The 72,089-nt window shown below is 42.9% G+C and overlaps 1 protein-coding gene and 2 long non-coding RNA genes across 3 annotated transcripts; 1 reads left to right on the top strand and 2 right to left on the bottom strand.

The window, feature by feature from the left end:
* Positions 1 to 31,793: 31,793 nt before the first annotated feature.
* On the top strand, positions 31,794 to 41,111 carry LOC119355411 (CRM-domain containing factor CFM2, chloroplastic-like). The gene is made up of 13 exons (XM_037622214.1): positions 31,794 to 32,405; positions 32,958 to 33,771; positions 33,862 to 33,989; positions 37,908 to 38,228; positions 38,331 to 38,484; positions 39,113 to 39,405; positions 39,491 to 39,550; positions 39,634 to 39,744; positions 39,841 to 39,957; positions 40,060 to 40,164; positions 40,241 to 40,466; positions 40,549 to 40,679; positions 40,763 to 41,111. Exons 1-13 carry the CDS (start codon positions 31,794 to 31,796, stop codon positions 40,952 to 40,954), a joined length of 3,264 nt encoding a protein of 1,087 aa, XP_037478111.1. The 3' UTR covers positions 40,955 to 41,111.
* Positions 41,112 to 49,081: 7,970 nt separating this feature from the next.
* On the bottom strand, positions 49,082 to 50,417 carry LOC119359589. The gene is made up of 4 exons (XR_005172600.1): positions 50,223 to 50,417; positions 49,444 to 49,493; positions 49,224 to 49,332; positions 49,082 to 49,113 (listed from the first exon to the last, which is right to left on the bottom strand). It is a non-coding gene; the product is annotated as an uncharacterized LOC119359589 (long non-coding RNA).
* Positions 50,418 to 56,031: 5,614 nt separating this feature from the next.
* Positions 56,032 to 56,360, bottom strand: LOC119359588. Its single transcript, XR_005172599.1, has 3 exons — positions 56,346 to 56,360; positions 56,127 to 56,264; positions 56,032 to 56,046 (listed from the first exon to the last, which is right to left on the bottom strand). It is a non-coding gene; the product is annotated as an uncharacterized LOC119359588 (long non-coding RNA).
* Between the last annotated feature and the right edge of the window lie 15,729 nt (positions 56,361 to 72,089).

Genomic DNA, 72,089 nt, shown 5'->3' with positions numbered 1-72,089 from the left:
ATGGACGACTTCGTAGTCATCTTCATCACCTTGCCACCGATAGCCATCCATGAAACCACGCAAGAGCAAGTGGTCCCGCACCTGCCCGGATTCTGGGTCCGCAATAAGGCTCTTCAGCTTGCATCTTCGACACGGACATCTTATCTCCGTCTCGTTCTTTTGAAGCATCTCGGCCTTCGCGGACCTCAAAAACCTATTCACGATGCCTTCGGTCATCGTGCGGACCATGGTCGCCTGCGAGGTAGAGCAAAACGATATTTTAGAACCAAGAAAAAATTTGGCATGACTTTCCCTAAAAATAGGACCAAAAATAATGCTTAATGCCAAAACTCTCGCCGAAACAGAAATGAATCAACATTCCGGCAAAATATTGGCAACTATCGCATTTCAAATACCGGTACACCTCCAAACACAAACACATATGCAACACCACAAACATATGCAACACCACGAACATACATAGATCTAGCTAGGCCATAAAAAGTGCATGTGCACATTGTTGTAGGGAGAACAACATAAATATAGCTTCCCCCCTTACTTACCTATCTAAACAAGGTAATTTAACCACTTAAATTGAATGAATCTATGGTGGAAATGAGGTGAAAAAGAGGAGGCACCCGAGACAAGGAGGAGGTGGAGAGAATGAAGTGGGGAGAAAGTGAGTGTGGGTAGGAGAGGCTGTCCAAAATATCTTGTTGCTGCCCACTTACTAATGGCGCACCAACTCTAAATGCGCCATTAGTAATCCAGGTTACTAATGGCGCACCTTCTGGCGGTGCGCCATTAGTAGTTTTGCAAAAAAAACATACTAATGGCGCACTGTTCCACAGTGCGCCATTATATTTTTTATTCCTTTTTTTTGCAAAACTACTAATGGCGCACTGTTCGACCATGCGCCATTACTAGTTTAAACTAGTAATGGCGCATGGTCGAACAGTGCGCCATTAGTAGTTTTGCAAAAAAAAGGAATAAAAAATATAATAAAAAAACAACATTAGTGGCGCACTTTCCGACAAGTGCGCCATTACTAGTTACAACTAGTAATGGCGCACTGTGTCTGGATGCGCCATTAGTATGTTTGGACAGGCGCACTAGTTCAAAAAAAATTGATACTAATGGCGCACCCTGGGCCAGGTGCGCCATTAGTAGTTTCAGCTCTAATGGCGTATCAGAAGGTGGTACACCATTAGTATATACTAATGGCGCACCGCTTGTCTGGTGCGCCATTAGTGTCAATCCCATCTATAGCCCTTTTTCTAGTAGTGTCTAGATCACCTTATATAGATGTCATCCGAACGTGGAAAGGATTTATTTACAAAAAGGACATGGACCGTTCATATTCATCCTACGCGCGAAAGTCGAAGCGCCATCTGGGGGGGTTGTAAAAATTGTTAAGATTGTCGCCAGATTATCGACAGTCCTGATTCTAATGAAGAACCCACCTTTCAAAGCCGAAAATGCGAGACCGAAGAGTATGTCGTCATTGAAGGCGAGTTCGGGGGCTACTGCGGGAGTCCTGGATTATGGGGTCCTCGGATGGCCGGGCTATGAGGATGGGCCGAATTGATAGGTCGTGAAGATACAAGATCGAGGACCTTCCCCCGTGTCCGGATGGGACTCTCCTTGGCGTGGAAGGCAAGCTTGGCGCTCGGATATGAAGATTCCTTTCTCTGTAAACCGACTCTGTACAACCCTAGGCCCCTCCGGTGTCTATATAAACCGGAGGGTTTAGTCCGTAGAGGTAATCACAATCATACATGCTAGACATCTAGGGTTTAGCCATTACAATCTCGAGGTAGATCAACTCTTGTAACCCCTATACTCATCAAAGTCAATCAAGCAGGAAGTAGGGTATTACCTCCATTAAGAGGGCCCGAACCTGGGTAAACATCATGCCCCCTGCCTCCTGTTACCTTCGATCCTTAGACGCATAGTTTGGGACTCCCTACTCGAGATCTGCTGGTTTTGACACCGATAGTCGCCATCTTAGATAAAGCCAAGGCTGCGGTCCACATCAAGGGCATAGTCCCGCATCTTGTTGGGGGGAACAGGATCTCCCTCCTCTAATATGTTGATGACACCATTATCATGGTGGAAGGCTCGACGAGCGACATCATGAACTTGGAGTTCCTCCTATTGTGCTTCCAGCGGATGTCTGGCCTTAGGATCAACTTCGACAAGAGTGCGGTGATGGTCTTGGGATACTCCCCTGAAGAACGGCAAAGCGTCGTGGATCGGCTCAATTGCCAGCTCGGGTGTTTCCCCACGACTTATCTGGGGATCCCCGTTAGTGCCTCGAGGCTCACGGTGGCTGAGCTGGGCCCCATGGTGGAGAAGCTGCAACACTGCATCGAGCCCTGGCAGGGCCGGTGGCTCTCGAAGGCGGCCCAGACGGTGCTCATTAACTCGCCCCTTGCCAGCCTGCTCTTATTCATCATGAGCTTCTACAGCCTTCGTGAGACTCTACATCATGAGATTGCCACAGTTTAGGGGCGCTTCTTCTGGGCCGGCGAGGGCGATAAGCAGAAATACCACATGGTTCGGTGGTTGGAGATCCGTAAATTGCACAACCAGGGTGGTCTCTGAAGGAAATATGCCCTAGAGGCAATAATAAAGTTGTTATTTATATTTCCTTATATCATGATAAATGTTTATTATTCATGCTAGAATTGTATTAACCGGAAACTTAGTACATGTGTGAATACATAGACAAACAGAGTGTCCCTAGTATGCCTCTACTTAACTAGCTCGTTAATCAAAGATGGTTAAGTTTCCTAACCATAGACATGTGTTGTCATTTGATGAACGGGATCACATCATTAGAGAATGATGTGATGGACAAGACCCATCCGTTAGCTTAGCATTATGATCGTTTAGTTTTATTGCTATGGCTTTCTTCATAACTTATAGATATTCCTCTGACTATGAGATTATGCAACTCCTGAGTACCGGAGGAACACCTTGTGTGATACCAAACGTCACAACATAACTGGGTGATTATAAATATGCTCTACAGGTGTCTCTGAAGGTGTTTGTTGGGTTGGCATAGATCGAGATTAGGATTTGTCACTCCGTGTATCGGAGAGGTATCTTTGGGCCCTCTTGGTAATGCACATCACTATAAGCCTTGCAAGCAATGTGACTAATGAGTTAGTTGCGGGATAATGCATTACGGAACGAGTAAAGAGACTTGCCAGCAACAAGATTGAACTAGGTATGATGATACTGATGATCGAATCTCGGGCAAGTAACATACCGATGACAAAGGGAATGACGTATGTTGTTATGCGGTTTGACCGATAAAGATCTTCATAGAATATGTAGGAACCAATATGAGCATCCAGGTTCCGCTATTGGTTATTGACCGGAGATGTGTCTCGGTCATGTCTACATAGTTCTTGAACCCGTAGGGTCCGCACGCTTAACGTTCGATGATGATTTGTATTATGAGTTATGTGTTTTGGTGACCAAAGTTTGTTTGGAGTCCTGGATGAGATCACGGACATGACGAGGAGTCTCGAAATGGTCGAGATGTAAAGATTCATATATTGGAAGGTTATATACAGACACCGGAATGGTTCCGAAGAGGTTCAGGGATTTTTCAGAGTACCGAGTGGTTACCGGAACCCCCCGGGAAAGTTAATGGGCGATAACCCACAAGTATAGGGGATCGCAACAGTTTTCGAGGGTAGAGTATTCAACCCAAATTTATAGGTTCGACACAAGGGGAGCCAAAGAATATTTGAAGGTATTAGCAGCAGAATTGTCAATTCAACCACACCTGGAGATTAATTATCTGCGGCAATATGATCAGTAGCAAAGTAGTTTGATAGTGTTGATAGTAGTGATAGTAGCAATGGTAAACAATGATAGCAGTAATTTGTAGCAACTGTAACAGTGATGATAGCAGTAGTAACTTAGCAGAAACAATAAGGATACATTTGTAGGCATTGGATCGGTGACTTGTTGGATGATATTCATCATGAGACAGTTATAACCTAGGGTGATACGGCACTAGCTCCAGTTCATCGATATAATGTAGGCATGTATTCCATAAATAGTCATACATGCTTTATTAAAAGAACTTGCATGACATCTTTTGTCCTACCCTCCCGTGGCAGCGGGATCCATATTGGAAACTAAGGGATATTAAGGCCTCCTTTTAATAGAAAACCGGAACAAAGCATTAACACATAGTGAATACATGAACTCCTCAAACTACGGTCATCACCAGGAGTGGGCTCGGTTGTTGTTACTCTAGGGTTGCCGGATCATAACCATAGTAGGTGACTATAACTTGCAAGATCAGATCTAAAACATGGATATAATGATGAATTCATAAATGGTTCGGATCTGAAATCAAGGCACCCGGGCCCAAAGTGACAAGCATTAAGCATGGCAAAGTCATAGCAACATCAATCTAAGAACATAGTGGATACTAGGGATCAGGCCCTAACAAAACTAACTCGATTACATGATGAATCTCATCCGACTCCTCGCCGACCAGCGAGCCTATGAAGGAATTACTCACTCCTGGTGGGGAGCATCATGGAATTGGTGATGGAGATAGATTGGTGATGATGAAGATCGAAGATCCCCCTCTCCAGAGCCCCAAACATACTCCAGATCTGTCCTCCCATGCAAGAACAGGGCTTGGCGGCGGCTCTGTCTCGTGGATCGTGATAATTCTTTCTCCCTGATTTTCTTCTGGAATAATGTGAATTTGTAGTATCAGGAGGGTCGTCAACGGGGCCACCAGGTGGGTTGACACGCCAGGAGAGGGGGCGCGCCCTAGTAGGTTGTGCCCACCCAAGGGCCCCTCTCCGGTGGATCTTGGCTCTATAAATTCTTATTGTTGGTATAAAAAATCCTCAAAAAGTTTTGTTCCATTCCGAGAACTTTTATTTCTGCACAAAAACAACACCATGGTAGTTCTGCTGAAAACAGCATCAGCCCGAGGTTAGTTTCATTCAAATCATGCAAATTAGAGTCCAAAACAAGAGGAAAAGCATGAGAAAAAGTAGATACGTTGGAGACGTATCAAATCCCCCAAGCTTAAACCTTCGCTTGTCCTCAAGCAATTCAGTTGATAAACTGAAAGTGAGAAAGAAAAACTTTTACGAACTCTTTTGCTCTTGTTTGCATAAATAAGCTTAAACAACACCCAGGTTTTTAGCCAACATTATAACTAACCATGTCAACAATAACTCTTAAAGATTATAATGATTCATATCAATGACATAATCAGCTAGCAAGCAATAATAAGATATCTCAAACAGTAACACATTATCAAAACAATCATGATATAATATGACAACAATGGTATCTCGCTAGCCCTTTCTGAGACTGCAAAACATAAATGCAGAGCACCTCCGAAGTTCAAGCAGCGACTAAACATTGTAATTCATGATAGAAAAGATCCAGTCATGATGCACCCAACATTAGCTATACACAATGCATAAATCATGACCGTTGTGCTCTACTCAGTTTTTGGCGCTTGTTTTTAGAAGGTGGTGACACAACATAAAAGTAAATAGAAAGTCCCTTCACAGAGGGAAGCAGTGATTTGTAGAGGTGCCAGAGCTCAGTTTTTAAAACAGAGATAAATGATATTTTGAGACATGCACCCTTCTTATTCACTTCACGACCATCCGTTATCAACATCTTCCATGCTAAGCACACTAGTGGCGGTTCCCAAGCGGAAAGTAAAGGTTCTGACTCCATTGGGAGTTTTTGTTTGATTATGTAAGAGATGAACTCTTTTTGTATTTTGCAGTTTGGAATTGGGAATCCCTATTACCGCCCATTTCCTCGTGTGATGGCGAGTGAATAAACACTCAACCTGAGGATAACATGCTTAGCACGGAAGACATCGACCACCTCCTGTCGTTCCATGAACGATCTAGGCACACAAAACGGATATTTTTTTTAGAAGTTTTTAGAGGTGGCATATGCAAATTTACTTAGAACGGTAGGGTAATACCGTATATAGGTAGGTATAGTGGACTCATCTGGAATAACTTTGGGTTCAAGGTTTTTGATGTACAAGCAGAATCCCCACTTAGTACAGGCGAAGGCTAGTAATTTTAAGATTGGAAGCAGCCAGCTAGAGAGCAACAACGATCATGACCAGGCATTATGCATAAGTAACATTGGACACTAGCATGAGTAGGATATGAACACCATGAACATAAACATTGTAGAGGCTATGTTCGTTTTGATCCAACTACATGCATGAACATGTACCAAGTCAAGCCACTCGAACATTCAGAGGAGGATACCTGATACGTCTCCAACGTATCTATAATTTTTGATTGCTCCATGCTATATTATCTACTATTTTGGACATTATTGGGCTTTATTATCCAATTTTATATTATTTTTGGGACTAACCTATTAACCGGAGGCCCAGCCCAGAATTGCTGTTTTTTGCCTATTTCAGAGTTTCACAGAAAAGGAATATCAAACGGAGTCCAAACGGAATGAAACCTTTGGGAACATGATTTTCGGAACGAACATGATCTAGGAGACTTGGACCCTATGTCAAGAAATAAAGGAGGAAGCCACGAGGTAGGGGCGCGCCTACCCTCCCCCCCCCCCCAGGCGCGCCCTCCACCCTCGTGGGCCCCCTGTTGCTCCACCGACGTACTCCTTCCTCCTATATATACCTATGTACCCCCAAACGATCATATACGGAGCCAAAAACCTAATTCCACCGCCGCAACCTTCTGTATCCACGAGATCCCATCTTGGGGCCTGTTTCGGAGCTCCGCCGGAGGGGGCATCCATCACGGAGGGCTTCTACATCAACACCATAGCCTCTCTGATGAAGTGTGAGTAGTTTACCTCAGACCTTCGGGTCCATAGTTATTAGCTAGATGGCTTCTTCTCTCTTTTTGGATATCAATACAATGTTCTCCCCCTCTCTTGTGGAGATCTATTCGATGTAATCTTCTTTGTGCGGTGTGTTTGCTGAGACCGATGAATTGTGGGTTTATGATCAAGATTATCTATGAACAATATTTGAATCTTCTCTGAATTCTTTTATGTATGATTGGTTATCTTTGCAAGTCTCTTTGAATTATCAGTTTGGTTTGTCCTACTAGATTGATCTTTCTTGCAATGGGAGAAGTGCTTAGCTTTGGGTTCAATCTTGCGGTGTCCTTTCCCAGTGACAGTAGGGGCGGCAAGGCACGTATTGTATTGTTTCCATCGAGGATACAAGATGGGGTTTTTATCATATTGCATGAATTTATCCCTCTACATCATGTCATCTTGCTTAAGGCGTTACTCTGTTTTCATGAACTTAATACTCTAGATGCATGCTAGATAGCGGTCGATGAGTGGAGTAATAGTAGTAGATGCAGGCAGGAGTCGGTCTACTTGTCTCGGACGTGATGCCTATATACATGATCATACCTAGATATTTTCATAACTATCCACAATTCTGTCAATTGCTCAACAGTAATTCGTTCACCCGCCGTAAAATACGTATGCTCTTGAGAGAAGCCACTAGTGAAACCTATGGCCCCCGGGTCTACCTTCATCATATTAATCTTCCAATACTTAGTTGTTTCCTTTGCTTTTTACTTTGCTTTTATTTTACTTTGCATCTTTATCACAAAAATACCAAAAATATTATCCTATCATATCTATCAGATCTCACTCTCGTAAGTGGCCGTGAAGGGATTCACAACCCCTTATCACGTTGGTTGCGAGGAGTTATTTGTTTTGTGCAGGTACGAGGGACTCGGGCGTAGCCTCCTATTGGATTGATACCTTGGTTCTCAAAAACCAAGGGAAATACTTACGCTACTTTGCTGCATCATCCTTTCCTCTTCAAGGAAATCCAACGCAGTGCTCAAGAGGTAGCAAGAAGATTTCTGGCGCCGTTGCTGGGGAGTCTACGCAAAAGTCGACATACCAAGTACCCATCACAACCCTTATCTCCCGCATTACATTATTTGTCATTTGCCTCTCGTTTTCCTCTCCACCACTTCACCCTTGCCGTTTTATTCGCCCTCTCTCTCTCTATCCTCCCTCTCTTTCTCTATTTGCCTCTTTTTGCCTTTTGCACTTTCTTCCGTCATGTCTGAAATTGGGGAAATTATTGTCGATATGGACAATAATAATATCATGAAATCTGACGCTCCTGCTGAAGAACCCCCTATCTTACATACAAAACAAATTCCGTATTGGTAGTGGTAATATTATTGGAAAAGGAGTTATCCAAGATTTCTTTACTTGTGCCGATGCTTTGCCTTCTATGGGTAGTTCTATCCTTCATGACGCTATTGCCATGCTTGTAGTTGAACTTGAAAGACAATTCATGCACATGCACCCTTGCATACAAAGGATTTTCCTAGAATTTTCTAATATTGAGCATTCTTCTGTTAAGCGTGCCGCTACGATCTTTTTGGCTCATGAGTTCATATTCATAATAAAAGAGGCCAAAAAAATCTTTGCACATTATAGGGTGGATGCATGTCATCCTCCCATAGAGGCTATCCTTTTTGATCAAGAAGAAATAATGCGTTTTCAATCCCTAGACTATGTTGCTTTCAATCAAAATCTTAGAAAAAGGGTTCCTACCAATGTTTTAGTTGATAGAATTTCCGAACTTAATGATGATTTGGCCATTCGAAATAATGAACTAGGATATTCTCTTGAGTTTAGGCTCACAAAGTTTTGTCAAAATAATACTTATAATGATGAATTGGTTGTGCAATACAAAGGGCCAAAGGAGGAACCTATACCTGCCAAGGTTGATCTTGGGGACTTTTCTCGCATTAAATTAGCCATTTTGATTAATTTTGCTTGCCTCAAAGAAAACTTTCTGCCGAACGTAGAGAATATGAAAAGAGTTTTAATGATCTATCTTACTATAATGGCAATACCTAGATCTATCCTTGCTTTTTATGCCTAGCTAGGGGCGTTAAACGATAGCGCTTGTTGGGAGGCAACCCAATTTTATTTTTATTCCTTGCTTTTTGCTCCTGTTTAGTAATAAAGAATTTACCTAGCCTCTGTTTTGGTTGTGTTTTTTTGTGTTTAATTAGTGTTTGTGCCAAGTAGAACCGTTGGGAAGACTTGGGGAAAGTCTTGTTATCTTGCTGTAAAAAAAACAGAAACTTTAGCGCTCACGAGAACTGCTGCCATTTTTATTTGGAAAGTGATATTTAGTTAATTATTTTTGATGATGATTAATAGATAAATTCCTCACGTCCAGCAATTTATTTTAGAATTTTTAGGGCTCCAGATCTTGGCGCTAGTTACAGATTACTACAGACTGTTCTGTTTTTGACAGATTCTGTTTTTCGTGTGTTGTTTGCTTATTTTGATGAATCTATGGCTAGTAAAATAGTTTATAAACCATAGAGAAGTTGGAATACAGTAGGTTTAACACCAATATTAATAAAGAATTAGTTCATTACAGTACCTTGAAGTGGTCTTTTGTTTTCTTTCGCTAACGGAGCTCACGAGATTATCTACTTTAAGTTTTGTGTTGTGAAGTTTTCAAGTTTTGGGTAAAGATTTGATGGATTATGGAACAAGGAGTGGCAAGAGCCTAAGCTTGGGTATTCCCATGGCACCCCAAGATAATCTAAGGACACCTAAAAGCCAAAGCTTTGGGATTCCCCGGAAGGCATCCCCTCTTTCGTCTACTTCCATCGGTAACTTTACTTGGAGCTATATTTTTATTCACCACATGATATGTGTTTTGCTCGGAGCGTCTTGTATGATTTGAGTCTTTCCTTTTTAGTTTACCACAATCATCCTTGATGTACACACCTTTTGAGAGAGCCATACATGATTTGGAATTTGTTAGAATACTCTATGTGCTTCACTTATATCTTTTGAGTTATATAGTTTTGCTCTAGTACTTCACTTATATATTTTAGAGCACGGTGGTGGATTTGTTTTATAGAAACTATTGATCTCTAATGCTTCACTTAGATTATTTTGAGAGTCTTAAATAGCATGGTAATTTGCTTAAATAATCCTAATATGCTAGGTATTCAAGATTAGTAAAAAAAATTCTTATGAGTGTTTTGAATACTAAGAGAAGTTTGATGCTTGATGATTGTTTTGAGATATGGAGGTAATAATATCAAAGTCGTGCTAGTTGAGTAGTTGTGAATTTGAGAAATGCTTGTATTGAAGTTTGCAAGTCCCGTAGCATGCACGTATGGTAAACGTTATGTAACAAATTTGAAACATGAGGTGTTCTTTGATTGTCCTCCTTATGAGTGGCGGTCGGGGACGAGCGATGGTCTTTTCCTACCAATCTATCCCCCTAGGAGCATGCGTGTAGTGCTTGGTTTTTGATGACTTGTAGATTTTTGCAATAAGTATGTGAGTCCTTTATGACTAATGTTGAGTCCATGGATTATACGCACTCTCACCCTTCCATCATTGCTAGCCTCTTCGGTACCGTGCATTGCCCTTTCTCACATTGAGAGTTGGTGCAAACTTCGCCGGTGCATCCAAACCCCGTGATATGATACGCTCTTTCACACATAAACATCCTTATATCTTCCTCAAAACTGCTACCATACCTACCTATTATGGCATTTCCATTGCCATTCCGAGATATATTGCCATGCAACTTTCCACCATTCCATTTATCATGACAAATTCATCATTGTCATATTGCTTAGCATGATCACATAGTTGACATAGTATTTGTGGCAAAGCCACCGTTCATAATTCTTTCATACATGTCACTCTTGGTTCATTGCATATTCCGGTACACCACCGGAGGTATTCATATAGAGTCATCTTTTGTTCTAGCATCGAGCTGTAATTATTGAGTTGTAAATAAATAGAAGTGTGATGATCATCATTTTCTATAGCATTGTCCCAAGTGAGGAATTAAAAAAAGGGAGAGAAAGGCCATAAAAAAGAAGAGAAGGCCCAAAAGAGAGAGAGAGAGAGAGAGAGAAAAGAGAGAAGGGACAATGCTACTATCCTTTGCCACACTTGTGCTTCAAAGTAGCACCATAATCTTCATGATAGAGAGTCTTTTGTTTTGTCACTCTCATATACTAGTGGGAATTTTTCATTATAGAACTTGGCTTGTATATTCCAACAATGGGCCTCCTCAAGTGCCCTAGGTCTTCATGAGCAAGAAAGTTGGATGCACACCCACTAGTTTCTTTTGTTGAGCTTTCATACATTTATAGCTCTAGTGCATCCGTTGCATGGCAATCCCTACTCCTTGCATTAACATCAATCGATGGGCATTTCCATAGCTCATTGATTAGCCTCGTTAATGTGAGACTTTCTACTTTTTTTGTCTTCTCCACATAAACCACATCATCATATTCTATTCCACCCATAGTGCTATGTCCATGGCTCGCGCTCATATATTGCGTGAAAGTTTATAGGTTTGAGATTAATAAAGTATGAAACAATTGCTTGGCTTGTCATCGGGGTTGTGCATGATGAGAGCATTCTTGTGTGACGAAAATGGAGCATGACTAAACTATATGATTTTCTAGGGATGAACTTTCTTTAGCCATGTTATTTTGAGAAGACATAATTGCTCAGTTAGTATGCTTGAAGTATTATTATTTTTTATGTCAATATGAACTTTTATCTTGAATCTTTCGGATCTGAATATTCATACCACAATTAAGAAGAATTACATTAAAATTATGCCAAGTAGCACTCCGCATCAAAATTATCTTTTTTATCACTTACCTACTCGAGGACGAGTAGGAATTAAGCTTGGGGATGCTTGATACGTCTCCAACGTATCTATAATTTTTTATTGCTCCATGCTATATTATCTATTGTTTTGGACATTATTGGGCTTTATTATCCACTTTTATATTATTTTTGGGACTAACCTATTAACCGGAGGCCCAACCCAGAATTGTTGTTTTTTGCCTATTTCAGTGTTTCACAGAAAAGGAATATCAAACGGAGTCCAAACGGAATGAAACCTTCGGGAACGTGATTTTCGGAACGAACATGATCCAGGAGACTTGGACCCTACGTCAAGAAATAAAGGAGGAAGCCACGAGGTAGGGGGCGCACCTACCCCCCAGGCGCGCCCTCCACCCTCGTGGGCCCCCTGTTGCTCCATCGACGTACTCCTTCCTCCTATATATACCTACGTACCCCCAAACAATCAGATATGGAGCCAAAAACCTAATTCCACTGCCGCAACCTTCTGTATCCATGAGATCCCATCTTGGGGCATGTTCCGGAGCTCCGCCGGAGGGGGCATCCATCACGGAGGGCTTCTACATCAACACCATAGCCTCTCCGATGAAGTGTGAGTAGTTTACCTCAGACCTTCGGGTCCATAGTTATTAGCTAGATGGCTTCTTCTCTCTTTTTGGATCTCAATACAATGTTCTCCCCCTCTCTTATGGAGATCTATTCGATGTAATCTTATTTTTGCGGTGTGTTTGTTGAGACCGATGAATTGTGGGTTTATGATCAAGATTATCTATGAACAATATTTGAATCTTCTCTGAATTCTTTTATGTATGATTGGTTATCTTTGCAAGTCTCTTCGAATTATCAGTTTGGTTTGGCCTACTAGATTGATCTTTCTCGCAATGGGAGAAGTGCTTAGCTTTGGGTTCAATCTTGTGGTGTCCTTTCCCAGTGACAGTAGGGGCAGCAAGGCACGTATTGTATTGTTTCCATCGAGGATAACAAGATGTTTTTTATCATATTGCATGAATTTATCCCTCTACATCATGTCATCTTGCTTAAGGCGTTACTCTGTTTTCATGAACTTAATACTCTAGATGCATGCTGGATAGCGGTCGATGAGTGGAGTAATAGTAGTAGATGCAGGCAGGAGTCGGTCTACTTGTCTCGGACGTGATGCCTATATACATGATCATACCTAGATATTCTCATAACTATCCTCAATTTTGTCAATTGCTCAACAGTAATTCGTTCACCCGCCGTAAAATACTTATGCTCTTGAGAGAAGCCACTAGTGAAACCTATGGCCCCCGGTCTATCTTCATCGTATTAATATTCCAATACTTAGTTATTTCCTTTGCTTTTTACTTTGATTTTATTTTAATTTGCATCTTTATCACAAAAATACCAAAAAAATTATCCTATCATATCTATCAGACTCACTCTTGTAAGTGACCGTGAAGGGATTGACAACCCCTTATCTCGTTGGTTGCGAGGAGTTATTTGTTTTGTGCAGGTACGAGGGACTCACGCGTAGCCTCCTATTGGATTGATACCTTGGTTCTCAAAAACTGAGGGAAATACTTATGCTACTTTGCTGCATCATCCTTTCCTCTTCAAGGAAATCCAACGTAGTGCTCAAGAGGTAGCAAGAAGATGGCAAGAGTGATGATGATGGCAAGAGTGATGATGATGTTGATTATGATGAAGAGAATGATAATGTTGCCTCCTTAAAAACTAAGGGGGAAATGATTTTTAAAGCTCTTCACAAAAATAAACTTGCTCGTTCCAACTTCATGGAAATCATGTCTCTTGCCATTGAAGGCAAGAAATACATTGAGGAGTTGGAATCTCATCTAGAGGAGCATGAGGTCACCATTGAGAAAATGGAAGCTCATGAGCGTGATTACGCAAATGAGATCGCGGAGCTATCTCAAGCTCTTAAACATGAACAAACCACATCTGAATCTCTTGAGGAGACCTTTGCTCTAGAATTATCTAGAATAAAGGAATCTCATGATAGAGCACTCAAGGTGGCCAATGATTTCAAAACTAAAAATGCTAAGCTTGAAGTTGCTCATGCTAGACTCCTTGAGGATTTTGAGCACCTCGAAAATGGCTCAAGGGTCATCAAGGGTGAGCTCATCAAACTCACCGAGTCTCATGCTCAACTTAAAGCTTCTTATTCAAAAGAGCTTGCCAAGTTGTCTTCTCCTCTTGTTGCTAATGATGATGCTTGTGCTACTAACTCTATCTCTTGTGAAGCATCCATATTAAAGGAGAATGTTGAGCTAAGGGCTCAACTTGAGTTGCTATCTAGCAATTATGGGATGTTGGAAGAAAATCATGTAAACCTCACAAGCTCTCATGATGATCTTCCAGTATCCCATAATGTGCTAAAGATAGCTCATGAGGCCATGCTTGCTAAGGTAACATCTAGTGAGCCTCATGTGGATACTAGCACTACTTCTAGTCAAAATGCTATATTGCCATGTGCTAGTCCTTGTAATTCATCTACTCACAATGTTGGTACATCTTGTGATGAATTGCTTTCCTTGCCGTGTTGTTCTAACGATGAAGCTTATACTTCCTCTAGTACTTGTGTTGAGACTAACCATGTAGAGGAAATCAAAGAGCTCAAGGCCCAAGTCACTTCTTTGAAGAAAGACTTGGAAAAGAGTCATGAAGGGAAATCCACACTCAACAATATCTTGAGTGTGCAAAAATCCCCCAATGACAAAGGTGGACTTGGATTCAACTCCAATAAGAAGAAGTCCAACATGATCAAGAAGAAGGGCCAAGAACAAGTCAAGAATTCAGCCAAGATTATTTGCTTCAAGTGCAAAATTGAAGGGCATCATGTTAGATCTTGCCCATTGAAGAAGAAGTCCGTTAATGACAAGCAACAAGGGAAGAGGCCACAAGTTCATTCTCATGCTAAACCTCAAGTTGAAGAAAGGCCTCTTCTCAAGAAGACTCAAGCTTATGCTTCTCAAGTTGAGAAATCAAGTGAGAAGAAAGTGAGTAGTAGACGTTGCTACCTATGTCGCGAGAAAGGTCACCTCGCCTCTTCATGCACTAGTGGTAACTTATCCAACCCAATTATTATTGATGAAGTCTATTCTCTTGGGAAGGATAAGGTTGGCAATGTGGTTGCCAAGTTTGTTGGTACTCAAAGTGGTTTGAAGCAAAGAACCATTTGGGTAGCCAAGCCTATTGTGACTAACCTCTTAGGACCCAACTTGGTTGGGGACCAACAAGCTCAAACTTGATCAATAGGTGATGTTGGAGGTCATTGGAGACTTGGCTACATTATGAAGAATTAAGGGTACTTCATCATTCTTATTGTCTCAAGCCAAGTCAATTGAATCATCAAGATTATATCTTATATCCAATGTGCCTCCTTGCGGTAACTTGTACCTCAATTGCTTACATTGAAAGTTACTTGCCCCCTTGCATGTTTTGGTTTTGTTCCTTGCATGTGTTTGTATATGTTGTGCTTCCAACTTGATTATCTTGAGCAATCAAGTATGTGTGTGTTGGTTTGCACATCATGTACGTGTGTGTCATGCATTGAGCCTTTTGCATCTTGTTCTTTTCTTAGTTGGCTCTTGTGAGAGATTAATGGAATATCCCATTATGGGGGAGTGATGTGCTTTGTGCACCTCACAATCCTATATATGTGTGTACATGAGTAATACCATCTAGTATTGATATTTCAAGATTATCTAGTCACTATGTGGTATGTCTTCTCATGAGAAATTCAAAATCTAAATTGTCCATTAATTATCTCGTGTTGGTTCGTTATTTTGCCTCTTGTTTATATTTAATTGGTATCACATTATGGGGGAGTGATATGCTATGTGTATATTACTAGCCTAGAAAATGTGTACTTTTGAGATATTTTCACCTAGAATTGATATTGTAAATTATCTTATTCCTAGGTGGCATGTTAGCTATACAAGTTGCAATTTGCTTTTTGTTTGGTGTGAAGATGATGTCAGATATCCTTGTTATCTACCACCGGGAATTATTCCCAAATACTTCTTCTCTTTTGACAATTGGTACTCACTTATGTGTGGTAGAAATTATTGATCATCTTTACATTGGCCTTTGCTTTTATTTGCTTTATCTCTTGCCTAGGGTTGTGTCAACTCCCATTGTATTCCATACAACTTGTGGATCTTGTTAATTTCTTGACCTTGTCTAGTGTTTTCTAGATATAGTGAAAGTGGTGATCCCACCTCGTGCATTTTGTATTCAAATGCAAATTCTCTATAATGCACTAGTCTTGGGGGAGCTATCCTATTCTCTATAAAACACTCATCTTGTGATCCTTATCAAGTGTGTGTTTGTGGAAGGCAAGCCGTTTCTTTTTGGTGCTTTGTGCCATCATGAAACTTTGTAGAGGGCTTGGTTTGTTTGGACCATTCTCTCTTTTGGGAGTTTGACATCTTTCTTTTTGAGTGTATCAATGGATATCTCATTCCTTGATGTATCTTTTATGGATATCCTCCAAGTGATGATTTATTCATTTGGTATCTTTTCTTCGCTTGGTATTTCTTTGTCTTTTGGTATCGGTTCTTGAAAGTCTTGAGCATGCATATTTACTTCTTGTAGTTTCTTTGGCATGTTTTCTTTCTTTGACCCAATATATAGGGGGAACTCCACCAAGTCTCAAATTGGATGAGATGTGCATGAAATTCATTTTCATATATATATGCACATATTTATGTGGAGTTTGTCCTATGTGTTGTTGGTTCTCTAACTCTTTGGTCCCAATGAGTTTGGGTACCATTTTGTTTGTGTTGTTGTTCTAGGAACAAGTGGAGATGCATTGGATGCTCGGCTCACTCATAAGGAAGGTGTTGTCACCATGTGCTTATTGGAGTCAAGCTAGGATGATCAATGAACTACTTTGTACCTTCAATTGGTATCTACTACATCCTTCCAATGTTATCTCGGTAACAAGTATCTTCATATACTTCATGCACACATTTCTTGCATCAACCTTGTGTAGGTTGTATCATGGCATGTTATCCATTATTTCTTGTGATACTTGTTTCCTTTCTCAAAGCATCCCAACAATGATGTCTTGTTGCTAGTTGTGATGTCTTTGATGTTCGTGTGGTTGGAATTCACTTATATACAATAAGACCATATCTAGCCATGTGCTATGCTCTCAAGCAAATATCTTATTGGTATATGTATGACTTCCTTTTGGATATCTTGTTCCTTCGTGTTGTAACTATTTCGGGTGTACATCCTTCTTTGTAGATATATATATATATCATCATGATTTCGTCTACATAGAATCTTATACACTTGAGAGAAGTTGCATATCTAGATGATATCCTTTCTTTCACGTCCACCTTGTCTTTCTTATGTTATTTCTTTGGTGGCTCCGTGAAAGCTTTTGCCTTGAGTGCGTGTCTTCTATCGTTGCATCTTGATGCGCTCGTGTGTGGTGAAGATTATTTTCCTCATGCTTATCTTTACGAGGTTTTTGCCATCTTAATTGTCATCCCTCATCTTGATGCGCCTTTCATCTTCTATCTTCACCGCGAGTTGTCACAAGCATAGGTTCTCTATATGTGTATTAGTAAGCTTGTGAACCCATTTGCTAGTTGTGTGTGGGAATGATAGGCCTTGCACCGTGTGCCTCATTCTTTCAAGACTTTATTGATGCTTAATGCTCATCCGTACATTAGTCTTCTCAAGTGCATTGCCTTGACTCACACACATCTTTTTGGTTGAGCCCACTCTTAAGTTGCCTCTCTTACTTGTTGCTCAACCATGTGTTTGTTACATGTACTAGGCTTAGTTTCCTATATGCTCACTTGCACTTGTTGTAAGTTTCTATTGATTTTGGGGGAGCTGTGATCCTATTTTGTGCACTTTGTATCCAAATACAAAAATTCTTATGTGTGCACAAATCATGGGGAGCTTCTCTAGTTTCTTTAGAACACTCCTTCGCTCATATCATAATATCCTTTATTCATGTAGCTTGTAGGATCTTTGGTCTAGTTGGTTCAATTGATACCCGTTGATTGCTTGCTTCAATTGGTACCTTTTGATTGCTTGATTGCTTGTTTCTTTCTTTGTTATGTCCTTGTGGCATATCATTCCTTTAGCAATCTTGGTGCCTCAATATAGTTGGTATTCCTCCAAGTATTACCATTGGATATGTGTATTGCATTCCACTCTCTTGTTGAGAAATACACAATTTATGGAGGAACACCTTTTGTATTGGCCTTCTAAGCTTTTCGCCCATTTTGGCAATCGATGCCAATGGGGGAGAAGTTTCAAAGAGTTTTGTGGATAAGTTTAAAGAGTTTTTTCTTCTTCATTTGGTTTTGTACCTAAGCATTTGCATCTCATACACATGCATTGTTGGTTGTTGTGTTGCATGGTGATAAATAATTCCTTATATAAACTCTCTTGAAAGTGATTGTCATCAATTACCAAAATGGGGGAGATTGAAAGGACATGCGGTGCCCCCATGTGTGGTTTTGGTAATTGATGACAATCTCTATGGACTAACGGTTGCCTTGAGTTATATTTGAAGCATTTGTCCATAGGATTGTCTTGAAGTCCATGTGTTGGTTTCAAGGAGTTTATGAGATGGCCAAAGTGCTTTTCAAGGAATTATCCAAAGATTGGTCATGTGTGAGTTGAGATGGCCAAAGTGCTTTTCAAGGAATTATCCAAAGATTGGTCATGTGTGAGTTGAGATGGCCAAAGTGCTTTTCAAGGAATTATCCAAAGATTGGTCATGTGTGAGTTGAGCTTATTGCAAGCATGTCTTGAAGAAGAAGATTGTGTGATCATTCATGTTTACCTTCAAGACATCATCCAAATGAAGAGAGTTGGAAAGATTCAATGTTGATCAAGACTAAGTCAAGGGTGAATCAAGTTGATCAACTCACAAAGCGCAGAAGAAATACCGAGAGGGATCAAGTGATCCCATGGTATGGTAAGAATTGTCCATTACGCTTTGTGTACTAACCCATGGTCTACGTGAGAGTTCTTTGTGGGGTTAGGTATGTTTCCATGGTCTTGCGTCAAGAGGAAGATCTCATACAACCCATGGAGGATGACATCAAGTGGTGATCGTCATCAAGTTTGCAGTGTGCAAGTTCAAGTGGAGCAACTCGAAGAGTGGCTCACCCATAATGGAGTATGGGGGAGAAATCAAGCTTGAAGCTTGCCGTCCATTGTGGTGTCAATGGAATTGTGAAGATGTGCCAAAGAGTGGCTCACCCATAGTGGAGTATGGGGGAGCAATCAACTAGTCTTCATCGAGCCAACACAATCAAGAAAGGTGGTCCAACTTGAGGAAGTCAAGATCGTCATCATCTAGCTCAAGTGGACTATGTGCAAGGCAAAGGTTTGCCCTTGATAGGTTTTCTATTTTACCGGTCTCATAGTGGTAGTTGGGAGACCGGGTTGTAGGATCGATTGTCGTACTATCAAGGGGGGGCTCTCTAGGGAGTAGCTTGATCGTATCATTAGTCGAGAGCTCAAACCATTGCATCCTTGCATCATCTTTCTTGGTTCTTGTTTGGTTCCATTTGTGAGTCTTAGAGCTTATGGTCATCTTGATGACAAGCTTGAGTTCATCGAAAATGGAGTTCGCATGCATCTTCTATGATGTTTTCGGTGTTGGAGGTTTTACCGGTCTTATCCGAGGAAGGGTTCTCACCATTTTATTATGGTACTTTTCTCATTTGCTTCTTATTGATATTTCTCTCAATATTGTGTTAGCCCTTGTCGTTATCTTTCCAACAAACTTGATTTCGTCGAATTCGGAGCTCGTATGCGAAAGTTGTGGCTGTTTTGATATTGCCTGTTTTACACAGAGAGGTTGTACCGCCCCATGGAGAGGTTGTACCGCTTGACCGGTACAATCGGTGTTTGGAGTGGTTGTACCGCTCCAGAATTGGTCCAGAGGTTGTACCGGTCATGTACCGCTCTACCACCGGACTGGTCTCTGTTGTGGTGCGGTTGTTGGGCGGTTGTGGGCCGGTTGTACCGCTATTTGCCTGTTACCGGTTGTACCGGTGCTCATAGAGGTTGTACCACTCCTATGTTTTTCTGCACATAACGGGCAGATTCGTGGGGACCTATTTAAGGGGGTCTTCTTCCCCAATGGTTCCCTATCTCTTGAGCTCGTTTTTTTCCCCCATTGTTGACCTTCTTTGAGCTTGCTAACTCTCAATCCCTCCATGGATTCTTTCTAGTTTTTGAGGGAAAAGAGAGAGGAGATCTAGATCCACATTTCCAACAATCACTTTCTCCTCTATGTGAGGGGAACCCCTTGGATCTAGATCTTGGAGTTCTTGGTGTTCTCCTTCTTGTTCTTCCTCTCATTTTCCTCCCTAGCATTAGTTGCTCCGGTGGGATTTGAGAGAGAAGGACTTGGGCACTCTGTGTGCCCTTGCCATTGCATTTGGTGCATCGGTTTGAGTTCTCCACGGTGATACGTGGAAGTGAAGTTTGAGAAGCTTATTACTCTTGGGTGTTTGGGCACCCTAGAGCTTGTTCCTCTTGGGTGCCTTGGCGCCCTAGACGGTTGGTATTGTTCGGAGCTCAATCATTGTGGTGTAAAGCTCCGGGCAAGCGTCAGGGTCTCCAATTAGGTTGTGGAGATCGCCCTGAGCAATTTGACGGGTACCGGTGACCGCCCCCAAGGGTTGCCAAAGTGTACGGTTTCGGTGACCGCCTCCAAGGGTTGCCATTTGTACGGGTTCGGTGACCGCCCCTCAAGGGTCCCTTAGTGGAATCACGGCATCTTGCATTGTGCGAGGGCGTGAGGAGATTACGGTGGCCCTAGTGGCTTCTTGGGGAGCATTGTGCCTCCACACCGCTCCAAACGGAGATTAGCATCCGCAAGGGTGTGAACTTGGGGATACATCGTCGTCTCCGCGTGCCTCGGTTATCTCTTACCCGAGCTCTTTACTTATGCACTTTACTTTGTGATAGCTGTATTGTTTCTTGTCATATATCTTGCTATCACATAGTTGCTTATCTTGCTTAGCATAAGTTGTTGGTGCACATAGGTGAGCCTAGTTGTTTTAGGTTTTGTGCTTGACAAATTAACCGCTAGGTTTATTCCGCATTTGTTCAAGCCTAAATCATAATTATTTTAAAACGCCTATTCACCCCCCTCTAGGCGACATCCACGATCTTTCACTCTATGTGCTTCGCTTATATCTTTTGAGTTATATAGTTTTGCTCTAGTACTTCACTTATATCTTTTAGAGCACGGTGGTGGATTTGTTTTATAGAAACTATTGATCTCTCATGCTTCACTTAGATTATTTTGAGAGTCTTAAATAGCATGGTAATTTGCTTAAATAATCCTAATATGCTAGGTATTCAAGATTAGTAAAAAAATTCTTATGAGTGTTTTGAATACTAAGAGAAGTTTGATGCTTGATGATTGTTTTGAGATATGGAGGTAATAATATCAAAGTCGTGCTAGTTGAGTAGTTGTGAATTTGAGAAATGCTTGTGTTGAAGTTTGCAAGTCCAGTAGCATGCACGTATGGTAAACGTTATGTAACAAATTTGAAACATGAGGTGTTCTTTGATTGTCCTCCTTATGAGTGGCGGTCGGGGACGAGCGATGGTCTTTTCCTACCAATCTATCCCCCTAGGAGCATGCGTGTAGTGCTTGGTTTTTGATGACTTGTAGATTTTTGCAATAAGTATGTGAGTTCTTTATGACTAATGCTGAGTCCATGGATTATACGCACTCTCACCCTTCCATCATTGCTAGCCTCTTCGGTACCGTGCATTGCCCTTTCTCATATTGAGAGTTGGTGCAAACTTCGCCAGTGCATCCAAACCCCGTGATATGATATGCTCTTTCACACATAAACCTCCTTATATCTTCCTCAAAACAGCCACCATACCTACCTATTATGGCATTTCCATTGCCATTCCGAGATATATTGCCATGCAACTTTCCACCATTTCGTTTATCATGACACATTCATCATTGTCATATTGCTTAGCATGATCATGTAGTTGACATAGTATTTGTGGCACAGCCACCGTTCATAATTCTTTCATACATGTCACTCTTGGTTCATTGCATATCCCGGTACACCGCTGGAGGCATTCATATAGAGTCATCTTTTGTTCTAGCATCGAGTTGTAATCATTGAGTTGTAAATAAATAGAAGTGTGATGATCATCATTTTCTAGAGCATTGTCCCAAGTGAGGAATTAAAAAAAGGGAGAGAAAGGCCATAAAAAAGAAGAGAAGGCCCAAAAGAGAGAGAGAGAGAGAGAGAGAGAGAGAGAGAGAGAGAGAGAGAGAGAAAAGAGAGAAGGGACAATGCTACTATCCTTTGCCACACTTGTGCTTCAAAGTAGCACCATAATCTTCATGATAGAGAGTCTTTTGTTTTGTCACTTTCATATACTAGTGGGAATTTTTCATTATAGAACTTGGCTTGTATATTCCAACAATGGGCCTCCTCAAGTGCCCTAGGTCTTCGTGAGCAAGCAAGTTGGATGCACAACCACTTAGTTTCTTTTGTTGAGCTTTCATACATTTATAGCTCTAGTGCATCCGTTGCATGGCAATCCCTACTCCTTGCATTAACATCAATCGATGGGCATCTCCATATCCCATTGATTAGCCTCATTGATGTGAGACTTTCTCCTTTTTTGTCTTCTCCACATAAACCCCATCATCATATTCTATTCCACCCATAGTGTTATGTCCATGGCTCGCGCTTATATATTGCGTGAAAGTTTATAGGTTTGAGATTACTAAAGTATGAAACAATTGCTTGGCTTGTCATCGGGGTTGTGCATGATGAGAGCATTCTTGTGTGACTAAAATGGAGCATGACTAAACTATATGATTTTCTAGGGATGAACTTTCTTTAGCCATGTTATTCTGAGAAGACATAATTGCTTAGTTAGTATGCTTGAAGTATTATTATTTTTTATGTCAATATGAACTTTTATCTTGAATCTTTCGGATCTGAATATTCATACCACAATTAATAAGAATTACATTAAAATTATGCCAAGTAGCACTCCGCATCAAAATTATCTTTTTTATCATTTACCTACTCGAGGACGAGCAGGAATTAAGCTTGGGGATGCTTGATACATCTCCAACGTATCTATAATTTTTGATTGCTCCATGCTATATTATCTACTGTTTTGGACATTATTGGGCTTTATTATCCACGTTTATATTATTTTTGGGACTAACCTATTAACCGGAGGCCCAGCCCAGAATTGCTGTTTTTTGCCTATTTCAGAGTTTCGCAGAAAAGGAATATCAAACGGAGTCCAAACGGAATGAAACCTTCGGGAACGTGATTTTCGGAACGAACATGATCCAGGAGACTTGGACTCTACGTCAAGAAATAAAGGAGGAAGCCACGAGGTAGGGGGCGCACCTACCCCCCTCCCCAGGCGCGCCCTCCACCCTCGTGGGCCCCTTGTTGCTCCATCGACGTACTCCTTCCTCCTATATACACCTACGTACCCCCAAACAATCAGATACGGAGCGAAAAACCTAATTCCACTACCGCAACCTTCTGTATCCATGAGATCCCATCTTGGGGCCTATTCTGGAGCTCCGCCGGAGGAGGCATCCATCACGGAGGGCTTCTACACCAACACCATAGCCTCTCCGATGAAGTGTGAGTAGTTTACCTCAGACCTTCGGGTCCATAGTTATTAGCTAGATGACTTCTTCTCTCTTTTTGGATCTCAATACAATGTTCTCCCCCTCTCTTGTGGAGATCTATTCGATGTAATCTTCTTTTTGCGGTGTGTTTGTTGAGACTGATGAATTGTGGGTTTATGATCAAGATTATCTATGAACAATATTTGAATCTTCTCTGAATTCTTTTATGTATGATTGGTTATCTTTGCAAGTCTCTTCGAATTATCAGTTTGGTTTGGCCTACTAGATTGATCTTTCTTGCAATGGGAGAAGTGCTTAGCTTTGGGTTCAATCTTGCGGTGTCCTTTCCCAGTGACAGTAGGGGCAGCAAGGCACGTATTGTATTGTTGCCATCGAGGATAACAAGATGGTTTTTTTATCATATTGCATGAATTTATCCCTCTACATCATGTCATCTTGCTTAAGGTGTTACTCTGTTTTCAAGAACTTAATACTCTAGATGCATGTTGGATAGCGGTCGATGAGTGGAGTAATAGTAGTAGATGCAGGTAGGAGTCGGTCTACTTGTCTCAGACGTGATGCCTATATACATGATCATACCTAGATATTCTCATAACTATGCTCAATTCTGTTAATTTCTCAACAGTAATTCGTTCACCCGCCGTAAAATACTTATGCTCTTGATTGAAGCCACTAGTGAAACCTATGGCCCCCGGGTCTATCTTCATCATATTAATCTTCCAATACTTAGTTATTTCCTTTGCTTTTTTACTTTGCTTTTATTTTACTTTGCATCTTTATCACAAAAATACCAAAAATATTATCCTATCATATCTATCAGATCTCACTCTCTTAAGTGACCGTGAAGGGATTAACAACCCCTTATCTCGTTGGTTGCGAGGAGTTATTTGTTTTGTGCAGGTACAAGGGACTCGCGTGTAGCCTCCTACTGGATTGACACCTTGGTTCTCAAAAACTGAGGGAAATACTTACGCTACTTTGCTGCATCATCCTTTCCTCTTCAAGGAAATCCAACGCAGTGCTCAAGAGGTAGCAATACCATATCATCATACCACATCACAATCATTTTAACGCTATGTTGATATCCAAGATAAGTCATTATTAACTCCCAGCTATTTATGCATGGCATGAGAAACTATAATCTCTAATTGTCATTGCAAACATGTTTAATCATAACGGGCTGAATCATGGGCACTGGGTTAAACATATTTACACAGATAAGACAAGTCAAGTTCATACCAGTTTCTCTTTGCCACAGCCAGCTCATCGAATATCGTCATTATTGTCTTTCACTTTCACGACCGAATGATATGAAAATAATAATAGTGCAAGAGTGCCATGGACTAAGCTGGAATCTGCAAACATTTTATTCAACAGGAGAAGACAAGGTAAAATGGGCTCTTATTAGTTCAACAATTATTCATATGAGAGCCACTCAACATTTTCATCGTGGTCTTCTCCTCGGTACAACTTGAATAAAAGAAAAGAAATTTAGAAAAACACACTGAAATATTTTTGGAGTTTTTGGTTTTTTTAGCAAGCAAGTAAAAAGCAAAAACGAGAAAAAATATTTACATGGGAAAGCTCCCAAGCCAAAGAAGAACAAGCAAATCTTTTTTGGATTTTATTTTTAGTACTACTACTAAGCATACAAATTAAATTAACTACAACTAATTTTTTAGTTTTTTCTAAAGTTTAACAAACACACAAGAAGAAAGCAAGAAAATAAATCTAAGCATGGATGATGCAATGACAAGGTGTGAACACCGACGGATAGAATGATATGTGAACATGAATATAATGTCGGTGAGAAACATGTACTCCCCCAAGCTTAGGCTTTTGGCCTAACTTGGTAGTGAGTCAGTAGCCTGGAGGGTAGTAGTCGGCGTGGTAGCTCACTGAGGCTCTCGGTGCGGAAGCATCAACACGCCATGCCGCCAACACTATTGCGTTGTGAGCTCGGGCCTCGCTCTCAAGAACAAAATATCTTTCCTTGACGTGATAATCAAAGAGAGCAGGCACAGGCAAATATGTGTCCACAACATGTGATTGTTAAACAACAAATTATAAGTGAAGTTATCAGCCCTTCCTGAGAGAATCTTATGCTCTTTTAGAGCATGAAAATCTAAATATCGAGTGGGTAGGATAGGGTCAAAGGGCAAAGGTGAAACACCCAGTCCTCATGCTAAACATGTGGCATAAATTCCACCATAGAACCAGCCACTTTTGGCGTTATACTGAAGTCTACGTGCAACAATCGCTCCAAGGTTATAATTCCTTTCACCAGTGAGAGCGGTGTGAATGAGGCTCAAGTCCGGCGAACAAAGTATGCTACAGTCTTGATTGCCTACTATGCATTTCCCGTTAAATAATGCAAGGTACTAAATTGCGGGAAAGTGAATGCTCTTTATTCTTCCTTGTCTCACTCCCCTATTTTCACCGTAACAAAGGCTAGTCAAGAAAGACTCATGCTCAGCCTTTGCTGGCTCAGCAAGCAAACCCCAAAATGGAAGTTTACAATGGTAAGCAAAGTTCTCTAGTGAAATGGTATATGGTTCATCATAAAGCATGAACGACACCCTAGACTCACGTGGAAAATATTTAAATCCTTTGACAAATGATTCAGTGAGAAGATGGTGTTGTGCACACTTATCTGATAGGTAGGGACCGAGACCGGCATTGTGAACATATTGTTCAAATTTCACCGTAATGCCCACCTGCATCATATATTCATCACAAGGCCATAAGCATGTTTTGGTGGCTGCATCTCGCATGGAACTTTCACCGGTTCAACGTAAGACCGGCGGGCAGAACTGTCACTAGAGGATGCCCCCGAGGATCGTCTCCTCAAAGAACTCCTTCCAAATAGGTTCATCATGTCCGCGTACAATTTTTTGAAAATAAATTTTTTTGGAGTGACAAAAATTTGTCAACAAAACTTTGTAAGATTGATAGCAACTACTCATAGGGATGTATAGAAGCCATAACAAGCATTCAAACAACTTAGAACACTAAGAATTCAACATGCAAGCACATCTACAACAGCACCAAGAGTAGCTAATTATTCAAAGTACAAACCACTAAAACAAAAACTAATTGGACTAATGATGGAGTCACATACCAAGCAACAATCTCCCGAAACAGTTTCAAAAACAGAGCTTCGAGCAAAGAGATCGAAATTGGCAGCAAAATGAGCAAGAACTCGGGAGAGAGAGGGTGAGTGATTTTTTTCTGGAGGTAGGTGACAATGTGGGACGAAGAGATAAGTGAGGGGTGATACGTATCCAACGTATCTATAATTTTTTTATTGTTCCATGCTATTATATTATCAACCTTGGATGTTTTATATGCATTGATATGCTATTTTATATGATTTTTGGGACTAAATTATTAACCTAGAGCCCAGTTCCAGTTTCTGTTTTTTCGTTGTTTTTGAGTACCGCAGAAAAGGAAAACCAAACAGAGTCCAATTGACCTGAAATTTCACGAAGATCATTTTTGGACCAGAAGAAGCCCGTGGAGTACCGGAGATGGGCCAGAAGAGTCCCGAGCCCACCACGAGGGTGGGGGCGCGCCCTACCCTCCTGGGTGCGCCCCCTACCTTGTGGCCGCCTCGGGGACCCCCTGACTTGTTCCTGACTCCAACACCTCTTATATAACCCCAAACTTCTAGAAAGAAACCTAGATCGGGAGTTCGGCCGTCGCAAGCATCTGTAGCCACCGAAAACCAATCTAGACCCGTTCCGGCACCCTGCTGGAGGGGGGAATCCCTCTTCGGTGGCCATCTTCATCATCCCGGCGCTCTCCATGACGAGGAGGGAGTAGTTCACCCTCGGGGCTGAGGGTATGTACCAGTAGCTATGTGTTTGATCTCTCTCTCTCTCTCTCTCTCTCTCTCGTGTTCTTGATTCGGCACGATCTTGATGTATCGCGAGCTTTGCTATTATAGTTGGATCTTATGATGTTTCTCCCCCTCTACTCTCTTGTGATGGATTGAGTTTTCTCTTTGAAGTTATCTTATCGGATTGAGTCTTTAAGGATTTGAGAACACTTGATGTATGTCTTGCATGTGCTTATCTATGGTGACAATGGGATATCACGTGATCCACTTGATGTATATTTTGGTGATCAACTTGCGAGTTCCGTGACCTCGTGAACTTATGCATAGGGGTTGGCACACATTTTTGTCTTGACTCTCCGGTAGAAACTTTGGGGCACTCTTTAAAGTTCTTTGTGTTGGTTGAATAGATGAATCTAAGATTGTGTGATGCCCTTGCATATTATAGTTCATCATGAAGCTTTTGTAGCTTGGTGGCAGTGATTGAAGAACTCTGTCAATGACACTATCAACAGGAAGATTAACCTCCAGTTGAGTCAAGTGATTATGATACCCAGACATTTTGAGTATATGTTCACTGACAGAACTATTCTCCTCCATCTTGCAGCTATAGAACTTATTGGAGACTTCATATCTCTCAATCCGGGCATTTGCTTGAAATATTAACTTCAACTCCTGGAACATCTCATATGCTCCATGATGTTCAAAACGTCGTTGAAGACCCGGTTCTAAGCCGTAATGCATGGCACACTGAACTATCGAGTAGTCATCAGCTTTGCTCTGCCAAACGTTCATAACATCTGGTGTTGCTCCTGCAGCAGGCTTGGCACTTTGGTGCTTCCAGGACGTAATTCTTCTGTGCAGCAATGAGGATAATCCTCAAGTTACGGACCCAGTCCGTGTAACTGCTACCATCATCTTTCAACTTTGCTTTCTCAAGGAACGCATTAAAATTCAACGGAACAACAACACGAGCCATCTATCTACAATTAAACATAGACAAGCAAGATACTATCAGGTACTAAGTTCATGATAAATTTAAGTTCAATTAATCATATTACTTAAAAACACCCACTTAGAAAGATATCCCTCTAATCCTCTAAGTGATCACGTGATCCAAATCAACTAAACCATGTCCTATCATCACGTGAGATGGAGTAGTATTAATGGTGAACATCAATATGTTGATCATATCTACTATATGATTCATGCTCGACCTTTCGGTCTCCGTGTTCCGAGGCCATATCTGTTATATGCTAGGCTCGTCAAGTTTAACCTGAGTATTCCGCGTGTGCAACTGTTTTGCACCCGTTGTATTTGAACGTAGAGCCTATCACACCCGATCATCACGTGGTGTCTCAGCACGAAGAACTTTCGCAACGGTGCATACTCAGGGAGAACACTTATACTTTGATAATTTAGTGATGGATCATCTTATAATGCTACCGTCAATTAAAGCAAGATAAGATGCATAAAAGATAAACATCACATGCAATCAATATAAGTGATATGATATGGCCATCATCATCTTGTACTTGTGATCTCCATCTCTGAAGTACCGTCATGATCACCATCGTCACTGGCGCGACACCTTGATCTCCATCGTAGCATCGTTGTCGTCTCGCCAGTCTTATGCTTCCACGACTATCGCTACCGCTTAGTGATAAAGTAAAGCATTACAGCGTGATTGTATTGCATACAATAAAGCGACAACCATATGGCTCCTGCCAGTTGCCGATAACTCGGTTACAAAACATGATCATCTCATACAATAAAATTTAGCATCATGTCTTGACCATATCACATCACAACATGCCCTGCAAAAACAAGTTAGACGTCCTCTACTTTGTTGTTGCAAGTTTTACGTGGCTGCTATGGGCTTAGCAAGAACCGTTCTTACCTACGCATCAAAACCACAACGATAGTTTGTCAAGTTGATGCTGTTTTAACCTTCGCAAGGACCGGGCGTAGCCACACTTGGTTCAACTAAAGTTGGAGAAACTGACACCCGCCAACCACCTGTGTGCAAAGCACGTCGGTAGAACCAGTCTCGCGTAAGCGTACGCGTAATGTCGGTCCGGGCCGCTTGATCCAACAATACCGCCGAACTAAAGTATGACATGCTGGTAAGCAGTATGACTTATATCGCCCACAACTCACTTGTGTTCTACTCGTGCACAATATCAACGCATAAAACCTAGGCTCGGATGCCACTGTTGGGGAACGTAGTAATTTCAAAAAAATTCCTACGCACATGCAAGATCATGGTAATGCATAGCAACGAGAGGAGAGTGTTTGTCTACGTACCCTCGTAGACCGGCAACGGAAGCGTTGACACAACATAGAGGAAGTAGTCGTACGTCTTCCCAATCCGACCGATCCAAGTACCGAACGTACGGCACCTCCGAGTTCTGCACACGTTCAACTCGGTGATGTCCCTCGAGCTCCGATCCAGCAAAGTGTTGAGGGAGAGTTTCATCAGCACGACGGCGTGATGACGGTGATGATGTTCTACCGACGCAGGGCTTCGCCTAAGCACCGCTACGATATGACCGAGGTGGAATATGGTGGAAGGGGGCACCGCACACGGCTAAGGAACGATCACGAAGATCAACTTGTGTGTCATGGGGTGCCCCCTTGCCCCCGTATATAAAGGAGGGAGAGGGAGAGGTGCGGCCGGCCCAAGGGGTGCGCCTGGAGGAGTCCTACTCCCACCGGGAGTAGGACTCCCCCCTCTTGCCTTGTTGGAAAAGGAAGGGGGAAGGGAGAAAGAGGAAAGGCCCCCCCTTCCTTGTCCTATTCGGACTAGGGGGGAGGGGGCGCACGGCCTGCCCTGGCCGGCCCTCCTCTTCTCCCTTAGGGCCCATGTAGGCCCAATATCCCCCGGGGGGGGGGGTTCCGGTAACCCCCCGGTACTCCGGTAAAATCCCGATTTCACCCGGAACGTTTCCGATATCCAAATATAGGCTTCCAATATATCAATCTTTATATCTCGACCATTTCAAGACTCTCTTCATGTCCGTGATCACATCCGGGACACCGAACAACCTTCGGTACATCAAAATACAAAAACCCTAATTACGATCGTCACCGAACTTTAAGCGTGCGGACCCTACGGGTTCGAGAACTATGTAGACATGACCGAGACACGTCTCTGGTCAATAACCAATAGCGGAACCTAGATGCTCGTATTGGCTCCTACATATTCTACGAAGATCTTTATCGGTCAGATCGCATAACAATATACGTTGTTCCCTTTGTCATCGGTATGTTACTTGCCCGAGATTTGATCGTCGGTATCTCAATACCTAGTTCAATCTCATTACCGGCAAGTCTCTTTACTCGTTCCGTAATATATCATCCCGCAACTAACTTATTAGTTGCAATGCTTGCAAGGCTTGAGTGATGTGCATTACCGAGAGGGCCCAGAGATACCTCTCCGACAATCGGAGGGACAAATCCTAATCTCGAAATACGCCAACCCAACAAATACCTTCGGAGACACCTGTAGATCACCTTTATAATCACCCAGTTACGTTGTGACGTTTGGTAGCACACAAAGTGTTCCTCCGGTAAACGGGAGTTGCATAATCTCATAGTCATAGAAACATATATAAGTTATGAAGAAAGCAATAGCAACAAACTAAACGATCAAGTGCTAAGCTAATGGAATGGGTCAAGTCAATCACATCATTCTCCTAATGATGTGATCTCGTTAACCAAATAACAACTCATGTCTATGGTTAGGAAACATAACCATCTTTGATCAACGAGCTAGTCAAGTAGAGGCATACTAGTGGCACTCTGTTTGTCTATGTATTCACATATGTATTATGTTTCCGGTTAATACAATTCTAGCATGAATAATAAACATTTATCATGATACAAGGAAATAAATAATAACTTTATTATTGCCTCTAGGGTATATTTCCTTCATTACCACCCTCGGATCGCCACATCAGGTGGCTGATCATCGGGGTGCTAGCCTGGACATTGTGGACTGTTAGGAATAAGCTTGTGATTCGACACATTCCTCTTCGTCGCGCTACTGACGCTCTATTCAAATGGTCTGGTTACTTACAGTTTTGGCGGCCGCTTAGCCGCTCTCAGGAGAGAGACGACATCACCTCCATCATCACCCAGCTTCGTGTGATGGCTCTCCGGATGGCTCCAGCGCTTCCCCCACCACCACCGGAGCCGGATTAGATCTTCTCCACCTTGCTACCGCCATTTTGTTTGTTGTGCGTGTCGTGCGCCTGTGTTGGGCTTGTTGTGCTGTGCCCATAGCTAAACCTGGGTTTTGTCTGTGTGCGTGTTTGTTGGACCTTTCTGCCGTGGCTTTATGAGTGTCTCTGTTATTAGGTTAGTATCTTGATAACTTTATGCTCGGTGGTTGCTTTATTTATAAAACGGGGCGAAAACTTTTTTCGGAAATCTTAAGAGTACAAAATTCCTTGAGAACGGAAATGCCAGACCTATAAAAATTCAAAAGCTTGGATCGTCATGTTCTTTGTCTATCACCTCCCAACGCCTTATCCTCCAGCTCGCGGCTTAAACCCCCTCTTTCTCCCTCGGTTCCCACCCCACCCCGCCCAAATGCTCCTCCAATTCTTCCCCCACCCCTCCCCTCCCATCCTCTCCCTCCCCGTCGCCACTTCCAGACCCCGACACCCTCACCCCCGCCTCCCTCCCGTCCGCGCCTCGCCTTCCCCAGAGCCGGAGCTCCTCGCCAAGTCCGCGCTCCGCCGCATCTCCGACAAGCTCCGCAGCCTCGGATACCTCGAGACCTCCCCGGAGACCCCCATTCCATCCCCGGCCCCGAGCGCCGACGCCCCGTCCCCCGGGGAGATTTTCGTGCCCACTCCGGCCCAGCTTCCTCGCCACCGCGTCGGCTCCACGCTAGACCCTAGCTGGTCCACTGGCGACGGCGAGGCGGACGCGGCGCGGCGCAGGCAGAGGCGGGGGAGGGATGCGGCAGCGGCACCGACGCCGCCGTCCGCGGCGGAGCTTACGCTGCCGCGGGATGAGCTGCGGCGGCTGCAGGGGGTCGGCATCCGGCTGCGTAAGAGGCTCAAGGTGGGGAAGCCCGGCGTCACAGAGGGGATCGTGAACGGGATACACGAGCGATGGCGCAACGCGGAGCTCGTGAAGATCAGGTGCGATGATATCTCCGCCATGAACATGAGGCGCACCCACGAGGTTCTCGAGGTGAGCACCGCACTATGGAACCTTGCTATGCGTTCCCAATTAAGGTTTGCTCGCTGCTTCTTGTGCACAGGTGTATCGCTATATGTGAGCATGCATTGGCTTTGAATGTTGAATGCCACTTAATGTTAGTGTTTGCCTTTTCTTTTTTGCGCGGTGTTAGTATTTGCCTTTGGACACCTATAGAATAGGTTGATAAGATGCTGTGTGTATACAGTATAGATGATTTCACACTCTTGATGTGAAATCTGAAATGTGCAGAATGACAGGACGAAATGCTGCTCCCATAACTTTGTAGTCATATGGCCAGGATGTGAATTTGTATATCTTGCGTGCTTGAAATAAATTAATCTATGAGTGGATTAGCATGCACATAGTTATCGCTTCACTATATATTTGAATTTGAATTCTAATTCCATTTAACAAAAGAAGTTTGTAACAAGAAAAATGCTGGTATCCAACTTGCAACTTGTAAAAAGAAGTTGGACCCAACTATTTTCATCTCAGTGTTATCCAACTTGCAATTTTTCATCCTCTGTGTGTTTTGCTTGATAGAGGAAAACTGGAGGCTTGGTTATTTGGAGATCTGGAAGCACCATCATACTGTACAGAGGAACCAACTATAAATATCCTTACTTCCATGACCAGCAAAAGATGGATGATTGTCTCAAGGATGAATCATCAGAGCAGAGCAGTTCTGATGATGATGATGATGATGATGAAGATCTTGGTTTTTTATCTGTGGAACAATGTAGTAGTGAAGAGGATGGTAAGAATGATACAAAAGATAGTATTCATTACAAAGATGAGGCTGTCGAAAATGTTGCCATAGTATATGGAGAACAGAGGAGTATAGGAGAGGAACATGAGAATCATGATATATTATCTATGGGGCAGAGTGTGGCCAGAAAGGATGACGCAAATTATCCCATGATATCCTCTAAAGCGCCTGTTGTTGATACACAGGAGGGTAGATCAGCAGTGAAAATTAATAGTGGAGCTGCAAACAAACAGCATGCAAGATTTCATATAGGCAAAAATGTAAATCCCCCTAGTGTGGTCAGACCTTTAGCTAGGTCTACCTTAGTTACCGGTGTTGGTTCTCCTAATAAGTTCCGATTACAGTTGCCTGGGGAGGTCAAGCTTGCGAAGGACGGTGACAAATTATTAGATGGGCTGGGTCCACGGTTTTCTGAATGGTGGGGGTATGATCCCATTCCAGTGGATGCTGATTTGTTGCCAGCTATCGTTCCTGGATTCCGTAGGCCTTTCCGTCTTCTTCCTTCAGGTGTACCACCCAAGCTAACAGATAGAGAAATGACTATCCTTAGGAGGCTAGCTCGTCCTTTACCCTACCACTATGCACTTGGTAATGTTCGGAAATTTTCTATTTTCTACCATCTTGGATTAAGTTGATGAGGACCACCTGTTATTAACTTTTCTAGTTTCCACTGTCTAGGAAGAAGCAGTAACCTTCAAGGATTGGCTGCATCCATGATCAAGTTATGGGAAAGGTGTGAGGTAGCGAAGATTGCGATGAAGAGAGGTCTCTGCATTGATAGTGAGCTCGTCTCCGAGGAATTAAAGGTAGGTAGGTGTTATCAATTCATTATATGCAATTGTACATTGCATTTTATATTCTCTAGTATTTCTTTTTGTGGTAAAACAGTAGTTTGATGATGTTGTAGGCCTTGTGAAATGTCTTTGGCTCAACAATGTTGGAGATGTAATATGTTTGTCTGTGTTCCATCAAATTGAAGTTGTACGCATCCTTGATATCATCCATGCCAACCAATGCGGTGTCATGAAAGGTCAAACCGTCAAACATTGTCTAGCTTGGACCTTCGAATAAAGATTAAGTTGATTAAATCAATCTTCTGCTAGGTCATCTCCTTTGTTCTTTTGGATGTCACCCACGAAAAGAAATTTAAGACTTACTCTCTTATTATGGACCATATCTTGGTCTTCCCCTGGTTCTTACTTGCCCTGACATGTATGACCATGATGGACCATATCGAGTGTTGCGTTGCTCCTGCTCTAGCTTTATATCCCTTGATGGTAAAATTCAACTGGTTAAATTTATTCTTAGTTCTCTGCCTTCCTACTAGGGCTGCAAACGAGTCGAGTTCGAGCGAGTTGGATTAGGTTCAGCTCAATTGGCACTAAAATTCAAGCGAGTTCCGAGTGAAGCTCAAGATCGAGTTGTAGAAAGTGGCTCGTTCTCAGCTTCTAGCGATCTCGAGTCTATCTCGAGCTAAATAAGATGATTTTTTTAATAATCTAGGATAATTTTCAATCAAAGTAGGTCAGAACACAACATAATAAACCAGTATATAATTCAACTTATTCTTTCTCAACTGAAGACTAGTACTTAAAAGTAAGAGAAAAAAACAAAGGTGCGTCTGCTCTCAAACTTTGGTCGAAATAACATGAAATTTAAGACATGACTGACCACATACCATATCGGAGCTAAATTTTCTCCGCACTTAATTAAGCTTCCATGTTTGATAGTAGGTAAAATGGAGAAAAGTCATACACAACATATGTCTTAATATATTTTTTGACTATCTATGCGGTAATAAATTATTCCATGTTTTATTTGAATATATATCAAAATTATGTAATATAATTATACGATATCAGGCTGTCGAGCTAAAATCGAGCGATCTAGTGTTGGCTCAAGATTAGCTCATTTCTCTATTGAGCTACATAAAGTGTTCATACTCAACTCATTCTTTTCGATTAGATCTTGAATCGAGCCAAAATATGAGTTGATCTTGAGCCGCTCACGAGCCTTCTCTTGCAGCCCTACTTCCTACTATATGGGCATACTCTGCTTAGCTGAAGGTGTAAAAGAAAATATTAACCTTTACTGACTTCACTTCCTATGGGGCAGACATATAGGAAATCCCTTGCTACCTGGAACATGGTGTGTGCAAGCTTAAAGGCAATGGGGGGCTTGCGTCACAAATCTCATTGTTCACAATAAGGCCCTCATGCTCAAAATCGCTTCACAATTTTTACAATAATATTCACTGGGTTAGTACTTAACATGGTTTGGCAGTACTGTAACAACAATAGCGTCCTTCCTCGCGCCCATGCGGGATCATTCTGGTGGCGGGATGTTTTCGGTCTGTGTGGCAAGTTCGAACGATTCATCAACTGCTAGATTGTGATAGATGACAGTATATCCTTCTGGCATGATCCCTTGGGCTGTGCCAATCCCCAGAAATCACTTCGCCAGGCTGCACTCCTTTTTCTTCCCTTCTATGCTCCTTTGTTAAACACTGTCTTCTTAACTTCCAGAGGCCAAGCAAGCTGCGAATATCCTTGACCCCCCACCCGCACCCCTTGATATAGCAGTAGAGTGGTGCGACCTTTCGATGAGATAGATGCCTTCAATTTGTGGAGGTGAGCCTCACGATCAAGGCTTCAGGCTGAGAGGATCGATGAGCCAAGCAATCGCTGAATCAGCCTTGCCAAAAGCCAAGCTGACCTGACCAATCTCCTAGGGATTGGTCCTATATGGTGCACGGTTGAGCAAGGAGGCAGCCGGAATTAGGTCAATCTGATGTTCAATTCCCCTGATCGCGGGAGCCTGGCGGTACACATGTAACACATTATCATATTCCTGCAAAAGGCTAGCCACAGCAGGAGGCAAAGAAAGTATGCACATGTTCAAATGGAATTATTTGCCCCCAACTTTGTACTATTCAAATTTTTAGCAAGCAAAACTGAACATTTCAGGCTAATTTTACATTCCTTAGAACTAGAATATTCTCTTTATGTGATGCAAGCTTCCTTGGACACAATGTGACTTTTACTTTTGGTAGGTTCATTACTCTCTCTATTGGCTCTCTGTATTTAATCTTCCAAATTAATCCCTCCATTCCTAAATATAAGACGTTTTGGCAGTTCAAATTGAACTGCCAAAACGTCTTATATTTAGGAACAGAGGGAGTATATTCCTGGCGCTTCAGAGATTTACAAGTCCCAGTATCTTTAAATGATTTTGCCGCTGCAAATGACTACCAAGCTCAAGGCCTTTGTTTAGCTCCTCCTTCGTGATTGGCTCAGACCTGAGATATGCTAGTCTGAAGAAACTACACTGGCATTATGAGCTCCTCATGCGTGCTCCGTTGGCTTGGCGCTCTGGAAACTTGTGGTCACCTGTTCTTCAATTGTCCTTTCAGCAAGGCCTGCTGGCATTTTCTGAACATCCATTGGCCTCCTCCGACAATACAGAGCAGATGATCCTAGCTGTCCACATCACTTTCTCCCAGCCTTTTTTCTTCAAAGTCACAATTATGGTGACCTGGTACATCTGGAAGCAAAGGAACAATAATTGTTTTGACCAGATCCATCTTAGATTCGCTGTTTGGAAGAACAACTTCATGAAGGACATCCAGCTGCAAGTATAGGCTCAAAGAGGAGGCTAGGTCACCCCTGCTAACCTGGATCGACTCTCTGTTTTAGTCTCCCTGTACATGCATGTTTCCGTATAGCCTAACCCTAGTGGTGCTTTGTACATACTGTACACAAGTTGTAAAATTCCTTCTAATAAACTTGCTGTCAAGGTCTCCCCTGCAGTCTTTGATTTTTTAAGTTAAACTACTGCAGCCTAGGACTCATATGTTCTGAAGCATAACTGTTTCTCCACTCTGTGGAAACTTAGCTGGTTCATGTCTATGGCACATTATTTTTTCTTCCAGGGGATGCAGTTGATTATCATCGTAATCAACTTAAGAGGTTAGCAGACAAGTTACCACGAGTTTGTGGGATCAAGTCCCAGAAAATCCACAAATAAACCCACCTAATTAGTTATTAGTTGTGCTTGAATGGCAAACATTAGCCACCAGTTGTCTGCTCGTCACTTTGATATATGTGAGATCAGACATAGGCAAGCATACTTTATCTCCGAGTTTCTGGTGCTCGTTGTGGACATCAAACTATTGAAGAGCGGGGTGCTCGTCGCTGTTTTTTCCACCCGTTGAAACTGGCTGTTTGAACTAAATGTTGCATGCATGCAGTTCAAAACTTACACTATTGACCATGCTTTCCTGGTTTGACCAAGGAACACAAAAAAGGCAGAAAGAGTTTAATCCAAAGATCTGAAAAAACAATGTAATCCATGGTCTAAGAGTTTGATGGTTTGACCTAGCAACATGTTCTATTGATAGGTAAAGAGTACATCTGTACATGAGTGTCTGTTCCCAAACTAGAGGCTCTCGTAATTACAACTCAGCTATTACTCATGAACAAAACATGAACAAAAACTAGAGCCACACATGACCTTGTATACTTAAAAAAGCAAAAAAACAACACCATCATCTAACTCCAACACTATGTTATCGGAGTCAGAAAGTAGAAGTAAACCTGTGAAGACCTTCTAGCTTTACTTTTCTCTACAATACTCTTGAATTAACATCACAAGACACTACTCGCTATAATCTTCATCTCAGACCAGAAAGGTAAATTACAACTGTTAAATTCTTTATCTTCCAGGGCTTGACTGGTGGGACCCTTTTATCAAGGGACAACGAGTCAATTGTACTATACAGAGGAAAAGACTTCCTCCCCCCAGCTGTCTCTCTTGCAATAGAAAAACGCAGAAAGCATGACAATTCCATGATCAATAAGCCCAAGCCTGAAATTGAAGAAAGCATACCTACTCAAGATGCTTCTGAACTGAAGATGGCAAATGATGCCTCGGTACACGGGCATGAATGTCATGAAGAAAAACATGAAGGCGAAACTTCTGTTACAGATTATAGAACTGAATCTCTAAATACAGTTGCCCAGAACATGGAAACCAGATTATCTCAGGTATTTTTATTTAAATTTACCTGTTGCTATCTCTTTGTAATTTTGATGTCCTTCTATTATTTTTAAGATCCCACCACATAATACATATAAACATATTTCCAGGCTATAGCAGAGAAAAAGAAGGCTGAAAAACTTCTTGAGGAGCTAGAAAAGGCATCTCGGCCTTCAAAAGCTGAAACAAGAGAGACCATCTCAGAAGAGGAGAGGTACATGTTGAGGAAAGTTGGTTTGCAGATGAAGCCATTTCTGCTGTTAGGTGATTATTCTTCTCAACCTTCCATTACACTGTGCACGTATGTTCTGAGCAATACCTAACTACTCCCTCTGTCCCATAATATAAGAACGTTTTTGACACTAGTGTAGTTTATTGAATTATTTTGTATGAAATTAGATTGAAAAGATATGTGTAATATTTTCCTACAAGTGTCATAGGGTTGCAGTTCTCATGTTAAAAGGGTGAATCCTGTCTGATTTTACGTTGCTTGAGGTGCCCAAATTTGAACTTGTTCTGTCATCTGATGCAATCCATCTGGAGAAGCTTCTCATTCTCTACCATCTTATACCTCCATCGTTTTTGCAAGTATACCATCATAATGATCCATGTCTCACCCACATTAAAAGATATTAACAATATTCCTTACTCAACTTGTACAACCTGCGGTAATGATAATAAATAGTGTGCAGTACTTGTCTGTCAACACATAATATGAAATCCTAGTCCCTAGTAGAATTTGAATGACTAGACAGCATGCTGTTTGCTGGGATCATTTTAAGAAGGTGTGAACTAGGTAGCTAGGGTGCCGTTCCTATAAAAAAATCCTCTTCCGTTTCTATCTTACATTTTTATTATCTCTTCTAATATCATTTTTTCTATTGACTTGCAGGAAGGAGAGGAGTTTTTGATGGAACAATTGAAAATATGCACCTTCATTGGAAGTATCGAGAACTTGTCAAAATTATGTGTAAAGAACACAGCATGGAAGATGTTACATATGCTGCTCGAACACTAGAAGCTGAGAGTGGTGGTATTTTGGTGGCAGTGGAGAGAGTGAGCAAAGGACATGCAATTATAATGTATCGAGGGAAGAACTACCAGAGGCCGTCAGCTCTCAGGCCAAAATCTTTGTTGAATAAAAAAGATGCTCTGAAGCGTTCTGTAGAGCTTCAGCGCCACAAGGTGAAACTTAAATGCATTTGTTTGTGATGGACTTCTCGTGAGGTTATTTTTTAGATCCTGATATAAGCATCCCTTGTTTATTTAGTCCTTGAAGCTTCACGTGCTTAATCTATCAAAGAACATCGACTACTTGAGGGGTCAGATGGTGAGTGTTAGTTCAACGTCAACTGTTATATTTTTTGTTGAATGATGTGAGCTTCTTTGCTAACCAGAACACAATATTTTTAGCAAATGGAGGGTCATGCAGTGGTTTCGTCTGATCAGATGAACTCAGGCCATGAAAACAAAGGCATACATGATCTCTGTGACAACTCTGGAACATTAGGGGAGACAAGCAAAGTAAACATTTTTAACTCGCATGTAGTTCTATTGCAGCCTAGTGGTATATTCCATCATGTGCCTGAATATGTATTTATGTAAATATGCATGGTCAAGGAAGTGCCTGAAGTTGCTCCCGAGTGTTTTGAGCCAGAGAGCGAAGAGTGCAGTTCAGGTGGAACAAATAGAATCTTGAATACAACCAAGTCTGGAGTTCCTTTAGATGATACACAGGTCTATAGTCACTCTTCCTTATCAAAAACTCTACTTTGTAGTTTGATGATTTTTCAATGAATTATGGTGAACTAATGAGGATACTGCACAACGTATTTGCAGAACAAGTTATGTTTGAACGAGCTTATAGATGATTCCTCTGAGGCTTCGAGGCCATGCCTGAATGAGAATTCAAGTTCTGCTTCATCAGATAATCAGATCGAATATGTGAGTTGTTAGTGTTGTCTACCCATTGGATGTCTTTCTTTTGTTCCCCGGTGATTCTGATGAATTGCTTTTGCAGCAAAATCGGCTGAGCTTTCCTGTAGAATGCCATTCAGACAGTGGTAGCGAAGAGGATTCCAAAGTCTTCAAAACCCTTAGCCCTTCCCAGGCACTGGATGAGCCAATATTGGACCAGACATATACTCCTCACTTGCCTTCCAAAGCTGCACCTCTATCAAATCGGGAGAGACTTGTGCTAAGGAAGCAAGCTCTGCAGACGAAGAAACGTCCAGTACTTGCCATTGGTATCTTCTTAGCCTTATTTCCTACATTGTCTACCGAACTTCAAATTACTATGCTGAGCATAGCATCTGGTTCCTGTCGCAGGGAGGAATAATGTCATCACCGGAGTTGCAAAAACAATACGGACACACTTCAAAAAGCATCCTCTTGCTATTGTGAATATCAAGAACCGAGCAGATGGAACTCCAGTTCAACAGCTGATATCAGAACTAGAGGTTTGTAATCTGCAACAGAGTATTGCTAGATCCGAGGCACTCTAAATTAAACTGAGCTTCTTCGCTGTTCAATGGAAAAACAGGAGGCGACAGGATCGGTTCTCGTGTCACGAGAACCAAACAAAGTGATTTTGTACAGAGGCTGGGGAGCGGACGTGACCCAGACAAGTTCCAGGGAGGACGGCACAAATGAGGGCGAAAAGGAGGTGATATCACCACAGCTCCTTGAAGCCATTAGATTAGAATGTGGACTGCACCCAGGTGAATCACAATAGCTGGATCCTAGACAGCCTCCTAGTTTTTTGGGAAGATGATCCTCCTATGTTGTGGAAATACAGACGACATTGATTCAGTGTATTCTCATCCTCCTACTTGTAAATTTTGTACGTATGTCTGAGAAGCCTTTTGAATGAACTTCGCCATTAACCAGAATCAGATCTCGTGGAAACTCTCAGCAGCCGGAATCCGACAGAAAATTGAAACTGCTGGTGCCATCTGCCGGAATCAAGCAAAGATGCGAGTGGCTGAGCAAACCCCTTCCCCCCATCATTGTGCTGTTGAAAAAGACTTTCGCTGATGGCACAGTACACAGGCACGACGATGCTGCGACAAAAGGCAATGATCTGTTTGCTGATTTGCCCGGCTCTACCGACACCGAGCCCTGTTGTTCCCATTGACAGATTGCCCGGCCCGGATGCCTGACCACTTCTTGTGTCCTCCGCAGGTTGTGAATTCGACTAGAAGCGACTTCTGATATTGGATCCAGATAGGTGCTGTCTCTGATTGTACTAGACTTTATTTGGTCGCCGGTCATTCGGTTCACGGGCTAATATTGAAGCTACTACTAGCCTGTTAGGTAAAACCATCGTCCTGAATCAACTGATTGGCCGTGTATCAGGTTGGCACGTTATTGTTACGAAAAATGGTTACAAATTCTACACTTTGCTAGTCACATCTCTTTTTAAAGGACGGGACTAAAGTGCAGTGATGTATTAGGGCATGCACAATTGTGTTATTTTATAAGTATCTAGATGTGCTTTAGCAAAACTGATTTTATAAGTGCTGTGTAGGATAAATACTAAGGTGGAGCGATGGAAAAAAAATTATCTTCTCTTAATTAAGAGATGCAGAATCTAATATTTTTGAAATTGAGCTCACTGGACTTGAGCAGTTAGAAGGCGCCTATAGATTGGATCGATGAATCTCAAAATGCTAAGAGATGATCTCTTAGCAAAGATATCTCTCACCACATTTTGACCTTGTGTGACTTCGCTCTTTGACGGCTTGATCCTTTGTGTGTGTATGTTGGTGTTGATTGTGTGCACTTTAATTGTACAATGACCGGTTGTATGCTCATCGTGTTTGTATTACATTGATGCTTCGTTATGAGTTATGTAAAGAACACCCGCCCCCATGCAACTCCATCCATCGATGATGGTTGTTGCTCCGATGCACTGGTCATGGGGCCCTTAGCATGACAACTTTGTCAGGGGCACACAAAATGCTACAACAACGTAAAACAAAATTTCTACCGTGCAACCAAAAACATATTGTTGGGATAAGGAATCGGGTTGATATCGAAATAAGCTCTTAGGTGTGATTGTTTGGTCCCTCTTACTACTATCAATAGTTTGAGTACCCTCGCGTTCTATAAACAAATATAAGTCGTTTTGACAGTTTAAATTTATAAACTGCCAAAACCGTTAAATTTTGGACCCAGATATCTAGCTAATGTTAGATTTTTAGGCATGACAAATCGAGCGTTTTTTATGATAAATTATGTTTATCGAAGGTGGCAAGTTTAATTGGCGCCCATGGCAAGTTGGCCTGAGTTCATATTTTTGCTAGAAAATTGTTGTGCTCACTAACTAAATATCATCCATGCATCAACATTAATTGCCATAAAAAAGTTTGATTTGCCATGCCAAAAGATCTGATGTTAGATTTTTTATCATTTTCGTAAATTTTTACATAGGGACTATTATATTCCTGGCTAGGCAGTATCTCGATGCGGACAGCATCCTTTTATGATTTTATCCACAACAGCAAGAAGGAAAAGACAGCATGGCTATGCTCATATACGCTACCCTGAGCTCGTACTGCAGTGCATCTTCACAGCCGTATCTCTTTCTTTTTACGCGAATCACGGCAGTACTGGCTCCTTTTCCCAACAGAAAAACAGTACGAAAAATAAGAAAGCAGAGCACGGCTTTCGCCTTTCCAACCTTTACAAAATCCAGCTTTAGCGCTGCAAGAGGACAAAGCCGCGCCTTTTGTCCAAGCCTGCATGCGCGCAACGGGAGTATGCGTAGGAGTACGTAGGAATTGCTTTACCTGACCCCGACATCGCGGGCTTGGAATCTTTGCTACAGGAAAGGATAGAAAAAAACTTCTAAGGCCAACTCCACCGCGCGACCATGTCCGGTCCCGTCTGTTTGGGGTAAAATGGACAAAGGAGACGGCCCAGCGCGCGACGGTCCGAACTCATCTTATCCGTTTTGTATTCGGGTCGATCCATTTCGAGCGCAAACTTGCGCCGGGTTTGAGTCGCGACGGACACCAAACGGACGCGCGCCTTGTCCGCGTCGGGGCCGCGTGGCAGGCGGCCACCTACCTCCCACCCACCCACATCAATGCACACGAGCGGGCGGCCCCACCTGTCATCCGCACGTTGAACGGTCGCCGTCCTTCTTTAAGTGGGAAGCGTGGACGGGTCGTCGTCCACACTACCCCACGCCATCCCGCGGCCTCCTCGAAACCCGACAGCCCCAGTCCCAAACCCTAGCCAACACCTCGCCGGCCGCCCTCCCGCAGCCATGGGCTGCAAAGGCAAGCACGACCGCGAGGCTGGTTCCTCGTCGGGACGCCGCCGCGGCTCGCCATCGCCACCACGCCGCCTGCCTTCTCCATCGCGCCCACGTCCGCCGGCGAGCGCGACCGGCATTACGTCCGCTCGTCGGTGTGCCGCCGTTATTGGGAGACGAGGACGCCGCTCCCCTAGAGCGACGTCCATCTCCCCAATAACTGGCATCTCTCCGCCGACCGGGTCCCGATCCCGCCGGTCCCGACGAGTGGCCGTGCGCGCAACAAGGAGATCGAGCGCCGCCGCCGCCTCCTTCCCGATGACTTCTTCTACGACCCCAGGTACGTCCCCGACTCCGGGCTCTGGGACACCTGGTTTCGTGACGAGCACGACACCAGGCGTGCGTCGTTCTTCGCCGGCACCTCGACGGGGCCGCGGCGGCCACGACAGGAGCGCGGGCGTAGGCGGGTGCGCGGCGTCACGCCCACGCCGTCGCCTTCGCCGTCTCCATCGCCACCACCACCTCCTCGCATGACGGAGGAGGAGGAGGCCCGTCTCATGGCGCGTGTCATGGAGGACTCCATGTACACGCACGATGAGTGGCAATGGGAGGGCCTGGAGGAAATGACGGCCCGCTCCGCTGCTGGCGAGGTAGCCATCTCGAGGAGGAGGAGCCGGTGGCTGCGTTCCAGCAGCTGCTGGGCCAGGGGTTGGGCTGGTCCTGCACTGCTCCGGAGATGGCCGCCGGCGTGGGCGTGAACTGGTGCCCCACTCCGCCGCGGTCACCAGAGCGGGAGGCGTCGCCACGGGAGGAGGTGGTGCAGGCACCTCCGGCCGTCCAGCCCGCCCCCGTCTACCACGCACCGCCGGCCCACATGTGGACGCCGCCGGCCTACGTCGACCTCGTCAGCGACGACGACGACACCGGCGTCCAGTGAAGACGGCGACGGCCACGACACCGATGGGCGCGGCAGGAGCGCGCGGGAGGCGTTTTTTTATTTTGTTTTTATACGTTAATTTTGAAACTGGGCCTTTTAAGTGGCGTGGAAACTGGGCCGTTTTGTGGCCGACCCCTATATATGTTTTATGTTTTTTTAATGCGTTTATTTACTTTTTTTAGTTATTTCATTCTAGTTTTTATAATTTTTTATTCACGTCCACCCCGGACACGATTTGGGGTGCGGCCACGCGGTGGCCGCACGCACGACCCACCTGACAAAGCCGGACACGGGCGAACCCATCGGCGCTCCAAAGGGACAAAATCCGGCCAATCCGGACGTCCGTTTGGGGTCGCGCGGTGGAGTTGGCCTAAAAAGACTGCACCCGCGCGCAGGCAGAATTACCGCTTTGTTTGGCGTGGTCTGTCCTTGAAAGGTTCATGGAATCCACGCTCGATCATGTTGGACTAGATCGGCAACGCGCCTTGGCGCGAGGGTGCCGGTCTTAACGATATGGTCAAGCCGCGGAAGATCAAACGGCATGATGCATTAGTATGAAGGCAAGTTTAGCACATGTAACAGAACAACCAATTATCGAGAAGTGTAACATCATCAAGTTCAACATGGTCATGAGATTATAAAAGCTAACCCGTCGCGGAAGCAAGGCAACATCCAATTCAGCACGGTCACACGATTACAAAAGCTAATTAGCTAACATTAAGTTCGGTAACATGAGCAGGAACACAAGAGAGCAAAAGCCAACAGTGGCAATAGAGATAAAACTACGATGCCATAGCTTGGTTCAATTGCCTCCATGAGTGACGTATGTCCTGCTTTCAGATGTCTCTGTTTTGTGCCTGGCAAATTTGGCAAAATTTCTCATAATTCTTAAATATATCACTTTAAATATGAAAACTGATACATGCACACATATGTAATGAAATTAAATTTGAGTAATGCAACAGTAGAGTGGAAGTCTCATGAATATGGGAAGAAATATTACAAATGTTCTGCATCCTTTTGACACTACCAATCCAAAGTGATTATTTCTATGGGAACTATTTTAACGAGCTTTAGTTAAATTATGTTCTTGATGAATAACAGTGGCTCTGAACTATACATGGCCATAAGAAGTGCATCCATAGACAGACCCTTTTGCCTTTGATATTATGATATACAAAAATCCTTGATAAATAAAGTGTATCCAAGTCCGTAGTATAACAAACTACCTGGATAGACTGGGCCTCAATGGAACCTCCTACAGTATTGATCCATACACGGCGTAGGTGCACCACTACCGACCAACTCCAACACCGTGCTGACAGCCCGCCTTGCCGATACCTACCCGCCCACACTTGGTCCTCTTGCCCGGGACACTGCATAGCAGGCAACACATAAACTTGATCACACAAACCTTAATCAATTTTCTGCTTGCAAAATAAAAGAGCATATTCCTAAACCACAAAGATGGGACGACGACCATCTTGGTCAGAGGAGGTAGTGTATGATTAAAAATGGTAGTTTGTTGTATTAAAAAATTGTAGAAATTGGAGTGGACATCCGTGGATCTACCATGTAAGGAATATACCGAACATAATTTGGTCTCACTATTGGTAGAGCTTAGAGAACAACAAAGTAATGCAGAAAACAAAACATGGGACCGTACATATTCTACATAACACACCACTGCACCATATAGATACAAGACAAATCAATTAGAAGGGGCAACTTGTGCTCTGTTTATGAGAGAAATAAATCAAATAATATTGCAAGAGACTGAAAAATGATGGCAAGAACAAATCAAATAATATTGCAAGATACAACACATTATGAAAGATCATACCTCGACAAAGCAAACCAAGAACAGTAGATCCGCGGATGGCCACCGCAATTTCTACAATTATGCAAAATAAAATACAAGGTAAGAAAATCACTGAATTATAATTGGAAACTGAATTTTGTTCTGAACCATAGCATGCACTTGACAAAGTTAAATACCCAGAAGGAAAATATCATATGCGGTAAAGATCATGGAGAGATCGAATTGATTGGAGTCTCTACTAAACACTTATCGGCTTCATCATATGGCCACTATGCTTGCTTCTGACAATTCTGCTTCTAACTAAAGTACAAAAGTATCCAATGAGATCGGAAACGCGTCTTGGTGCGAGGGTGCCGGTTACAACGTTGTGACCAAGTACGTAATGCACAATTTGATAGCTCAGTTGATAAGAAATCACACAGGACTAAAAAAATTCACTACCTTTAACTATGTAATCACCTGGAAATTTTTTTGCATAAAATTGTTATGATAATCCTGCTGGTACAAACTATGATAGTTAGGATAATAACCTTGGTGTTTTCGTATGAAAAAAACACGAACAATCATGAGGCCCTTAAGGAATCCGTAAGGTACATGATTCACATACGTATTATAGATGCAACAATTGATGAGCATACAAATTGATTTGAAATTTCCTCGCAAACATATAGAACGTGGAAGCAAACTGCAGATAGAAGAGAAATAAGGCAACATGCAAAACAGAAACTTGCCTCACCATGATACCTGTTACTTTTGCGATCAAGCGTTCGTGGCCCAAAATTTCAAAATGAAGCCTGAAGATTCATATCAATAAAAAGTACACTGTCACTGCTTGCACATGCTACCACCTCTGGAATGAGAGAAATAGAAGTCTTCCAACAGAAAACTAAGGCTGCGCCCTCGCTTTTTCACTTGATTAGAGATGATATTAGCCTCACTGCTGATGAGTATGTGAAGTAACCCCTCTTTGTTGTACAGCCAAGAGAGCTCCAGACTTCCTTTTTCCTTTTTTACCTTTAACTGAAAACACTCCGTGGAACATCAGGGATTCTGTTCTTCGCTTCAAAAATGAAAATTGTGTCTTCCAGTTAGAAGTCTCCAGGTTTGTTACGGTGTAAAGTTATGTAGCAGAAATCTTAACTCATTTATTATTTATGCTGACAGTAAAATCAGCATAGTTACATAATACTGAAGTGCATCCTTAGAACAAAAATAATAGGGAGATCTTAATGCCTATAAAAATGGAAAATGACACCATTGAATAGACAAACTAATATATATTATCTGGAAATGTGTATTTATATGGTCATCGAATAATAATTAATTCAAAGTAGTAAATAGATGTCAAAGGATCCTAATTCTACAGTCTGCACTCCAAATACCAACAATGGATTTTTCATCAAAGTTGTAACATAATAAGGTAATGAGGTAGCATGAGAGTACGATTTGAATGGAATAATCCCTGAAGACAATCATTAGTACATAGCACATATGATGAACATTAATTCAGAGCCAACCTTCCATAATACGACCCTGTTCCATCTCATGCATTACCTTCTTTGCTACAGTTATGTGATGCTGTAGTTTCTTCTTTTCGTTCTAATCATGTAACATAAAATATACAGAGAAGAAATATTACCAGTCGGTACTAATTTAGTGTAACAAAAGTTGCAAAAGGGGTAAAATGCTTCCATGGCAGAATCTGAAACAATCATGTTAACTACTACCACTGTCCTAAAATATAAGACGTTTTACAGTTCACACTATTTTGAAACCCTAAATCAATCCATGTAGAGGTTTCTAACTATAACCACCTTAGCTCTGTAAGGTTAACATTATGTGTGATGAGAAAGAGTTGCAGTTGCAAGTAACAGAATTAAATTATTTTTTGTGCCACCGTAAAACTGGAGTGATGTCAATCAAGTCAACAACCTATACAACGCAATCTATGCAACAGAAATATCTTTTTTCTAAGGATTAGTGTCAAATTGATTTGTGGAGAAAACTTGGATTGACAATCTGCAACCCTATGTTTGTCCCATTTATCCCAAAACTTCAAGCCATGTATGTGTGTAACAGCTCGTAAACTAATGCAGCGATACCGTAGGATTAAGAAATGAGGTCAGATCATATATTATTTCTATTTGTATAAGACTACAAATTTTTGAACTTCACGCGGTCAGTGATATTCTACTTGTAACATAAGTATTCCCTCCGTTCAGAAATAACTGACGTAGTTTGAGGTCAAAACTATGACCATTATTTCTGAATGAAAGGAGTATTCCATTACCATTCACCTAGCACAAATTACAATTCAGTTAGCAACAAATATTCTACCGAACATAGTCCTTGGCCAGGGTCAGGGGACCTTGAATCCTAGAAATTTGTAGAGGATGCATCATCTGGAGCAATCTATCACAACTCACAAAATCACCCAAGAGGCAGGTACACACTATGTTAACCATTTACTTGTACAGAATATGTTAACTTAAACCATGCTGGGCGAGGGCGTTTTCGAATGAACCCAAGCAAAATATTCCATGCCATTCTTTACGGAATTTAGATGAAAATAGCGTATCAGCAAGCATGTGCTCCTAAAAAGAAGCCATGTCTAGCAGCTCCTAAAAAGATTTCATAGACATAAAATTTGTACAGGAGGGGCAATTCATGCACACCGCAAAGAAAATTTTGCATAACAATTTGATCTTGCAAATACTTGCAATTAGACCTTCTAATAAATAAGGTATGCAACGAATAGGAATAAAAAGGGATATCATAAACATGCATCCAGAATAAAAAGAGAAGATAACAAATAGCACAACCTGTAATTTGGATGTATCCTCGAATGGTAAAATTGTTACCAATAAAGTGCTGAAAACGGAAAGGATGGTCTTATTAGCTGTCAGGAACACAAATTTAGTAAACCAACATCACATTACTTGATCCCAAGAACATATAGGAAGTAAGTTGTTTGGAGGTACCAATTGGATGAGTTCATCGTCATTGATAGAGCGGTTCACCTTCTCATAGAGCCTGAACAACGCTTCCATCTCATTCCTTGAGACTTGATTTAATTTTAGAAAAAGAAACCTGAATCAAACAACCCAAACAGTGGTAAGAATAAACTTGGAGGAGAAGCACACATGAAGAGGTGCAAGCTGAGAGAGGATATCATGATGGGAGGCGCAGGCCTTCGATTACCTTCACAGGAGCAGGGTAGAAGACTCGTGTCATCAGTGGCTGATCTCAACCTGGACAAATTATCAACCATCCACCATTTAAGATTCAACCTTGTGTCAAAAAATGCTTGGATAATAGTCTGGTGGTTAGGAAATTTTTAACGGAAATTGCTTTGATATTAGTCCAACTACAAGGATGGCAAAATACATTTGGTTTAATAAAATTCTTTCTAATATAAAACATGTTAACTTCAATTATTTTGGCACCTCCATCTAGCTATAGGAAACGTTGCAAGAACCTTATGGCAAACAGTACATGCATCTCATGATCACTCATAAGAGTGAACAGTTTAATGGCACTTATAATCCCCAAGACTCATAATATCAGAAGATAACCGATACAAAATGAGATGTAGGAATGGCATCATTATGAATCTAATTTCAGATGAGAAACAATGAAAATGAACTCCCAGGAAAATATTTCTGATAAGTAATAAGGAGCATGTACATTTGCCTTTTGCCTTAGTGTCTCTCCCTATCCTGACAGAACTCTCAGGATCCGCTACACACTGATAAACCCGTGTTTAATCACGTAAGCCATAAGGTATAGAAACATAGACAGATGGATATTGGACTTATTCAGCATGCCGACCAAACCTTAATAAACACTACATTAACATATGTCATGTTGTAGCAGAGGCATTATAGCAGACATGCAAGCACGACACCAACTGCGACCAATGCATCATTTAAACAGTAACCTGCCGGACCACCACAACAAGAGAGAAGATCAGAAACTACCTGAATCCATGGTCGACAACAACACTGCTCCTCCACTTCAGTGTGCTCCAACCACTGGCCACACACACTGCTAACCAAACCCCGCAACCTGGTCAACCTGTCGGGATTGGCCATGCCTGAGGAGGTCGTGGACGCTGCAATAGGCTCTGCTCTAACGCCCCACCTTCTCCAACTCCACCCTCATAACAATTGAATGCTAGAAAAAATCGGTCAGTTCAAACTTGAGTCCCTCAAAAATGGTTGCATGCTAGAAGATACAGTTATAGGATATCAGACCTTGAAATGCATGCCAACCACAATCTTCACAGCAAGATACCTATAAAGGAGCCCAGGAGCCTGGTAAATAAAAGAGGCTTTCATCATTATAGAACACATTGAGCAAGACATGAAAGCTACACATCTTTGCTGTAGTTATTTATCAAACCAAGTAACAAATTAGGATTCTCTTGCTAAATGCATGAAAACTAAGAGGCTGTTGAAAGTCATCCATGTTTAGATTAGAGAATAGCTGCATTGAGATATATTTTGGTGGGGTCAAATAAGAAAAGTATCAATGCAAGTCACAAAAAAGGGTATTAGCATGTGCTTCTCACCAATATCAGCATAGATGTGGTTTCCCATGCCAAGAAACAACATGGATGTGGTTGTCTCAATTGAACTTAGGCAAGAGCTTCTCCCCAATCTCAGCATAGATGTTAGACCTGCCAAGAAACAACAAACATCAATTACCAAGCAGAAAAGGCAGGAGAAAATTACAAACAATATAGGGCACGGAGTCTAGAGAAGCCATGTACCTGCACATCCAAAAGGACCATGTCAATGTGTTTGATAGGACCATTATCAGTGGATCCACAATGCTGCTACAGACGCGAAACATACACACGGATGGTCAGGTTCTTGTTCCCCACAAGAAGAGCCTGCAGATCAGTCATCGCCATCTACAACAAAAGTATCAGCACCAAAACACAACTTCACCATTAAACTCAGTAAATCTCTATGACATAAACCAAACCGTGGAATAAAGCCAATCCCAGTACACGCGAACATTCAAAATATCACCCCCATCGCATGGGATGACATATTTATTCAGCCCACACTATATGTCGCCACCCAAAATATCACCCAACTCACAAAAGCATGCCAAAACCTACCAAAATGAAGACTACCATCATACACAAACCTAAGTCATCCCCGCGGCACGGAATACCTCAGGGAAAACAATGTTCTTGGTCTCAGAGCCGCATTTGCCATCAGCATCTAATATAAGGATTTTCAAAGAAGCCCTCGACATAACACGAGACACTGCCACATACAACTGCCCGTGAGTAAAATCAGGACCCTTAAGATATATACCAACAGCAGACAGGGTCTGCCCCTAGCTCTTATTAATTGTCACGACATAGCACACACGAACAAAAAACTGGCGACGTCTAAGCACAAAGGGTGCATTTCCCTTCTTTGCCAATAATTCAATCCTGGGGATATAAACAGTATCACCCACATGTGAGCCAGTCATAATGACAGCTTCGATAAGCCGATCACCTAATTCTTTTACAATTAGTCGTGTACCATTAGACAAACCATTTGCCTGGCTCAGGTTTCTTAGAAGCATAATCGAAACACCAACCTTAAGAGTCAGCCTATGATTTGGGAAATTTATAATTTTAGTTGCATTCAGGTACTCGACTGGATAGTAAACATCTTTGTCCCTAACAGAATCCGAAGAATCATCAATAGAATCAGCACTCAAATAGTCTCTGCTATCAGTAGGAACCAATGCAAGAATATGATCATTAATATCCTCAGCATGGTCATTGGTAGGGGCTAAAATGGCTCTCTCTTGCAAGTAACCAGTGTTCAGGTAGTTATGCAAAAAATCACCATAGTCAGAAGAAACAATAGCAGCTATTGGATCACTAGACGTACAAACCAAGAGGTCGTCCGGTATCTGTATCCAAGAAGCCTCAACCTCATCGCCTCGCCTTGTGACAGGCAACTTCCCTTCCCCAAGATCCAGCACCCATATGCTAAATAAGGCAACATCCTTCTGCGCCTGGGTATCCGCACCATGCACACCCAAGCGCATGTTAATAGAAAGCGACAATTTTTGGACAGAATGCCATAGCGGAGAATTCGTGATTGCCGCATCAATGATCTGAGGCCTAGTACCTCCCTCAATGACCGGTAAGATTTGTCTAAGGTCACCACCCAAGACCATCACTACTCCACCGAACGGAATATCAGCAAGATCTGGATTAGCCACAGAGAGGACATCACGCAAAGTTCTATCTACAGCCTCAAAGCATTTCCTGGGTGTCATCAGCGCCTCGTCCCAAATAACAAGCGAAGATACCATCAACAACTTACAAAGCTTAGAGCCTCTTTTAATATCACACTGTGTATTATCTTCAAGAAGAATAGGTATCTTAAAGCGAGAATGAGCAGTCCTCCCACCGGGCAACAACAGCGACGCAATGCCCGACGACGCAACAGTAAGCACTATCTTCCTCTTGCCCCTAAGGAAAGCACATATTGCACTCCACAGGTATGTCTTCCCAGTACCACCGTACCCAGAGACAAAAAAAAGCCTGGTCTCCCCGCCTGCACACACTCTACAATCGTCTTATAAGCAACCAATTGGTCCTCATTTAAACTATCAAACATAACCAAGGACTGTTTAGACAGAGCACATGCATCATAAGACAGTTCCTCACGAATTAGACGATTATCATCAGACTGCTCACCTTCGCCAGAGCGAGACGGCAAGTTAAAACTTCTTATATCAGAACCACGTTTCAAGAAAATGTCAGCCAACTCATCAAGAAGCATATTTCCCAATCTTTCAGGAGGAACAACATAGTTTAGATTACCCAGGGCACGACGCAACCCATGTTGGATATCATTGTACATGCTAGCGCAGTAACGTTCAAAGAACCCCATCTCATCCTTGATAGAACAATGCATGAGCATAGTCACAAATAGCTGTCTAAGTCGATGCCCAAACCCCCAAACAACCGCTTCATCAAACGCTATGTACCACTCGTTATCATCTCCTAACAAACCGCGCGCGGCACAAGCCTCTTTAAAGGTGTGATAAAGACGACCATCATATGTTCGAAGATCTTCGAAAGACCTAGCCCCCTTAACAATCATCAAAAGCATGCGCAAGTAATACAACTCACCACTCAAAGGATGTACATAATACACGAGGCCAATCTTTTCACCTCCACCCCTTGGATGCCATGACCTACTTTTAGCGTCCCAGGTCCAAGCAGTTGGAAAATCGCAATAAGTTAATGAACGAGCATCTTCGAACATCTCATTCCCAACAAACCATTCGGTAAGCATAGTCTTTCGCAAGAAGTCAGAATCAACAATTTTCGTGAGGTCAGCACCAGCACGATAGTAGACATATTCATGCCAGGCATATGAACGGTCGGCCTTTGAACCGACGGCATTTTAAAGTGTATTTCAAACTCAAATATGCGCCACAATGCATCGTACTCACATATATACCGACATATCAGATACTCCTGAACCTCATCTACTGTACGACAACCAGATTTAGTCAATTTTTTTAGCCTTTCTAACATGACCTTAGAGTAGTCAGCACCTTTGGTGACATACTTAAAGAGATATTTCATCACCTGTGTCTTATTACACCACTCTACATTTATATGTCCCTGAAATTTCTTGAGCATTGCCATATTATAAGGAACAACATGCCTATTGTCAAGGTAATGACCATTTTTATAGACCCTTCGACCGTCGTCATGACGTCGATATAAGGCAAACCCATTATCATCAATGAAAGTGGTATCTCTAAAATCTTTTGGGAAATATTTAGAACAAACACCCTTTTTCATGCAGACACATTTATCGTTCATTTCACCACATGGACCGTGCATCATAAACTCAGAAACTAAAGCATATCCTAGAGGATCAAGCAATGCATCAAGTATTTCAGCAGATATTAATGAATTAATATATTCAACACCAATCTCACCGCTACCCCCTCTCTGCCAGACAAGTATATGCGTGTGAGGCAGTCCCTGCTTCTGGAACTCAACGGTATACAACACTGAAAAAAGGACATAAAAATTAGATAGACCAGCCAATAGAAGTAAAACATCATTAAAAATAGCCACACATAGAGCACAACATTCACAATACCAGCCGTAATGGGGCCAAAAGCCCGGCCTGACTTAATCTCGTCCAAGTACTCGATGAGCTTCATGTGATAGACCCTAACAACAATATCCGCCCTATCAGAAGGCGTCTGACCTGGTTCCAATGCACTTGTGATCTCAGGCCACTTGGAATTGCAAGTGAAAGTGGTAAATATGTCAGGCGCACCGTGCACCCGACAAACGGCAAGGCCATCATGGAAATTTTCATGGAAGTAACGACGACCGCCTATGTGACTGGAAGGTACAATGGTCCTCTTCCCAAGAGCATCACCATCAACACACCCATCACCTACCGCATCAGTAATACCCTGCATGTGCTCTGATCTAAGCATGTCCTGATTTCTTATGATATACCACAGTCTACTTTCATCGATGCACGCACGTGCATCAACAACCGATTGGGAGGAGAGGAGACCATAACATATATATGGATTGGGCTGATCACCCTTGTAAGGCACATAAAACGATAGCAATCCTGCATGGTCATCCTATTCCGACTATTTGTGGAAGCATCACCACCCCCAGAAGGGTATGAAGAGGATGCCTCAACGGTCGGACTTCCAGGTGCAGGATTAGGATCTATAGGTCCATCGTCATCATCTTCTTCAGGAACAATCAAGTGAGGAACATCCACCTGGAACCCTCTCTCTCCATAAGGGAAAAGCAATGGGTATTGCAGAGGCATGAATGCAGTGTTCAGAGAAGATATCTGCTGCAAACCGTTGGAACGACTGCAAACAACAATATCCCGAGAAGATGCCTCTAACGTGAAGCCACCACCGACAACTAAAGCAGCAAGCCCAGTGGTTGTAGGCAAACTAAACTGTGGACTATCACCCTCCGAAGGTCCAATAATACGAATCGAGATATCCTCGATGGGTTCATCACCATGATCCTCTATCATCTTACTCGCCTCCCGAAAGGTCTGTACCAATGGGTTAAACTCATTAAGCATGTCTCTAAGACCAACCACAATACTCTCATCCACACCCCCAGTAGGCTTGTCATCTGGATTTAAGGCATTCATCCTATGTCTAATCTCATTAGCTGGGTCATGTATATACAACTCAGCAAACTTAGGTGTATCATCACCGCTAGGCACCAACGAACCAATACGATGAGACACTTGACCACTGATCTTAAAAATCTTAGGTCCACGGCTGCTACCAAACGAGCGTTCAATAGTAGCACCCATCGAAGTGAAAGCAAACATACAGTTGTACTCACGTATAGTACGGATGAATTTTTTAGCACGAGAAGTACCATTGAATCGAAGGAGCTCATGGAGATAGGCCGGGGGATCCTTAAAGGGAGGAATATATAGCTTAGCGCCTTTACAACAGCAATTATAAACCATCTTACGTTGTGTCCAGGATGACCTGGACTTTGAACACTCAGCAAACCAAAAGGAGGCGCCATAGTATTGGCACAAGAAATCCGGAGGGCCGTAGTACGACCTATCTGCATAGCAAGCTAACGGCAAAACTATCAGCCACAAACCAAGGGTAAAAGGAAGACAATAATCACATAACCAAAACAACAAAGGTCTTGTTAATAAGTACCTTTAAGGGACTCGGCAAACTTGACCAAGAAACCTTGCCAATCCTTCGGCACAGGCCCTTGGACAACAATCTCTGACAAGGCATGTAAAACCAAATAAGAGAACATACGGCAAATAGGAACAACTAACAACAAACCATGAAATCTCGTGCACCTTCGCATCCAGGACGTCGCAATTTAATCGACACTTTCCGTCTTTTCCGTCTGTTGCGGTCTACCCCAGTCACCTCCGAACTCACATAAACCGAAAAACCATGCCAATCCTTCGGCAAAGGCCCATCAACGACATGTTCTTAACAGGACATGTAGAACCAAGTAAGACACCACACGGCCAACAACAACAACTACCAACAAACGAAGAACTTTCATGCACCTTCATATCGAGCGCGCCGAAACTCAACGCACATTTTTCGTTTTCTGCGATTTACCACAGCCACGGTCGAGCTCAGAAAAGGGAACCAGCCATCACCTAACCACGTCACAAACAGCACAATAACGAAATAATTATCATCAATCCCTAGGAGACAAAATATAAAAGAAGAACAATGGACACACACATACTTGTACAGCTTCGAGGAGGACTGCCAATAGGCTGATGTGGCACGTAACGTCTAGCAATCCCAGGGACCACCACACGCCTAGGAGTGACGGTGAACCCAGGACCAGCAGCCTGACCAGGGACAACAGCAGCGGCTGCATTCCCAGAATCAGCACCACGACCAGGGACATGGCCACGAACACCCCTACCACTTGGCCGAGGCATGGCGCCACGCCCAGCGGCAGGCACCTGCCGATCGCCACGCCCATGCCTAGCGATAGGCTCAGCTCCAGCAGCAGGCACCCGCCGACTCACACCCCTACGCCTGTCAAGAGGCTCAGCTCCAGCGTCGGGCACCCGGCAAGCAGTGACATGATCAGAAACAGGGGCACGCCCTATCTTAGAACCTCCACGGCCAGTGCCTCGTCCACGACGACCAGCAGAACGCCCACGGCCACGGCCACGACCACCTACCAACCCAACACCAGCCTCGACCGTGCCATGAGCATGAGCCGCAACTGGACCACGGGCCATTTCAACAACCCAACAACATCATACACACACGCTGGACAAATAAGAAGCAAGAAACATGTAAGCATACATCAGAGAATAGCATAACAATAGGCAGCAGAGTATAAAATATGGTACATATAATTATATACTACATGAGCAGCATAACCAGGAACACGATAAAACTGTCATTGAATAAAGGAACAACGAATAAGACCGTAATTGAATAAAGGAACAATTAATGTTTCACATTTTATTACAACCAAACACTTACTACAGTGTACATACACACGAGGATAATGTACACACATTTTATCAATAATTTCTTCCAGACTTGGAATTCCCTAAGTAAACATTGTATGTATGGTCGATATAAAACAGTAGATCTTTTACAACCAAGAAAATTGTGTAAACACGATCCAGACAATATAGAAGTAAATACCCCCTCGACGATTGCTACCCAAGCAGTTCTTAGTGCATCATTTAAATAATATATGTACATATATCATAATATAAATAGAGAGTTTTCTTATCTACTAAAGCAAGCAAAGTGCTTTTTCATTGGATAAATATAAATACATAAAATCATACAGACCTAAAACCAAATGCATCTCTTTGTAGCTCTTATGATCACAGGAAAGGCCATAAAGGGAGACCCCAAAGTTAGCATTGATTTTGTACCTGCATATAATTGCAGCAATAGAGTGCTCTGCTATTGGTGGTGTCCTTTTTAAACATCCTCAGCGGTTACCTGCATAAGAAAAGGAGAACGGTAAAGAAAGGATACAGTTTAGGAAGGACAAAAAAGAATAATAGCAGGCCTGGAAATGAGCCTAGGATGGAAAACAAATGATGTCATGCCATGCTTTCTCAGCTATTTTTGGGTCATGAAAAAGGAAGATACAATGTATAATAAGAGTGGAAGATACAAAAAGACAACAAATTTAAACAATTCAACACAGATTCAAGACAGACTCAATTTCTTCTGTACTTGGAATGAAACAACTCCATACTCATAATGTATAATACCATCGAAGAAAAAAAGATTACACCTACCATAACAATAATCTAATATCACCTCCTCCTTTAAATAATGAAAAGGGAAATCAAATGGCATAAAACAGCCTTCTCTGAAGCTTAGTTATATTAGTGAAATAAAGGAGACCACATCCACCCAACAAAAGATATGTTATCAATTTGTCATTGAGCTTTGGTAGTCGCGGTCAAAGGTTATTAAGTTTTTATTTCCACAATCACAAGATACATATGCATTAAATATTGGAACACGCTAAAGATTCTAGTTCTCACTCCACTGCAAAACTGGAAATAATCACATAATGGTTCATGGAATCCTGGAAATATTGGAACCGCGTCAATTACAATATCATGCTGCCAATAAATCCTGGTTCGCCCTTGCTCTTCTCTTTGTGAAATTCATTTAGACAAAAGATTGATGGTGGTTTGAATTTTCTCATGACCAAAACACCATCCTCTTCTTTACCAGAATATAAAGTAGCAACCCTATCTACAGAATCAAATTTAAGTATACTTAACAATGCAGAGTATCACATTGTGCCAAGGAACTGCAGAAATGAGGCTCCACGCATACAGATGTGCCCAAAGAAGTAATCACATACATGAGAAGTCAACATATATATGTTCTGCACATGCAGTATTCGTATTATAGATAGGTATACTATATTTGGAAGAAGAATGTGCCAGGCCAGACTCATAATAAGAATGGCATGATAAGTAAAAAAACAACGGTGGCACAAGCTAATCTGTGAACCAGTGGTATTTAGATCGTTTAATAGATTCATTAGGTGAGCATACTATAAATAGTGTTTTCATAAAGATAAGGTGCTATTTTAAAATGAGTCAGATTGTGTACTCTCAACAGAAAGAACGATCATCTTCATTAACTCTCATAGTCAACATACCCTGAAGCTGACTAAAATACTATTGGTCTGGAAAATAACAGAGATAAGTCACCTGCCTCATCTACTTATCATTTAGGAGAGGGTTAGTATGTATATGAAGCAAATTCTCTGAGCAGCTTCTCAGAACATATTTCTACCACATAAATCTAGATTTACACCACTAGTAGAAAAAGGGTCAAATGTGAAGCACATTAGTGCCGGTTTGAATTTGAGCCGGCACTAATGTGACCATTACTGTCGGTTCCAACGGCTAGGCAGGCGGGCATCATTAGTACCGGTTCGTGGGCAACCTTTAGTACCGGTTCATGCCAAGAACCGGTACTAATGAGGCTGTGTTAGGCTATGGTCAGGCTGGGGCTCCCACGAAGACCTTTAGTATCGGTTCATGCCATGAACCGGTACTAGAGTTTCTTAGTAAACTGATTTTTAGTCCCACCTCGCCAAGAGAGAGGCAGTGTGAGCGGTTCATAAGCATGAGTGCACAGACAATGACGAAGAGTTGCAATTCTCACCTGCATGTTGATTAGCTTCAAGCCTTGCAGAATAGCATAGATTGCACTAAGCTATGTGCAGTGCAGTCTACACTATTCCGAAAGGCTTGAAGCAAATTAACCAGGATTGCACCTCTTTTTTATTTTTAATAACTTATTTGAACTCTGGACTTCTTTTGTATTCAGTATGCAGCATTCAAAGCAACGTCATCAATTTCCAACATGTTCTGACATCATTTGTTGTTTTTCGGTCATTTACCTAATTGTTTAGAGAGCTAAATGACCGTGAAATTGAAAATCACTACAAAATGAATCCTGAAAATGTTGAAACTTGGCATGGTATCATCATATCACCCGCATAGTGATACGTCTCCAACGTATCTACAATTTTTGATTGCTCCATGCTACTTTATCTATTGTTTTAGGCAATATTGGGCTTTATTATCCACTTTTATATTACTTTTGGGACTAACCTATTAACCAGAGGCCCAGCCCAGATTTGCTGTTTTATACCTATTTCAGTGTTTCGAGGAAATGGAATATCAGACGGAGTCAAAACGGAATGAAATCAACTGGAGAAGTTATTTTTGGAAGGAAACCCACCTGATGGACTTGGACCCCACGTTAGAAGATACGGGAGGTGCTCACGAGGGTGGGGGGCGCGCCCAGGGGGCGCGCCCCCTGCCTCGTGGGGCCCCCGTAGCTCCACCGACGTTCTCCCTCCACCCATATATACCTACGTACCCTAAAACTTCTAGAACAGAAGATAGATTGGGAGTTCCGCCGCGGCAAGCCTCCAGAACCACGAAAAACCAATCGGGACCCCTTTCCGGTACCCTGCCGGAGGGGGGATCCATCACCAGTGGCCATCTTCATCATCCCGGCGCTCTCCATGACGAGGAGGGAGTAGTTTTCCCTCGGGGCTGAGGGTATGTACCAGTAGCTATGTGTTTGATCTCTCTCTCGTGTTCTCTCTCGTGTTCCTCTATGGCACGATCTTGATGTATCCCGAGCTTTGCTATTGTAGTTGGATCTTATGTTTCTTCTCCCCCTCTACTCTCTTGTGATGAATTGAGTTTCCCCTTTGAAGTTATCTTATCGGATTGAGTCTTTTATGAACACTTGATGTATGTCTTGCCGTGCTTATCTGTGGTGACAATGGGATATCACGTGCCACTTGATGTATGTTTTGGTGACCAACTTGCGGGTTCCGCCAATGAACCTATACATAGGGGTTGGCACACGTTCTTGATTCTCCGGTAGAAACTTTGGGGCACTATTTGAAGTACTTTTATGTTGGTTGGATAAATCTGAGATTGTGTGATGCATATCGTATAATCATGCCCACGGATACTTGAGGTGACAATGGAGTATCTAGGTGACATTAGGGTTTTGGTTGATTTGTATCTTAAGGTGTTATTCTAGTAAAAACTCCAGGGTTGTTTGTGACACTTATAGGAATAGCCCAACGGATTGATTTGAAAGAATAACTTTGAGGTGGTTTCGTACCCTACCATAATCTCTACGTTTGTTCTCCGCTATTAGTGGCTTCGGAGTGACTCTTTGTTGCATGTTGAGGGCTCGTTATATGATCTATCTATGTTATTATTGTTGAGAGAACTTGCACTAGTGAAAGTATGAACCCTAGGCCTTGTTTCCACACATTGCAATACCATTTACACTCACTTTTACCACTTGCTACCTTGCTGTTTTTATTATTTAAGATTACAAATACCTTTATCTACCATCTATTTTGCACTTGTATCACCATCTCTTCGCCGAACTAGTGCACCTATACAATTTACCATTGTATTGGGTGTGTTGGGGACACAAGAGACTCTTTGTTATTTGGTTGCAGGGTTGCTTGAGAGAGACCATCTTCATCCTACGCCTCCTACGGATTGATAAACCTTAGGTCATCCACTTGAGGGAAATTTGCTACTGTCCTACAAACCTGTGCACTTGCAGGCCCAACAACGTCTGCAAGAAGAAGGTTGCGTAGTAGACATCACATAGCATGCGCGAAAGAGTAGAGAGGGTCACGGCAAAAACTGGACGCACTTTGTGTACAAACTGGACAAACTCTTTCGGAGTATCAGGGTTTCAGACGAGAACTCATCTGTTACACGGCCATTTCAATGTTTTTTAAACTTATTTGAACTCCGGACTTCTTTTGTGTTCAGTATGCAGCATTCAAAGCGACGTCATCAATTTCCAACCTGTTCTGACATCATTTGTTGTTTTTGGGTCGTTTACCTAATTGTTTAGAGAGCTAAATGACCGTCAAATTGAAAATCACTACAAAATGAATCCTGAAAATGTTGAAACTTGGCATGGTATCATCATATCACCCGCATAGCATGCGCGAAAGAGTAGAGAGGGTCACGGCAAAAACTGGACGCACTTTGTGTACAAACTGGACAAACTCTTTCAGAGTATCAGGGTTTCGGACGAGAACTCATCTGTTACATGGCCACTTCAATGTTTTTTAAACTTATTTGAACTCCGGACTTCTTTTGTGTTCAGTATGCAACATTCAAAGCGACGTCATCAATTTCCAACATGTTCTAACATCATTTGTTGTTTTTTGATCATTTACCTAATTGTTTAGAGAGCTAAATGACCGTGAAATTGAAAATCACTAAAAAATGAATCCTGAAAATGTTGAAACTTGGCATGGTATCATCATATCACCCTCATAGCACGTGCGAAAGAGTAGAGAGGGTCACGGCAAAAACTGGACGCACTTCGTGTACAAACTGGACAAACTCTTTCGGAGTATCAGGGTTTCGGACGAGAACTCATCTGTTACACGGCCACTTTAATGTTTTTTAAACTTATTTGAACTCCGGACTTCTTTTGTGTTCAGTATGCAGCATTCAAAGCGATGTCATCAATTTCCAACATGTTCTAACATCATTTGTTGTTTTTCGATCATTTACCTAATTGTTTAGAGAGCTAAATGACCGTGAAATTGAAAATCACTACAAAATGAATCCTGAAAATGTTGAAACTTGGCATGGTATCATCATTTCACCCACATAGCATGTGCGAAAGAGTAGAGAGGGTCACGGCAAAAACTGGACGCACTTCGTGTACAAACTGGAAATAGAAGAAAATAAATAGAAGAAAAGAAATAATGCAGAAAATAAAATAACTATACAAAAAAATTACTCAAAAATAAATAAAAGAAAATAAATAATGCAGAAAAGAAAAAAAACTATATAAAAAACTACTCAAAAATAAATAGAAGAAAATAAATAATGCAGAAAAGAAAAAACTATATAAAAAATTTGTTGGCGCGCTGCCCAATGGGCCTGCCAGACCTAGGGTGTGCAAATGCAGGCCCAGAAGGGCCAGCAGGCTCACAGGGCAGCACGCCCTAGTTAATTAGGCCCAGAAGCCTGCTATATAGAGAAACTCAAAGGAGCAGCCGCGGCTGGGTTTATAAACCAGTGCGGCTGCCCTTCGCTCGGCGAGTGGGACTAAACATTGTGCAACGCCGGTGGCAGCGCACAACCTTTAGTACCGGTTGGTGGCACGAACCGGTACTAAAGGGGCCGTTTCCTGCCCCTTGGCCTGGCAAAAATTGGCTTTTAGTACCGGTTGGTGGCTCCAACCGGCACTAAAGATCCCTCCTATGTATATGGAACCTACGAAAAAATCAGTTTCATCGACCACCAGTAGTTCTTCTCGATCCGACTTCTTCGCCGCGCCGGTCACCCCATCACGCGCTGCCCTCGCCGCCCCCGCCGCCCGTTGTCGCCGTCATCGCCGTCGCCCATGCCACCCGTCGTCGCCGTCACCGCCGTCGCGCCCGCCACCTGTCGTCACTGTCACCGCACGGCCCGTCGCCACCGCCTCTCGCCCACCGCGCCCGTACCCGTCGTCCCCCGCCGTCGCCCGTATGTCGCTGCCCCCCGGTCGTACACACACAGAGAGAGAGAGACACACACACCACACATACACACACATACACACACACATTGTTTGTACTTATTTTCTATTTTCTGTTGTTTAGATTAATGTTAGATAAATTACGTAGATAATAATGTTAGAATGTTAATGTTAGATGAATTATATGGAAAAAATGTTAAATATTAATGTCAAATATATTTTACATGAATTAGAACAAGTTGAACTAGTTGAATTAGTATAGCTAGATATTAATTAGGTATATATATGAGATTTGAACTAGTTGAATTAATATAACTAGTTTATTTTTAGTATGAAAATTAATAAAACAAGTTTATTTTTAGTAAGAAAATTTAGGTATATGAGATTTGATGATCTAATCAAAATATTACTATATAGAACTACGTACTTTATTTTAGTAAGAAATTAATAGAACTAGTTTATTTTTAGTAAATGCTTAGTTGAATTAATAGAACTAGTAAGTGTTTAATGTTTCACCTATATATGAACATATATGTTAGATATATATTTAATTTATTTATATGAGATTTCATTATCTAATTAACATTTTATTATATAGAACTAGCTACCTTATTTTTAGTAAGAAAATTAATAGAACTAGTTTAGTTGAATTAATTAGTTGAACTAGTTAGTTGAATTAGTTCAATTAATTAGGTATATTCTTCGTAAGTGCTTAGTTGAATTAGTTCAATTAATTAGTTGAACTAGTTGAATTAACAGAATTAGTTGAATTAATAGAACTAATAAGTGTTTAATGTTTCACCTATGAACATAGGAATGTCGTCTGACGACGAACACGATTTCATTATGTACGAATACTGCGAAGACTAGCACGGCCTGTGTGGCAGAAATTTTCTAGTTGATGATAGACGCTTCAGCATCAAGCTGGATGAGAACTTCGAAGTGGATACAGTAAGTCACAACGACAAGTCTTTTTTCGTAATTAAGCATGACTTATGCTTCATTTGCTTCACCTTTTAATTTTAATTTTTCATTATTCTACTAGCCTATCCCCTGCCATGCAAGAATTTTTATATTGGATAAGATAGGTTTCAGTCCTAACGAAACTATGAAGGTAAAAAGAGTTTACTTGAAGACCGAGCATGGTTATACCTTCAACGTCAAATTATACAATGCAGACACATACACCTATTTTGAATGCAAAACTTGGCAAGCACTATGCAAGGCTTATGCATTTGAGCCTGATATTGTTATCACCTTTGATATTCGTCCGGAAGATGATATTGAAGGTAATAGAGAGATCTGGGTCGATGTGCAGACGCCTCCAGTTCTACCATTATGTGAGTTTCTCAACCATATTTATGTCTTCAATATTAGATTATTTGAACCAGTTGAATAATTAATAGATCTCAATTTATATTGACAGCTTACTTCCAATCAAGCAAACATGTTCGGCGCTTGGTAGACATGACCGTCCACTGTCCCGGGGCTGAACTAAACTGCGAGGAGACAAGTCATTATGTTTCATGGCTTGAGGATCTTGATGCTGTCAAGACAATTTTCTTTCCTGCACTTAGAAATGTTAGTACTCAAAACGTGCGACCAATAGTGTTCGTACTGAACTACGGTCACATATATTTAAAAAAGATGGTAAGATTTCTACTATTTCTCCTCAGTGCATCTTTTGCATATATTATTTTTTTAAGCTAAACTTCATTGCTAAGTATGTTACTATATGATGTTCTTCAATAGGGACTCCCGATGAATGTTGTGCCTGATTGGATCGAGACTAAAGGTACCATGAATATTGTTAGCTTACGGCCAAGATATCCTACAATGCACTTTAGTGCATTTAGGATTTCTAATAGCGAGGAATGCTTAATAGTAAAAGACTGGAACAAAATTGTGAACGATCACAGAGAAGTACTAGGGGGCAGCAATCAGAAGCGCAACCCACGATTAGGAGACAGGTTCATCTGCATGCTTTAATATGATGAATCAGCAAAGCTATACATGTTCTATACTATTTTACCTGAGAGAGAGCAGCAGGAGTGATTAATTAGCTAGTTCATGCTCTTAGTACTTGTCCTCTCATGTCCGTGTTCTTCGTCCTGAACTTAATCTCAAAGAGTGATTTGCTTTTGTGGTGTTATGAACGCTTATAATATCATTACCATGTTGAACTCGATGATATCTTTGCTATGAAAATCGTTGGTGATGATATATATGATGCAAGAGTTTTTATATTAATTAATATGATGATGATGATGAGTTATTATATCATTTATGAAAGAAATTGCATATTAGTTTCAACTGGATGGATTCTAGCTAAGTGATCAAGTATATGCCATATCCATATTACCTCGATCACTTAAGTAGGTGATCAAGTATATATAATATGGATATGACATATACTTGATGACTTAGCTAGGATCCACATGCATCCAGTCAAACTAATCACCTAATGATTTAACAACTCATTATAATGTAAAACAATCACTAAATTAAATTGAAAACACAAAATTAAAGTTAAAATAAAAAATAAAACCAAAACACACCAAAACATTTAGTACCGGTTGGTGTTACCAACCGGTACTAATGTCCTACGCGCCCACGGAGTTGGCTCATGCCACGTGGTTGCCCTATAGCACCGGTTCGTGCTGAACCGGTACTAAAGGGGGGGGGCTTTAGTGCCTACAATTTAGTGTCAGTTACCGAACCGGCACTAAAGGCCCTTACGAACCGGTGCTATTGCCCGGTTCTGCACTAGTGCACATCTAAATAGTACCTACATGCTCAAGTTTGACGTAATAGAACATGAAGCAGAGAAGGGGAGAGGAGGAAGACCTGTGGCGTTGAGGCTACTGCCCTGCCGCCCTTCTACATCACCACAGATCCTACATCGCCACAGAGTACCATCGTCACGCGTGCGCTAACAGTAGCTTAGATCGGAAATCCGCGGTTAGAGGGGCCGAAACCGTGCGAAGCAAAGGGGCGAGTAGGGGGGAAGGGCGGGGTGGGAAGGGGGGGTGGGGGAGCTCACCATGGTGGGGATCTCACGAGGAGGCGGCGCCGGTGACGGTGTAGAAGGAACCGGTGCCCACCGAACTCGTCGGCGTCGATACCATCAGACGGTCAACCGTCTCCTCCCAGCAACGGCGAGGGGCGAGCTCGACGGGAGAGCAGCGCGACGGCAACGATCTCGGCGGCAGGAGATGAAAGGGGAGAAGTGGATAGGAGCACGGCGGCGGCTGTAGGCGGCGTGCTATGATGGGCAGTGTCGAGAGAGGGAGAGAGAGCTGGAGGGGAACAATGCGGCGGATAGGTTTGCGACAGGAGAAGGAGACGGCAGGGCTTTTACCTCAGAGCGAAATTCCAAGAATGCCCTCGGGGGGCGATCAAAACTACACACGGTGGACACGCGGCGAATACTGTTTCGATCTACAGTTTTACAGTTCGATCCGACGAACGGGATCCTTCTGGGGCATGATCGGATGGACGAGAACGCATCAAGGGCCAGATCCGACGGCCCGGAATCGCTAAAGTCCAAGGAGGCTGGGTTACTCCCACTATGTATCTTAGGCGATGCCTTTCAGATGGGTCATGGGTATAGCACGTACGCTCATCAGAGAGGCCACATGCATGCATGGTAAAATGAATGCCTTTCAGATGGGTCATGGGTATAGCACGTACGCTCATCAGAGAGGCCACATGCATGCATGGTAAAATGAAGGAGCGCTGCTGGGACACCCCGAGTTTACAGGTGACGGGACCATGATCGATTGTTTTCGCATCAGGGAACATCGGTCCGATGCCCTGCCACCAAATACTACCCAAAATTAGTACACGAAGCATCTCCACCGAATCAATCTGATGCAGTTCTTGCTTGACCTAATTCGATTCGACCGGTCCGGTGCTTGGAGGAGACCTCGCCGCTCATGCATGTTGGAGCGTCGCAAGCTCACGGGTATGGCAACGTAAAATCAAGGATCTTTGAGGATCTTTCAACATCAGTGATCGGCGTAGGGCCATGCAAGCCGAGCTTGACAGGCTCTTTTTGACATTTCAGTCAGTCTGTGCCTTTTGTCTACGATTTCGCATCACCCCCAAAAGATGCTGGATATGAATTCATGCACCTACGGACAATACTGCCAGGTGCACGGCCAGGCCGCAAGGAAAAACTAGTACTACCGGGGAAGAAAGATGGGCAGACCAGTCATCGGTGACGTGTAATGTGTGCCAGCATGTTTGATTTGATCATCCAGTGCTAGTACTGCATTAAGCTCTCCCTGCGAGGTGGGATCTGTAAAACTTAGGGTTTTGGGAAACTACACGACACCCGTTAAGGGTGTGGCTATCTTATATATATAAGGGGTACACAAAGGTGTACGATACAATATACAAGACATATACAGAAGCTATATGTAAATACAGTCTAACACCCTCCCTCAATCTTAACTATGCCCTGAAGTACAAAGTATGTTAAGATTGCGCCTGCAGCCTACAAACTGAGGTTGTGGAAGAGGCTTCGTGAAAATGTCAGCAAGTTGATCTTTGGAGGAGATGAACTTGATGTGGAGTAGCTTCTGTGCAACACGTTCCCGTACAAAATGATAGTCAACTTCTATGTGCTTTGTCCGAGCATGAAACACTGGATTAGATGAGAGATATGTGGCTCCAATATTATCACACCAAAGGACAGGCGGCTGAGTTTGAGGAACTCCCAACTCTCTCAATAAGGATTGTACCCATATGATCTCAGCTGTAGCATTTGCAACGGCTTTATATTCTGCTTCAGTGCTACTCCTGGACACTGTAGCTTGTTTGCGAGCAGCCCAGGCGATCAAGTTAGGACCAAAGAAGACAGCATGTCCCCCCGTGGATCGCCTGTCATCTGGATTACCAGCCCAGTCAGCATCTGAAAAAGCAGAAAGCGTAGGAGACGGTGCTGGCTGAAGGAGCAAACCATATGAGGCAGTAAAGCAAACATAACGAAGAATCCGCTTCACCGCTGTCCAATGAGAAGTCCGAGGAGCATGAAGAAATTGGCAGACACGATTGACTGCATATGAGAGATCTGGCCGAGTGATAGTTAAATACTGCAGGCCACCAACAACGCTACGATACTCAGTGGCGTCATCAGAGGTGAGAGGATCTCCATCAAACGCAGACAAACGATCAGTAGCAGACATAGGAGTCATGACATGTTTGCATTTAAGCATACCTGCCCGTCGCAACAAGTCCATCGAATACTTATGCTGTGTGAGTGTCAAGCCAGCAGAAGAACGTGAAACTTCCAGCCCAAGGAAGTAATGCAACGTTCCTAAATCCTTCACCGCAAAATCTCCACTCAAGGAAGATATCAGACGGTCAGCAGCAGCATCCGAGGAGCTAATGAGGATGATGTCATCAACATATACCAGAAGATACATCGTCACCTGAGGTCGATGCAGAAGGAAGAGCGAGGTGTCAGCAGTAGAGGGAACAAAACCAAGTGACCGAAGAACAGAGCCCAATCTGGCATGCCAAGCACGAGGAGCCTGCTTCAACCCATAGAGCGCCTTGACCAGGCGACACAGATGATGAGGACGAGCAGGATCAACAAAACCAGGGGGCTGACGCATGTAAACCTCCTCATCCAGAACACCATGAAGAAAGGCATTCTGAACATCCAGCTGACGAAGAAACCAACCCCGAGTAACAGCCAAGGACAACAGAAGTCGAATAGTTGTTGGTTTGATCACCGGACTGAACGTATCCTCATAGTCAAGACCATACCTTTGCTTGAACCCTTTCGCCACTAACCGTGCCTTATAGCATTCAATAGAACCATCAGCATGCTTCTTAACCTTGAAGACCCACTTGGAATCAATGACATTGACACCAGAGACCGGAGGAACAAGCTGCCAAGTACCATTTGTCAACAATGCCTGATACTCTTGCTCCATAGCTTGACGCCAATGAGGAATCCCGAGAGCAACCTGGAAGTGACGCGGTTCAGCCGAAGGATCTTCCTTGACATGAGCAACACATGCCGCAAGCCAGGCGACCGTTCCATCTTTGCGTTGCTTGGGACACTCAATACCGGATCGACTGTGAGTATGTGGTCGAAGAGGAACGGCCGCAGGTGGTGCAACCAGTGGCAACGGCCCCGGCGATGAAGAAGTATCCGACGCAGCCGGTGACAATGCAGCAGCGACAGGCGAGGACAAGGCCGACCCAGGCGAGGCCGACCCTGGCGACAGACTCGACTGGATGGGCGAGTCAGTCGGCTCAAGGCCAACCGAGGCGCGGCAGCCCAGCCCAGGCGAGCTCACCGGCTCAGGAGAGGCCGGCCCAGATGGGAGCACCAGCTCGGGGGAGGCCGGCCCCGATGGAATCACCGGCTCGGGGGAGGCCGACGCAGGGGAGACCAGCCCGGGCAAGGCCGGCCCAGGCGGAACCGACCCAGCCTCAGAAGAGGCCGGCACAGACGGAGCCGACGCTGAGGCGCCCAGTCCAGGCATGCATGGCGCATGCACAAGGCCATTCGCCACGTCGGGTGCAGTTGATGGCTCCGGCTCCTCCAACAACTCCAGGCGAACTCCACGACCCGTTCCTGCAGCATGATTAGGCAACAACGCAGGAGAATATGCAATATCAACAAATTGAGCAGGCAGTGGAGAGGTGGATTGCAAGGAGGAGGCTGGAGGGGTGGGAGTTATGGACAAAGACGAGAACGGGAATACACTCTCGTCAAACACAACATCACGCGAGATGTAGACACGGTTGGATGGAATATGAAGACACTTGTACCCTTTGTGAAGAGAGCTATACCCAAGAAATACACAAAGTTTGGACCGAAACTCGAGCTTGTGCTTATTATAAGGACGAAGATGAGGCCAGCATGCACAACCAAAAACTTTGAGAAAAGTATAATCTGGAACCTCATTAAGCAATAGTTCAAGTGGTGTTTTCATCCCAAGGAGACGTGTAGGAAGCCTATTTATGAGAAAACAGGCAGTAGAAAAAGCATCACTCCAAAAACGAAAATGTGCTGATGCGTGAGCAAGTAAGGTGAGACCGGTTTCGACAATGTGACGATGCTTACGTTCAGCCGTGCCATTCTGCTGATGTGTATGAGGACAAGACACGCGATGCGAAATCCCAAGCTTATTAAAAAAGGAATTGAGGTTGTGATATTCACCCCCCCAATCTGACTGAACATGAATAATCTTATGCTTAAGAAGACGCTCAACATGAGCTTGAAATTGCAGGAACACATCAAACACATCGGATTTACGTTTGATAAGATAAAGCCAAGTGAACCGACTATAAGCATCAATAAAACTGACATAATAATTATGACCGCTCACAGAAGTTTGGGCATGCCCCCATACATCAGAATAAATAAGCTCAAGTGGAGTTTTGACGACACGACTCGAATCAGAAAACGAAAGCTGATGACTCTTGCCTTGTTGACAGGCATCACAGGCTGTGGCAACATCTTTATTGGACACAACGGGAAGACTATGACGATGAAGAACACTACGAACTATGGGAGTGGCAGGATGGCCGAGCCGTGCATGCCAATGAGTAGGCGACACACGGACACTAGTGAGTGCTCGAGGGGCAGAAGGCAGATCAAGTGCATATAATCCATCGCGTAGGCGACCTCTAAGCAGAACGTCCCTCGTGGCCCGATCCTTGATAAAAAAATAAAAAGGATGAAACTCAGTGAAAACATTGTTATCACGAGTAAGCTGAGGAACAAACAATAGGCTACGAGTAGCAGAAGGAACTCTAAGGACATTACGAAGATGGAGAGATTTCTGTTGATGAGTTAAAAGAGAGGCCTGACCAACATGTGATATGTGCATACCTGCTCCACTGGCGGTGTGAACCTGATCATTACCACGGTATGGCTCCTGAACGGAGAGTTTGCCCATCTCACCCGTCAAATGATTCGTAGCGCCTGTGTCCATATACCATGTTGGATCAATGGGGTATGATGTAGTGTGGCCTGCTTGACGAGCAGGCTCATGAGTGGCCAAGGCAGCTTGTTTCTCGTTGCCTTTGCCATTGTTGCCGACGCCGAGGAAGTCCTGCTTGAAGCGGCGATGACAGCGGGAAGCAACATGACCTGGGATGTTGCACAGTTGACAAGGGAGCTGAACGCCACAAGAAGGGCAACAGGCACACGAACGACCACCCCCGGTCGTGGGGAAAGGAGCTGCGGCAGGCGACCGTGGAGCCGGCAAAGTCAATGGTGCTGTTTTGCCCGCTGCAGTTGACTTGAAGGGCTTCCCTTTTCCACGAGTGGCAGCGTTGGCAGCCATGAAACTCGGATTGGTACGGCGGGACTTGATGCGCTGTTCCGTGGCAAGGAGGCGGGCGTAGAGCTCACGGGGTTCAAGTGGAGTATCACGGCCATTGATGTTCTCAGCAAGGTTATCATAGTCGTCATCCAGACCGTTCATGACAAAAGTGGTGAAGTCCTCTTTGCGAAGCGGTTGACCAATGGAGGCTAGAGTGTCTGCGAGACGCGTCATCTTGCCGAAGTAGTCGGTAATGCTGAGGTCAAGAAGCTTGGTCTCTCCCAGCTCCGTACGAAGAGTGTGAGCACGAGCCTGCTGCTGAGATGCAAAGCTAGTGTGAAGGGCAGACCACGCCTCCTGGGACGTGGCAGTGAAGAGAACCAAGGAGGACACCGCCTCGGTGAGCGACGACTGGATCGCCGAAAGTATGGCCTGATCCTGAGC

This window comes from Triticum dicoccoides, chromosome 2A, assembly GCF_002162155.2.
Source record: "Triticum dicoccoides isolate Atlit2015 ecotype Zavitan chromosome 2A, WEW_v2.0, whole genome shotgun sequence".
In the NCBI taxonomy this organism is placed as follows: Eukaryota; Viridiplantae; Streptophyta; class Magnoliopsida; order Poales; family Poaceae; genus Triticum; species Triticum dicoccoides.
This window is presented reverse-complemented; position numbering and strand designations above follow the sequence as displayed.

What these genes read in the sequence shown, in the direction of transcription:
- LOC119355411 (XM_037622214.1), top strand. Translation starts at nt 31,794, where the DNA reads ATGCTCCTCCAATTCTTCCCCCACCCCTCCCCTCCCATCCTCTCCCTC. An exon ending in ACCCTACCACTATGCACTTG is followed by an intron (nt 33,772 to 33,861) that starts GTAATGTTCGGA and finishes TCCACTGTCTAG; the next exon opens with GAAGAAGCAGTAACCTTCAA. An exon ending in AGCTGATATCAGAACTAGAG is followed by an intron (nt 40,680 to 40,762) that starts GTTTGTAATCTG and finishes ATGGAAAAACAG; the next exon opens with GAGGCGACAGGATCGGTTCT.